At 35.3% G+C, this 72,089-nt stretch overlaps 4 protein-coding genes across 5 annotated transcripts in view; 1 reads left to right on the plus strand and 3 right to left on the minus strand.

Moving 5' to 3' along the window:
• Nucleotides 1-5,139: 5,139 nt before the first annotated feature.
• On the minus strand, nt 5,140-24,838 carry LOC144448341 (tetraspanin-4-like). Its single transcript, XM_078138548.1, has 8 exons — nt 24,746-24,838; nt 11,928-12,014; nt 11,077-11,268; nt 10,569-10,643; nt 10,075-10,176; nt 9,146-9,292; nt 8,672-8,755; nt 5,140-8,326 (listed from the first exon to the last, which is right to left on the minus strand). The coding sequence occupies exons 2-8, from the start codon at nt 11,991-11,993 to the stop codon at nt 8,261-8,263; spliced, it is 732 nt and encodes a 243-aa protein (XP_077994674.1). The 5' UTR covers nt 11,994-12,014; nt 24,746-24,838; the 3' UTR covers nt 5,140-8,260.
• A 261-nt stretch (nt 24,839-25,099) lies between these two features.
• On the plus strand, nt 25,100-28,115 carry LOC144448425 (DNA-directed RNA polymerases I, II, and III subunit RPABC5). 2 transcript variants are annotated; one of them, XM_078138669.1, is made up of 3 exons: nt 25,100-25,186; nt 26,626-26,730; nt 27,306-28,115. In XM_078138669.1, exons 2-3 carry the CDS (start codon nt 26,636-26,638, stop codon nt 27,412-27,414), a joined length of 204 nt encoding a protein of 67 aa, XP_077994795.1. In that variant the 5' UTR covers nt 25,100-25,186; nt 26,626-26,635; the 3' UTR covers nt 27,415-28,115. The 2 variants fall into 2 exon arrangements, with proteins under 2 accessions (XP_077994795.1, XP_077994796.1); XM_078138670.1 differs by having other exon boundaries at nt 25,110-25,182.
• Nucleotides 28,116-35,487: 7,372 nt separating this feature from the next.
• On the minus strand, nt 35,488-47,676 carry LOC144448542 (uncharacterized). Its single transcript, XM_078138810.1, has 7 exons — nt 47,231-47,676; nt 42,852-43,077; nt 42,147-42,395; nt 39,333-39,518; nt 38,660-38,742; nt 36,965-37,147; nt 35,488-36,687 (listed from the first exon to the last, which is right to left on the minus strand). Exons 1-7 carry the CDS (start codon nt 47,411-47,413, stop codon nt 36,286-36,288), a joined length of 1,512 nt encoding a protein of 503 aa, XP_077994936.1. The 5' UTR covers nt 47,414-47,676; the 3' UTR covers nt 35,488-36,285.
• Nucleotides 47,677-64,807: 17,131 nt separating this feature from the next.
• LOC144447978 (uncharacterized) overlaps nt 64,808-72,089 on the minus strand; it is a 15,146-nt gene continuing 7,864 nt past the window's right edge. The window contains exons 6-8 of the mRNA XM_078138103.1: nt 71,107-71,189; nt 66,600-66,782; nt 64,808-65,242 (exon numbers count right to left, since the gene is read on the minus strand). Coding sequence (XP_077994229.1) covers nt 65,021-65,242; nt 66,600-66,782; nt 71,107-71,189 — 488 coding nt within the window. The 3' untranslated portion in view covers nt 64,808-65,020. The remainder of the gene's footprint in view (nt 65,243-66,599; nt 66,783-71,106; nt 71,190-72,089) is intronic.

Here is a 72,089-nt window from a genome sequence, read left to right on the forward strand (position 1 = left end):
TTGTTATAACCTGTGAAAAAACACTGGTGTTTACGTTTATATCAATGATGTATAGTGACCAGTTTGTTATAACCTGTGAAAAAACACTGGTGTTTACGTTTATATCAATGATGTATAGTGACCAGTTTGTTATAACCTGTGAAAAAACACCGGTGTTTACGTTTATATCAATGATGTATAGTGACCAGTTTGTTATAACCTGTGAAAAAACACCGGTGTTTACGTTTATATCAATGATGTACAGTGACCAGTTTGTTATAACCTGTGAAAAAACACCGGTGTTTACGTTTATATCAATGATGTATAGTGACCAGTTTGTTATAACTTGTGAAAAAACACCGGTGTTTACGTTTATATCAATGATGTACAGTGACCAGTTTGTTATAACCTGTGAAAAAACACCGATGTTTGTGTTTATACCAATGATGTATAGTGACCAGTTTCTTATTCCCGATGCACAATCATGGGTCTCATGGATTTTTGTTAGCCCGTAATGGGCACCAGACAGACATCTGGATATACGCCTCAGCAGTGAGATTCTGGGCAACCCATGTTATGATGGATTGTATACTCCCCAGGGAGTTGTGGCTCTATAGGTCTGTGTCTGGGTAATAATTGTAAAGCACTTTGAGCACAGAGTGGGAAAGTGCTATGTAAAAACTAACATTGTAATATTGTTATACATATATCCTACATGTATGCAACAAGTTATAAATTTACAAACAAAAAGGCATTTTTCCGTCTTTCAAAAAACTCGCTAAAGATACACACCCTTGAAAAGACAAACTAAATATATCTTGTTCGCAGTCGTAAATTGTAAACTGTCAGGTGCAGTCAATGAGCAGATAGGTAGGTTTCATTAATTATATATACCGAGGTATATTGTTCCAGACCAAAAATGATGTTTTTAACAGAATCTCCCCCCCCCCCTCCACCTTAAAAAAATTGTGGAGGGTGTTTAGCTGTTCTTATGTGCCCTCCCACTTTTAATGAAGGATATCTGCCCTCCTTCCCACTGAGTTTCAGCTTGCCTGCCAGCCCACTGCCCACCCAATTGATGTACCCACCCTACAACAGCAAAATATTGATGTACACAATATTTCCACAATTCTATGTTTTCTCCTTCCACTGTATCAAAACCAGGACTTCCCCAACAGGATAGCTTTTCCTTGTTTGCTCCCCCCCCCCCCCCGCTACCGATCAAAAAAATTACCCGGCCACGTGCACTGAAAAATTGCATAAGATTAAGAATAGCATTTTTGACTGCATCTGCAAGTGTAACGATGAAAGTACAAAACCTATCATAGGTATACTAATTTAATCTGTCTCACATTGAGGGAGAAATGACACGACGTACGTATACTAGCTTACGGTGTAAGACATATATAGGTAGCAACTGGAGTAAAGATCTAGATACATAGACTGAAATATCTTTCCACAAAGGGAGGAATAATCACAGGAACGCGTAATGTTACCAGGATTGAGGGTTATTATACCATCGACAGATACAAACTGTTGAATAATGTTGCTATGAATAAGCGTATTCAAGTAAGGTGCGGAATTATGTATTAGCCAGTTCAGAAAATGTAGCTAGAAGTTTCGAAATCTACATTAGTTAAGTTAGAGATGTCTAACCATTATGATCTAACTCTAAATCTAAACTTTACAAACTATCGATCCACTATTTAGACGAACTAAATATCGTTCTAAACTTTATAAACTATCGGCTATTTAGACGATCTAAATATCGTTCTAAATCTAATAAACTATCTAAACTTTACAAACTATCCACTATTTAGACGAACTAAATATCGTTCTAAACTTTATTAACTATCGGCTATTTAGACGATCTAAATATCGTTCTAAATCTAATAAACTATCTAAATTTTACAAACTATCCACTATTTAGACGAACTAAATATCGTTCTAAACTTTATAAACTATCGGCCATTTAGACGATCTAAATATCGTTCTAAACTTTATAAACTATCGGCCATTTAGACGATCTAAATATCGTTCTAAACTTTATAAACTATCGGCCATTTAGACGATCTAAATATCGTTCTAAACTTTATAAACTATCGGCTATTTAGACGATCTAAATATCGTTCTACTCTTTATAAACTATCCACTATTTAGACGATCTACTAAATATTGTTCTAAACTTTATAAACTTCGTAAAGTATTTATACTTTCTAACAAATATCGCTCTAAATTTTATAAATTAACCATCCTTTTAGACAGACCGTCTTCAGTGAAAAATGTTTTATATCCTCAATAAGCCTATTTAGACGATCCAAATATCATCCGCTAATTAGACGTTATAAACCGTTAGTCCCTTAGTTCGAGTGAAAACAAAAAGTTTTACAGGGATATATCCGCTAATTATCCCATTTAAATATCGTTCTAAACTTTATAAACTTTACAAAATATCCGCTAATTAGTCCCTCGTGAAAACAGTTTTACAAGGATATATCCGCTAATTATCGGAGCTTAATATCGTTCTAAACTTGATAAAGTATCGGCTATTTAGTCGATCTAATTATCGTTCCATGTTTGAATTATCCCTTATTTAGGCGGACCACAGATAATGGCCCCCTCCACTGTCTGTGTGTAAACATAGCATCGCTACTTATAAAATTTAGAACCGTTTTTATAGATCGATTCGGCTAATTAGCGGATATATCCTTGTAAAACTTTCAACTGTTTGTTTACCCAGTTACACAGCTATACGCACAAGTAAATGTGTAAGAATATATAGAATATTGAATTATCGCTTCTTCGAAAAAGAATTATTGCAATGTCTGGGGAAAATGGTCGTAAAAGCTATCCACTCACTGTTTTCAAGACACCGTCGATACAGCATTTCATTTTCATACATCAGAAAACTAAAAATATGAAACATATTTCCATACTCGTCATGTGATCACAGTATCACAGCACATACTCACTTTTCTGATAAATATCGCTGCAGATGGACAGTTTGTTGATCGTCCTTTGCATTGGCAAAGACTCCTTTGTTACAGTAATAATCAAATGAAAGCTCATCAGACATGTTCCATGTATGATTTGACTACACTACCTGCAACTGGCCCGGACATTTTATTATTCATCAAATAACCACAGATATATTCACTAAAAAATGGTCACTTATTTATATAAAGACATAGTATCCGTTAATTAGTAGTCATTATCTTTAGGAAGTGTACATGTAGTGGCAAGTTTAAATCTTGAGCGAAAACTAGGATGTGAATCTGTCACCATGTTAAAAGTGTACTAGTTGTAACTGGAGTATCATTTCTCGATCTGACAACCACAAAATACAATCACTGAAATTAGTTAAAATACCAAAAATTAGACATTGTACATAATCAGTGGTCAATATTACACATAAGTAGTACAGAAACAGGGTGAAATTATGATCGCCGTCGAGGGCGCTGATTCTTGGGTGTGGACACTAAAATCAATTTGATTTGACTGATCGTGTGTACAGCAACAAAACTACATTTATCCTCAGATGATGCAACACTGATCGTGTTTTACGATACTTAGGAATAAGTGATTGTATCTATAAAAAAAAAATTTGCCAAAGAAAATACGTTTCAGTTGCAACTATAGTAACTGTGCAGCTTTCAAAGCTACAATAAATACGTTCACATAGGGTTATTGACTATTACATTGCAATGTAGGACGAAATGGGTGATACATACATTTAGGTAATTTCCACTAAAAGTCTTGTTTGCAAAATTGCACATAGACAAACCGTAAGGTTATACAGGGGTGAGTGACTTGATTTATCGTGTGTTCAGCAACAAAAATATGTGGTGATTGTATTTATAAAAAAAAAAAATCAAAGAAAACACGTTTCAGTTGCAACATTTAGGTAATTTCCACTACATTGTAAAGGTTGTCAGATCAGAGACATCGAAGTCTTGTTTGTAGAATCACACAAAGACAAACTGCAAGTTTATACAGGGGTGAGTGACCTGGAGTCGACAGGTCAGACAGTCTGACTTGTATAGAGTTGATTTAAATCTATGTCTGTCATGGTTAGTCTGTAAGGTACGCCGTGACGGGGCGCCCTCAAACATCAGGCAACCCCTAACTCCTAGAGGAGGCCGGTGAGGGCGAAACGTCACGACGTATCTTACAGTCTATGTCATGGTATGAAGTAGAAATATTGATCTCCTTATACATATTATAAGATATCGATGTTTGTACAGTAAAGGACATTCTCACCAGGAATAAACGTTTTGCATTTGTGTGACAGTCATCTGTGTAATAAAAGTGAGTTTGGTTCTTTATAGGACATTCATTGAAGTCTTTTAGATTGGTTCTTCATTTATGCTTCATTTACATATCTGTCAATATTGCACCATTTCCATGTTGATTGGGTGTGTACTTCATTTGCAATTTTTAATAATTTACATTGACTCGTCATTTGCATATGTCAATTGGTGCTACATTTGCATAACTCAATTTGTACATCATTTGCATATGTCAATTGGTGCTACATTTGCATAACTATCAATTTGTACATCATTTGCATGTCAATTGGTGCCCCATTTGCATAACTATCAAATTGTACATCATTTACATGTCAATTGGTGCCCCATTTGCATAACTATCAAATTGTACATCATTTACATGTCAATTGGTGCTTCATTTACATAACTATCAATTTGTACATCATTTACATGTCAATTTGTGCTATATTTGCATATGTCAATTGGTGCTACATTTGCATAACTATCAATTTGTACATCATTTGCATATGTCAATTGGTGCTTCATTTGCATATCTGTCATATATTGTACATCATTTCTTATGGTCCTCTTTTATTGGAGTTTTATTAAACATATATTTTGCTGATATCTTCGTAAAACCTTGTACAAACAGTTATAGCTGGTCATAAGACTGTCAATGGAAATCTCAGGCTGCAGGACAGGTCATTTTTTTGGACAAGTCTAGTGATTGGACGAGTTCATAAATGGCATGAATTTCTGCCCAGTTTGACAAAAATTGACAAATCTGGAATATGAAACTATTGTAGACTAGTAAAAGGTCTGCTTGATAAACACTCATATCATGTACACGACAGGATAATATGTAAATCACAACATACAACATTGGTTTTTTTAGTAAGGTGTTATTTTATTTTTATTGTACATAATTCCCATAATTACATTTTTGACAATCACAATTACTACAAGGTGTGTTTTGGAAGGTAATTAAATCATGCGAGTAGAAATTTTGACACCATGCTTTGAATACAACTCCATCTATGTATCATGCTAGATTTTAAAGCGATCAAAAGATGAGAGAGTCTTGCAAGACATTTGTTAAAAATTACATGTACCCAATACTTATCATGTAGGGTTGTGATTAATGTTTTTTTTATTAATGATATGAAAAATGTTGTGAAAGTTAGAGAGGAATGATATCGTGTTTACTGTAGTTTGTCAGATAATCTGATTGGTGCATTCCTACCACCATGGAATCTGATTGGTGCATTTCTACCACTATGGAATCTGATTGGTGCATTTTAGGCCATTTGCATAATGGTTAACATTGAACATCTGCTCAAGAATTTTCATGTGTTCTATACATAATTTTGAGTATCTAACATTGTGAATTTCGTGAAAATTGTTAAATCTTTCTACAGATATAGTGGGACTTGTAAAAAAGTAGTCTAAAACTCAACCAGATTAGTCTTACCAGAAGTCTGACTGCAGATAATATTCAACATTTTTGCATCTACATTTTACACTTCCTAACAAAGGAAATGCATCAATGCGATTGGTTGGTTGCTGACCAGGTGACCTTCAAAGTCAACCAATAATCACTTAAGTTACATTGCAATGCAGATGCTCATCTACATTTACACTTCGTAACAAGTACATGCATCAATACGATTGGTTGGTTGCTGACCATGTGACATTCAAAATCAACCAATAGTCACATTGCAATGCAGATCTTCATTCTAAGTCTGCCCAATGGTAAAACACTTCCATCATTTGGACAACAGATGTTACAAATTCCATATTGACTTATTTCATGTTAACAATCTGAACAAGTTTCTGATTATTGACACCAATATATAGATAAACAGAAAACGATTTCCAGATACAAAACTGTTTATATATAGGAAATAGAATATATCTACACATACAATGGAAGATACAAAATTCACCCAAAATACAAATCTATTCAAAAAATATAATAGGAAAAAAAATGAACATTTCATAGGCAAGAAAGAGAGATGGCAAGAAAATAGTAACAAAACAAGTCAATTCCTGAACTCAACTTTGAAATTGATTATAACTGAAAAACAGTAGTTTAGTAGAAAATTTAGAAAATAAAAAATAAAATTGAATAACAGTATTTACTTAATGTAATACATTTGTGTAATTACTCTGTGTATTTCGTTCATACTCTTCACAGTGGAATGTAGACTGTACGATACGTCGTGTCATTCCACCCTCACCAGCCTCCTCTCACCAGCCTCCGGTTGGCAATTCTAGAAAAATTCCAGTTCGACACAGATGCGAGAGAGGTTGACTGATGTGTGAGGGCGCCCTGTCATGGCATACCTTACAGACTAGGGGTTGACTGATGTGTGAGGGCGCCCTGTCATGGCGTACCTTACAGACTACTTGGAATGTAGTTACTAAAATATGACATATTGTGTACTATTCAGTCAGTCACAGTAAGGGCTGACATGGCATCGCAACTTGTTGTATTTTACAGACTTCACGAAATGTGTAAAAGTAAAAAAATTGATTTTTATCATTGACGTCCCCATAAATTGTAATCTCTAGATGAAATGAATTACAGCACATGATGTTCCACAGTGCTTTATGCCAATATTGAGTAAATACTGCCATCATGATTGAGAGTGAACCGATGATTCTTACAGTAACATATGAATCTCAACTGGTACCCTATAAATCTTTTGTGAGAAAACCCACTGGGATTATCTTTGTTTACAAATAACATTTACAAGTTTACTAGCTGAGAACAGATATGAGATTATGATAAACATGATTTCTATATTTTCAGTATGTACAAAAACCTTGATTTAACAGTCATAGATATAACATAGACCAATATAGACAAATGGTCTATTCAACAGAGAATATTTATAGCAGATTGATCTATAGACAAGTGGTCTATACAGCTCAGACCAATGTCTGGATACTGGGTGTATAAGTCTATACAACATAAACTATAGAAGCGATCTATACAACACTGACCAATTATAGAAAGAATGGGTGTACAAAACTATACAATACATACTTGAAATTCTTGAGTACATACAAATCTACAGAGTGTATACAAAAAAAACCTGTCAGCCTCATTAAAATGTTACATCACATAATAACATGCAAGTCTTTACTTTCATTTAGGATTCTATATTTCAGTCATTTTCTTTGTGTTCATGGATCCAATGGTGTTTTCATTATGGACATGTGTTTTTGCTGGGGTTGGGGAACCATGGTAACAGAAGGAGGGGGGGGGGGGTATGGTAAACTGCCATAATTTCCAAAGCATGATGGGAAACCTTGGTAAAATGATTCAACAAATAAACTGATACATTAGTAGACATTTGTCAAAGTTTTCCAGTTCCCTATTACAGAGAATTTTTGATACGAGTGTCACAAAGGTAAAGTCTATCTCAGTCCCAACTCATTTATCAATTCTACTGCTATCTTAGTGATTATTTCAATGTAATGGAAAGAAATCAAAATATACTAGAACTATTTACTGAGTTCCTTCAGAATTATGGTAGAAAACACCAGCATTTGGAAAACACAAAATGTATCAAATTTCAACCCCCCCCCCCCCCCCCATGTTACTAGTATTTGAAAGCCTTGGCAAAATACTGATTGATTCAAATTTTGAGAGATACTTTTTATAGTATGCATGTCAATATCAAATATTTTCCCAGGCAAAGATCCTTTTTTCAAGCTAATGCACAAAAAATACACTTTTCTATTTTCAAATGTTTAAAACAAAGGCACGTGAAATTTTGTATGTTTGTTTTAAAATACATCAAAAATATAAACAAGATTGGTAACTAATTTTAATTGTTGTGTATTCTGTGAACTACAAATTGACTTGAAGGTGAACTGTGAATATCGAACACAAAGAAAATGAGAAATATCTTCCAAATGACACTTACATGATAGGTATCCATGGTAATAGTGCTAGTGAGTAAATATGACTAAATTTCCATGGCGACTAGTCACCTAGGCGACTAGACGTACTTGCCAGCCTTTCTAACTTCACAGCAAAGGAAGAGAGCAAAGATCATTCCCAATAACTGCAATGAAAACAAAAGAAAAACAACATGTGGTTATAGAGGGCAGAAGACACTGATGGAGAGCTTTTCATAGAGGGCGGTAAACATCAAACCAACCATTGTCAGTTCAAAACAAAAAGCAAAATGTAATTTAAAATGGCCATCAAAAACATTGCTAACTTTATAATTTAGTGACCTAACTTCTCTAATTTATGACTTGCAAAGGACTGAGCAGGAAAAAATATTCATGCAGTAAACCATTGGGTTATTTTATCTTATTTATTTTTCAAAAACTGGTCTCCCCACACACATTCTTCCTTCAGTAAGATTAAAATATACAAGGACTATTTCTATTGGTCAACTAACCTGAATAACAGCAATGGCAATGGCAACTCCACCAATCAAATACAGGTTATCTCCAACTACAGCTTCCAACTTCATAGCACATCCCTGTCAACAGAGAAATAAATACTGTTGGTTTATAGCAAGGAATATATATGGATTTAATTTTTGTTCAACATCAAAGTGGCCATATGGATGAGGATTGGGTATTTATTTTGGGATTTTTAATTTTTTTAAACAATTTTATCATGGTTTCCTACTTGGAAAATCAACATGTACCAACATTGTACAAGTTTGTGTTTGTAACTCAGTAAATTATTAAAATCTACTAAATGTGTGAAAGGTTTGTTATTGTACGTACAATTTACTGTGAATGTAGTCAGCCGAGTACATGTATAATGAATGTACACCACAGTACATTTACTACATAGAACCATGCTCTATAAATCTTAGCATATGTGCACACATAATTTCTAATATCTATACTGGCTAACTTACATCTGTGTGGAACTTGGTAATATCAGCGGCACCCATACCACAGCCTGTAGAATGCTCCATACAACATGAATCAGGAAGCTGGGTGTTATTCCAAGCTGGGTTGGTATTCCACCAGTCCATGTAGTTCTCAACACCACAACACTTCTCCTATGATGAAAATAAATGACAACACAGACATTAACACTGTTATGCACACACTAAGATACATCTATACATGATTTATTAAGGACTTTATTTTAGTATTTTGGTATCAAACTCCTATTTGTAACTCCCCAAGAAGACATGTACCAAAGACGGACAGCACATAACTACTGATCTTCACTGTAAATTGCGTCTCGGGGACCAATCTCCCTGAAAATGAAGTTTTTCAATTTTCTCCAAACTTTGACAAATGAACATGTCTTCCTTGTCCTGTGTGTTTGTTTGTTTGTTTGTTTGTTTGTTTGTTTGTAGTAAATCTAAATTCCTCAGAAATCATAAACTTTTCGTCTTACATTATTCAAAAAAGCTAGACTTAGTTTGTGTCTATCTTGGGAAAACCAAAGGCTGGAATACCAGTGGCATATCTATTGTTCTTCAATGTGGGAGATTACACAAGTGGGTAATAGCAGTTCCTCTGTTGTGTGATTCTAATCACCCTGTGATCAACATAAACATTGGAAGTCCCAAAACATTACTCTGTACGTTTATGGAACTTGAACTCCCAAATAAGACCACAGTTAAGCCAATGTCCATACAATAGCTTACCACTGTTGTATCAACATGTTGTGACTAATAGTTTTAGTTTGTGTTTATCTTAGAAAATGGAAGGCTCAATTGACCACCTATTTCAAAAATTAATCTGATTTTTTTTCCTTTTAAATGATTTAGCTTTCTTGAATAATGTAAGACCAAAAGTTTAAGATTTCCGAGAAATTATTTAGACTTACTTCATTTTGAAGTCTATCCCAAGTACTTGTCAAGCCTTCCTGTCCAGTCTTTCCGTAGTTGTCCAGTTCAGCCATCAAGTCACTCTTGACTTTGGTTTCAACCTGTAAGTAGATGGAGAACAAACACACACAATTAGGTTGATAACAAACAAACAAACACATTTTGAGGTTAATGATAACACAAACAAACACACACACACACACACACTGACACACACACACACAGACACTGACACACACACATACACACTGACACACATATACAGACACGCAGACACTGACACATACACACATACATGTACATACGTACACACACACATACATACACACATACATACATACATACATACATACATACACACACACACACACACACACACACACACACACACACACACACACACACACACACACACACACACACACACACACATAACATTAGGGTAATACCAAACACATTTTATGGTTAATGACAAATACAGTTGAGATGTTACCTGTCCTCTGTAGACGTATCCAAGGATACCAGCAGCAACTTCCATTATAAAGATAATCAACATCAGGAAAAAGAACTGTAAAAAAAATAATTATACAATGTTTAAAATGTTAAATAGCTGTCAGAGAGATGTCAGCTTTTAGTATTGTAGAGAGACAGTTTACTTTGTTTAGAAGTAAAATGAATTTATACTAAAACCACATGATGTAGTATATTCTATACTGTACTGGTACAATAGCTTATTGCTGGCAGCATAGTAGATTAGATTGTGTTGCATCAATTAATTGATTAATTGATTAACTGATAGCCCAATGACCTGATTGGTTGATTGACAGATTGGTTGATGATTTGATAAGTTGATGAAAAGATTGGTTGAAGACTTGTTTGGTTGAAAAAGTGATTTGTTAATAAATTTACATATTGATAAAAATGACGGTTTGCCTGATTGACTGATTGATTGATTGATTGATTGATTGATTGATTGATAAAATCATAATTTTACAACTTACAGTCAACAGTAGACACTGGTTTTCTTTCCATGCACCAAGACATCCGACAAAGCCAACAATCATGACAATAATACCGACGGCTATGATGAGATTTGCAGCAGATGCCATTGGTATGCTTGATGTAAGGGTAGCATAGTCTCCTTTGGTGACACGGATCCAGATACCGATACCAAGAATGGCAATGCCAAGAATCTGAAATACGTCCATAATAACAATTATTGAAATATGTTCATAATAACAAATATTGAAATACGTTCATAATAACAAATATTGAAATACGTTCATAATAACAAATATTGAAATATGTTCATAATAACAAATATTGAAATACGTTCATAATAACAAATATTGAAATACGTTCATAATAACAAATATTGAAATACGTTCATAATAACAAATATTGAAATATGTTCATAATAACAAATATTAAAATACGTTCATAATAACAAATATTGAAATATGTTCATAATAACAAATATTAAAACATGTTCACAATAACAAATATTGAAATCTGTTCACAATAACAAAAATTGACATATGTTCACAATAACAAATATTGATATATGTCCAAAATAACAAATATGGCCACCATTCGACTATATTTCACTCAGTCATAAAACCAAGTGACGTTATATGTCTAAAATAGTATGTTACCTTGGTTGACTAACTTGTTGCATGTCAGAGATATGAGGTGAATGCATAGACGGAGGGATGGACGGACAGACATACAGACGGACGGACACAGACGGAACAAATTTGAGGGATAAATATTTAACATTTTGAATGTGTCCACAAAATCACAATCTTCAACGTTTTGAAATGAATCCACAAAAGTAAATTTTGTGACTTACCCAAAAGATAAGGTTAAAAAAGAACACTGTAAACTTGATAACCCTGGCACAACCTTCTAACGCCATCTTGTATGCTTGTCAAAGTATCTGAAAACAAAAGATACAATTATTAAATATATGATTAAAATGAATCACAGTTGTTATGAAAAAGTCATGAGAAACATTTTAAGTTTTCATTTTGAATTTAGCATCTCTCCCTTCTACACCTACATGTATTACTTTTGATAACTCATTCAAGGACAGATAAACCACAAATAGTTTCTAAAGTAGTACATTATACCATCGAAGAGCCAAGTTGAACAAAAAATATGGAATATATACACTCGTCGTTCTATGTCACAACAACGTGTGTCTACGTCACTTGTTCTACTATGTTCAAAATGAGTCAAATGTTATTGCTTTCCTTCATTTTTCTTTGATATTACAGGCACTGGTATAAATATGTTATTCTCCAATATTTTTCTAAATGTTCAGCCAGAAAATACTCATGACCTAAGGGTTGTACCTATTTGTCTAGCGACTCATAGTGACAAAGACCCCTTAGGTCACTCGTATTTTCCTTGGCTGAATGAAGAAAAATATACTGGGGAATTTAACATCTAATAATTGTCAAAATTGAAAATGAAAAATTAATAAAATAGAAGTCCATCTACCGAATTCTCCAGGCACACACGATGTTAGTCATAATTTGTTTGGAACAAATACTATAATACGACAGAGCTCCATGATGCATGAATTCAAGTGAGGCATAGTCGGGGCATTTGCAGTTTTCTTTATACTCGTGAAAGGGCAGGAGAAAACATTGCAAGCATGAGTACAAATACCCCCCCCCCCCACCCCCGTACCCACACAAGAACTAATGCAGTATGAGGTTGTTTATATTACATGTTTTTATCTGAACCAGCAAATTGCCATAAAAATCGTTAAGTGCAATCAAGCGCGTTTGTGTACAAAAAGTGTCTGTGACCTAATTTGCATATCATTTGCATGCAGGTATGCAATCATTTTTTCCAGTTTTGCACTTTCATGAAAATACTACTACTACTAGTTTAGTATGTGCGTACACAGGTGCAAGGAATCACTGGTACATATGTAATTATTACATACAGGTACAACGTACGTATCAGCTATAAATTGCACTGGAGCATGTGCATACAATGTACATGTACTATAGTAATATTCTTGAAGTACAAAGTTCTTTTGACAAAATTCATGACATGCCAAACTTAAAACTGCATAGTAATAAAGTACAAATAAGGTCATGTCATTATTTTTTTCCGATAAATATGCTTCTAGTATTTAATAGGGTACTATACTTCAAAATGGATTGTCTTAATAACCTGTCAAAATTGAAATTAAAAAATAACAAAAAATCAATTACTATAAAAATGCCTATTATTGATTGGAATGTTAGGTACATGTATATGTGTTATTTACATGATTCACACCTTAAGTCAAAAAATTTCCAGGATTTTCCATGAGTTTTCCATTAGTTTTCCAGGAGTATTAATCTCAACTTTGGTCATTTTCGTAGGATTGTTGACCACTGAAATCACATTTTATTTGTCAACACGCCTACTTTTTCATACATATTTTTCACCTATTTAATTGATAATCTTTTCTGTATTTCTGATATTTCATTATGTTATTATTTCATTATTTATTCATTTATCTATTGATTGCTACAGATGTTTGTATATGATTACTGCACAAAATATCATTAATATTGAAACTATTTGAATTTTCACCCCATAAACAGAAAATATTACCAATAGCACTAAAAACAATGATTTTCATTTATTATAATAATAATAATAATAATAATGTGAATTGTTATTTAGCGCTTTGTGTTTCCCACTCTGTGTGCTCAAAGCGCTCAGATCTATATCGGCACAACAGCCCTTTATACTTCCTCAACTCCCTGGGGAGCATACAATCCACTGAAGCCTTTATGAGCACATAAGATTAAAACATTCACATTGCAACCTCTATCCTACCAGGTCCCCAAATATACAGCTGGGTGGACTGAAGCACAATCGTGGTTCAGAATCTCGCCCAAGGACTTTAGCCATTCAGAAACAAATGGCAGCGATGGGGCTCGAACCTGCAACATGCAGAACCTGCATTTACATATGTGTATATAACAATGCATACCTATATAATACTGTATGCCAAGCATCACTGGCACCTTTACCATATACATGTATGTACAAAATGTACCTAACTACCAACAATGTATAATACTGTATGCCATGCACATACGTGTATAATACTGCATACCTACATGTATATAATAGTATATACTGTATGCCAAGCATCACCCCTACCATATACTTACATGTACACACCTAAATACCAACAATGCATATCTATATAATACTACAGTATATGCCAAGCACCACCCCTACCATATAGTATACATATACATGTACATACGTGTACGCCAATGCATACCTATAATACTGTATACCAAGCACCACACCTACCATATACTTACACACCAAGCACCACCCCTACCATATACTTATACACCAAGCATCACCCCTACCATATACATGTACAACAATTTGCATACCTACATGTATAAATACTCTACATTAAATGAGCCATTAAACAATCCAATGTCACTAAAGTTGATATACAAGTACTTATCTAGTATTCAGTCACATACATAAATCTCTGTCTAAGCCCATAACTGTCACTCTCACATTATATGTAACTAGGGCTACTCCAACCACACACATGTACATTTGACCTGGAATCTATGCTCTCACCATACCCCTACCCATGACTGGCATTTCACTAGTTGACATTTTCTTTAATTAATGAAGTTATGACCAAAAATCTGAATCTAGCAGGCACAGTTCCATAATAGAATGGTACAGACAATTGTTATTGATATCACAGATATTCTGTTTCACATGGTCCAAGCCTTGGACTATGGAATGATATTATCATAAATTAATACTAACACTTGATAGTACTACATGTTACCAATGATATCTTTAGAAGGATTCCATCTCTTTCAAATCACTACAAACATCTGACCCTACCTACCGCTGTGGCTGACAATTTTTGTATTATAAGTATCAATGTCAGAACATATGTTTATGATATGATAAACTATGGACTGCTAGTTTGGGCTTTGCAGGGTTCCATTATCAGTACAGTACACAAATTTGGAGACCGCAGAAGTTTGCAAAATGTTACAGTACGTCCTGAATTTCATGTCATTCTATGTAGCGGGAACAGTCGCCCTCGAAATCTGTGTCTTTCAGCCATTCTCATTCATCTCATCATTCATGTACAGTTCAGTATTGTGACGTCTGACTGTAACTGATCGCTGTGTTGACACACCCGTGATGACTATACTGTAGTCAAAATGATCACAATCATTTTTGAATGAATATAATTTTTCCAATCCCTTTTATCTGCCCCTTCTCCTTTCTGATGCTCTATAGCTATGTTGCTTTACAAGAATTAATTCACTCTTCCTGCTTGACGAATAGTTTCATCGACATCATTATTTACCACAAAATTTTCAATTTCATATTTGATCACATCAAATAGGGTGAAAGCTACTCATGTTTGGAAACCTAGAAAGTTCAGTTTTCTGTTTTGATGCCCTGATGACAATTGTATAGAGAATGAAAGCTATACCGAGTAATTTGAAACCTGTGTAGGTAGGTTTTATTGAAACTATTTAGTTTTCTGTTTTGATGATCTGATGATTCTTTGTGTACATGTAGCTACACAGAATGCTTAGAAACCTGTGGAGGTGGGATATGTTGGGACTTATCCAAGTTTTCTGTTTTGCTGGTCTGACTACATGTATGTAAAGCTATATACAAAATATTCTGTTTAGAAATCTGTGGAGATGGGTTTAGTCGAGAGTATTCTGTGTTGTTTTGCCATCTTGATTATGCTACATGTATGTAAAGCTATATAGATAATATAAATTCTGTTTAGAAACCTGTGGAGATGAGTTTTGTTGAGAGCATTCAGTGTTGTTTTGCCATTTTGTAGATTCACAAAGCTAGTTGGACAGTGTTTAGAAACTGGTGGAGATATCATGATGGGTTTTGTTGAACTCAACTAACCATTCAATTTCTGTTTTGCTGACCTGGTGATGCTTTCTAATTGTGAACCTAAACAAATTGAGTTGTCGAGTTTTATTGACATCATCCTTTTTTTATTTAACTCTTTACAAATAGTAAAGAATATAGTGATAACAGAAGAACAATAACTGACGTCACCACTATCCTATGACCGTCTGTCACCTCTCTCACAGTGTTCTCACCATTTAACCCTTTGTGTATTATTTGAATGTACTTCAGGGTTGAACAAATCCACTGGTCCAGGGTCCGGGACTAGCTATTTTTTTGGGCGTACCACACAAATTTTACCTTGTCTGGTCCATTGGACCAGTACCTTACTGTTAATAACTATGTTAAAAAGTCATCTGAATATACAGATTCATAGGCAAGAGTTAATGTTTCACATTAGCGGGACCTGGGACCACTAATACTTTCAGCATGACCACTGGATTTTCCAATTGTTGTGTCAACCAAGCAGATTTTACCGTTAGCTTCTCTTAGGACGAGTCTTTTTAATTCTATGTTTCTTCAGAGCTGACCAACCCTTCATTTCTATGATTTGACAAAATAATCAGACTATTAAAAAATGGGCGCCCTCTTTGACAGGACCAGGAAATGAAATATAACATCACTAATTTAGATGGTGACAACACAAGTGCATATCAGGGCGAAAAAACATTAGTTAATTTCTGGAATTTGTTGAGAACATCAACACTTCCTTCTGCCTTTAATTATCATTTCTACGACTACTAAAGGCATGGTTATGATGTGAAACCATCTCAAACAATTGTACACTTCAGATTTTTTGTCAGGGGTGGTATAAGTAGGGAAAATCTACTCTAGTACCCCAGTCATTTTACCAGGGTTCCCTACCAGTGTTTTTGTTAAGAGTGGTGAGTAGGTAAAATCTACCTGATTTCCCCTGTCATTTTACCAGGGTTCCCTACCAGTGTTTATGATAGTAAGTAGATAAAATCTACGTGAGTTCCCCTGTCATTTTACCAGGGTTTCCCACCACATGCATACTGAGAAACTGTGCCAGTTTTACCAGATTTGCCCCTTCCTGTTACCGAGGGTCCCATCCCTTAGCAAAAGCACTGCCTTTTCTTTCTTCCTATTTCTAAACCAACTAGCCAACCCGTCATTCTAGCGGTGTTATGACGAGAAACATACAAAAAGATAGGTTTACCCATCCATTCACTCAATTCATCTATCAACATAGCATAATGTACTTTTAACTTCACTTAGATCTATTCAATAATTCTACAGTATATACATACATTACATTTACAAAAAGTTGACTCCACCCTATTATCAAATTTACAATCCAATTCTGCGTACACATTATTTAAACTGTATTATGGCATATAATAATGTAAACTACTACTGGACACAATGAAAAAGAAATGTACCATTGGTAATTATGTGTACAGGCAAACTTCCATATGTAGTTAACTACTTAGACTCTCTCACAGTCCTCGGAGCATCGCATTGCTAAAATAAAAGGGCTGTTTTGTATGTACTGATATCTACTGCAGAAATTGTAGTCTAATATCATTGTACTGTGGGCCCTCATTGACTACATATGGCTAAACATTTGTTGATGTGTTACTGGGATGCTTGGGACAACACAATAACACATCAACAAATAGTCAATGACAGCCCACAGTACAAGGATTTTCTAGTACAATTATGCGGTAGATATCTGTACATACAAAACATCGGTACAAACAAATATTCATTACACATTGGTGAATTTTTTAAAAATTTTTTCATTATAATAAATTTATAAATGGCAATGCATCCATATTATGGAATTTCATGTAATTGCAAAGGGTTTGGGACCCAGTAAAGGGGGGGGGGGGGAATCTTTTACAATTTGCATAGAATAATTCTATATATGATAACTTTGGAGGAGAATCCTGTTATTAAAAATACCTAAGGAATTCAGGTAGCAGTTATCTACTTCACCACCTTTCACAAACACATGGTGGCCATGGAAATAGATGACCTTCCGGCTATCCTGAAAACAATAAACTGTCCTTGAATCATGTGGTTATCATTTTATTATGAGTAATAGTAAATAGATGGATTCTGATAGAAAACTAATCTGGTTGTGACTCCCATTCCCGGTACGAGTAACACTAGTAGATGTTTCTGAACTTGGCCCAGTACTTGGTTAACTTAGCCAGGAATTGAATACTTGGTTAACTTGGCCAGGAATTGAATACTTGGTTAACTTGGCCAGGAATTGAATACTTGGTTAACTTGGCCAGGAATTGAATACTTGGTTAACTTGGCCAGGAATTGAATACCAGGTTAACTTGGCCAGGAATTGAATACTTGGTTAACTTGTCCAGGAATTGAATCCCAGGTTAACTTGGCCAGGAATTGAATCCCAGGTTAACTTGGCCAGGAATTGAATACTTGGTTAACTTGTCCAGGAATTGAATACCTGGTTAACTTGGCCAGGAATTGAATCCCAGGTTAACTTGGCCGGGAATTGAATCCCAGGTTAACTTGGCCAGGAATTGAATCCCAGGTTAACTTGGCCAGGAATTGAATCCCAAGTTAACTTGGCCAGGAATTGAATACTTGGTTAACTTGGCCCAGGAATTGAATACTTGGTTAACTTGGCCAGGAATTGAATCCCAGGTTAACTTGGCCAGGAATTGAATCCCAGGTTAACTTGGCCAGGAATTGAATCCCAGGTTAACTTGGCAAGGAATTGAATCCCAGGTTTTCATTAGTCTTTATCTGACCACAGCCATATACAAGTATATAATGTATATTCTTTTGTTTAGGATCAATAATTTCTACAAGTTGAACTCTGAGTAATAAAAAAACCTGTTTTTTAGACCTAAATTTTAATCCTAATCCAAAGTCTGCCTTCAAAAATCTATCAATATTTGTTCATTTTTATTTTTTATTTTTTTTTTACATTTCAATGTTATTTGTTATAGGTATGTTATTTGATCATCACAATACATAATGTTTCATGTTTATCTGTCAGTGTCAGTGATTCTTGAAATAATTTGTCAAAACATTAAAAATCATCATTATTTTTCAACTTGTTTCTAATAATTATGCTTGTGCATAATATATATTACACTGTAATATATTTTTATCCAATATATTTTCTTCGTTTTACCAGCTACTGCTCGACTGCTGTAATTATTTGTGTTCTACTTGTAGTGATAAGGCCACTTAGGTCAGTCTTATTTTCCTCAGTTGAATGAACCAAAAAAATAAAATCAGGAAAAACTTCAAATTTTTCATATTTGTAATTGCTAAATGTTGTAGCTGGCTAATGTAAACTAATGCATTGGGAAGAAAGGTTTAGCTTTGCTGTTAATTGTTGTTATATTGATCCAATCGATTCTTTAGTCAGTATGTGACTTTTGACCTTCAAGATGCTATTTTAATCACATGACATCACACTCAGGTGACTTGTGAATAGAACACTTTCATTGTTTACACACTTCCTTGCTCTACTCAGGTTATTCAAACCAAAAATAATGACAACCTGTTTCCTGATTCAGGAGACTTATACACACTGTCTAACCATTTCAATCTTGAACAAAATGGCAAAATTCCCTTCTTACTTCTGTTATCATTCACGTGAGTTCTTGTACACTAAAACTGATCAACTGTAGGAGATACTATCACACCAAATTAATTTCATTTATTACAATGAGAAGTTTGACCTTTTTGCTTTTCACTAAATCATTGTGAAAGACAACAGAATTTTCAGAGTTACAAATTATAGAACCGTGCAGTTACATTAATCTACAATTCTTACATACCATGTACCAGGACAGACCAGCTAGGGGTAGTGTGAGGTTGGAGAATACATTATACTTTCTAGAAGCTATCACACTCCATTTATTGCACAGGAAAGTTTTAACGTTTAAAAAATAAAATAAAAATAATATTAAATTTCTCCCACTGAATGCAATTGTTCACTCTGTACAAATAAAGTAACTATAAAATAAGTGATTTTAAAGTTATTCATACATTTGTATCCCTCAAATGCAAATTTCTATTCACAGAGTAATTTTTTTTTTGGAAGCCACAGCAAATCTCGAATTTTCACTGACATTTCAACAGCATCATCAGGGGTGTGTACTACAATCTGCTGTCGTAACATGTCGCATGAAAATTTGCACAAAAAAATCTTTTGACTGTGAGTAGAAATATGAACCTGAGTCCATGAACATGTAAGAATCTTACACTTACATGTACAATAAATGCCTTTCAGCTCATGTAATAAGAAATAATATCAGTACAGTTCTAGTTACAATCAGGCAATGTTCCCTCTGGGTTACGACAAAGGGTGTGTCATAAACAGCCATGGATATCAAACAGTGCTGTAGGAGAAGTGTCTGTGACAGTCTATTCTATGGGTGGACTGTGTTGTGGCAGTCGCACGATTTTTACAACTTTCTTTATCTTTTGTTTATTAGAGCAGAACAAGATTTAATGCCTTTGTTGTTCTTACCTGTACACAAGTTTTATGAAAGCCTTTATGTTGAGACAGGTCAACAGGTCAAATTTAGATGTAGTTTCTAAGTCGATGCACTACATTCCTCTACCAATGAACTAGTGGTGGGTAAAACTACATTTCACTATCAATATACTGTCACATTGGTAAAATTCACCAGGGTACCCCACGAATTTTACCAACGTTTCCACCCATTGTTTAGTACTAGAGGTAGGTAAAGAGGTCAAATTTACATATTGTATTAAAAGTTTTCAAGTAAATGCACATTTCCATACCAGTGTTTTATACAGATAAATGTAGATAACATTTACCAGGGTACCCCCACTCATAATATCAAAGTTCCCACCCAGTGTTTTGTTTAATACTACAGGTGGGTAAAAAGTCAAATTTACTATTACAGGTAGTAAGTTTATTACTAGAGTATACAGCCCTTATTTTTTAATAACATGGTTCCATATCAATATTTTATAAAAACAGAGGGTGTAATGAGGTGAGATTTACCTGAACTTCTGTCATTTCACCAAATTTCTATACATGTGTTTTGTCACTTGTTATAATCTACAACAGGTACCCCATAGACTCACTTCACCAAACTTCCCTTATCAGTATTTTACTGAGTAGAGGTGGTAAAAATGTCAAATTTTATTTCAGTTTTCCAAGTCATTTAACCAGACTCAAGGTCCCTACCTGTGTTTTATCACGTAGCAGCTAAGCTTAATTCTAAAAGTACACGCCCATTCATTTTAACCAGGTTACACAAATCTATGTACATTTCACCATATATTCCATTTTTTCGAAAAAGACTTTGAAAAAAACTAGCGATTATTGCTGAGTCAATCTGCACACCGATAAATTGTATACCAATGATTGTACAAGTTTTACCAAAGTCTTCTCACGAAAACCTTACTGGCTTCACAAGAGAAACAAGAATGTAGAAACAGTACTAGTAGTAGTCAAACTGTGCACCAATAGAATGTACACATATCTATGTAAATTTTACTGGATTCTTGGTCACTATGGGAAAAGGGAATATACTGATTGTGATCACCATTCTGTGCACCAATAAAATGTACGTCTATTGTCAAGGAATTCATTCATCCACTCTATGCCTGTACTATAGTTCTACAGTTCTAAAAGAAGCTAACTATCAAGTGAAATTTACACCTACCTGCATATCTACACACAACAATTAATGATTACATAAACTCACTATCTCACACACAATGCCTTCACATTCCTAAATCCATTTTATTACAATTGTACTAAAAAGGGTGTGTTTACTAAAACAGCACTGGCCTGTAGATAGGGTGTGTTACATACACTGTGACTACTACTACTGTGGACAAGGTAGACATTGTATCTGGAAGGCCAGGGTTTCGATTCCACCGTTTTGCTATGGGCTGGGAACTCAGGTAACAGGACGAGGGAAATCATGGCATAGCTTCCCATACGTTATATACCGTAATAACACTAATACCAGAACCTTGGATGAAAAATCATCAGAAATATGATATATATATATATTGTGTACCTAAGTACAAATGTAACTCCTTGTGTTCATGTATGTAGGTCACATCATTTTAAAAGTTCATATCAATGAAACTGTTTAGGAAACCTCTTGAGAATTAAAACTGCTAATAGGACATATAATTGAAACTTAACTGTTTTATTAGTTACAATGTATGTCAGTAATAAACCACAGACCCTACACATTTCATGTAGGGTCATTATGTATAAACAAATAATGTCACAATATTTACTACATGTAAGTGGGTTGCAACAGGTGACCAAGTGGTTAGCATGTGTGCGTCTTACCACTGCAGTCTGGGTTAAACCCACTCAGAATTGGCTGGGTAAACAGCAGTGTGCCTTCTAAGCCAATTTGACATGCCACTGATGCACAAAATTCCTAGTGACGCACCAAAACTTGATATTCCCCTATCTCTTACTATGTGGTGACGAAAAAGAAAGTTTTTCCTCATTTTGACCCACAACAACACTTGGCTATCATTTGAGGGTACACTGACGGTTATTTGATTGAAATTTATCTGATCTGTATACAAGAAGGGTGATGCTTCGTTTGATCCTTCCCAACAATGGAGGTTTTCCCAGGTACTCGGGTTTCCTCTTGCTTTAACACTACTACAGTACTGTACAAGTGGTGACCAGATATGAATTTCTGACTTTAATTCTGATTAAGAAAGTATAGTATTATTTAATCTCAAAGATCTACTGGAGCATTCTCTGTGATCATAATTATGTTGTGATCATAATAAACAATCCCATCATGCATCATAAATAAATGAATGTGACATGGCTCATCTTATCAAGTTACCATGTACATTTTGTATGTGTATTCACATATATTTAAATTCTCAAAAGAATTCAAGGTTATGCAAATTAGCATGTGACTGTGTTGAGCCTACTGCTCAATATACACATTGTACTTGTTGATGAAACCCTAGGACAGTGAATTAAAATGTTGTCCAGTACATGAATGTACAAACTAACAGTAGTGCTTGTGTGAAAAATAAGTCTTAAAACAACTTCGTTGCTACTTTCTCCACTGGTACCAGTGTGTTTTTGTTAAGGGTAGTAAGTAGGTAAAATCTATCTGAGTTCCCAAGTCATTTTACCGGGGTTCCCTACCAGTGTGTTTTAGGCAAGAGTGGTAAGTAGGTAAAATCTACTAGAGTTCCTTACCAGTGTGTTTGTCAAGGGTGGTAAGTAGGTAAAATGTACCTGAGTTTCCCTGTCACCTGTACTTTGCCAGTTTTACCACAGTTCCCCCTTTCTGTCTAAACCTTAGCAAAAACTCTAGGAAACTCCGACCTATTTCCTATTTTCAATTAATTATGAAAAAAGCAGGGATCACAATGCGACTTTTTGAAATAGCGTCAAACTGATATCAAAATTCAGCCATTTTAAAATCCAATATGGCTGCCAAATAATTTGTTAATTAAGTACATCAAAGCGAAACTATAACACTGAGAATTCTGAAATATCTGTAATCTTTTAAAAGGGCCAGGAACAAGTTTTAATATGACAAAGTGTAGAAAAAATTTGAATGACTTCGATTTTCCAGGCAAATTTGTTCTGAGGCACATTCAACCTTCAAAAGTGAAATCATACACTTATTTTTACCGATGACTACCTGTGTTATTTTCCTTGCATTGTTCATTTACTTGTTGGCTTTGTTCTGACTGGGCAATTCCCAAACGCTCCATTAATAATGTTCAAATGAGTTATCAATTATTCACATTTTTCATATCATTTCTTTGAAATTGATATTTGAACAGTTTCTCTGTTTGCTAACACAATATTACCTTGTAGTCAGTGTAAAATACAATTAACAGAGTTATTTACAATTTGTGGATTCCCTGGAATTTAATCTAATGTAACTCGTTAAAATACAATTAACACAAACATCTAAAATGTATTGTTGAAACAGAACAATAAAAATTTTACTGCAATTACTGTAATTCATACTTCTTTACAAATATTGGGCCCCAATTGTTGGCAATTTACGATTGATATTATAATATTGACTGTAAATAGCTCAGGTCAATTTACATGTAAACAATGCCATCAACAAGTTTCCATAAGAATTACGTCTTACATCACGTTACGTTTATTTCATATATTGAAAACTAACGACTGGAATTCGGGCATTCATAAAAGGAATTGGAGCTACCTTTCACGAAACACAAAGAGAAATAAAAAATATGAGAGGGCAACACCTTGGTTTGTTCTCCGAGTCTCTACAAGTGTATTACAGTTAGTGAAAAGGGCCTTCAAATTTGCACCTCGTCAGGCTCGCGTCAAGTAGTTGTTTATTTTAGCATCCTATGAACTCAAACACAATATAGTATAACACAAATCTATCGTTTGACAATTACTTCAGAGTCGTGTGTACTGTTACCCTACCATTGCTTTTTAAACAGCAATGCCATGTCATGAAGGCAAAGCTGTTGGGATGTTGTACATGCCTACCCTGTCTGGCTGGCTGGCCGCGGCCTACATTTACTTTACTGCAAAAACGAAAGCTAGTGTAGTAGTACCATAGTGAAAGCAGTGTTATGTCAATTCGTCATGGGCGCGGTTTAAATTATCTGACCGGCTCTTGCAGGATAATAAACCCAACGGCGTGCAAATTCAGTAAATACTTCACCTTCGTCCCTGGGATAGACAGTATTTAAAAAAAAAACACCACTTACCTGAAGGTAAAAACTGTTGGATTATAGTGAAAAATGGTGTGCTTCCTCCTGCGCCAGTACTTCGCTTTCACTGTCGCTGGATTATTGTTGACAGCAATTTAAGCCCACCTAAGGTTGCATCAATTATTCGTAATAGAATACACCATATTTAAAATAGGGGTAGCTGCTTATTGTTTATTGATAGCAAAAGAAAAAATATCACGCAATATTTTGGGTGAATAAAAACATCCTAATTACTACGTAATAACATATCTGTAATCTTTTATTGGAGTAATCAGGCCAAGACTTTTAGAGAAAACATTTTATTAAGGTGCGTCGACTACCTATATTCATAATGGACATGGTCCAAGGACATCCGGAAGCCATTTTGTTTTCAACACAAGAGAACTAGAAGCGTGTGACGCTGAGTTGCTGATTCTGCACGTCTAGTACCAAACGTTAGTAAGTGAGAAATTCGTAATGTAATCATAAATAGTCCCCGAAATATACTTTTTGTGGTACTTAATTCATACCATAGTATTAGTTGATCAATACGGCTGTGAATATGATTGTAATATTAGTACTATGTACTAGTGACATTGTTACTGTTTCGTCCAGTCCCTTTCAAAGTCTGCATCATCCAGTAGTCTTGTAGACGGAGTAACTCGTCGCTTACTCCTGCTTGCAGACGGAGTAAGTCGTCCCCTCCTTCTCCGAAACGCATATACCGTCTGCAAGCAGGACGTGAAGTGATACTTCTACGATGTACTACTACACGCACGTAGTTCCATGAATGTATATGTAATGTATGGACCAGTCACTGACACGTGTGCCCTGTACGTACTGTACAGTCACTTGTGAGTTGAGACTCAATTCTGTAGATGAATTATATTACTATAATATTGTGTGACTACCTCACAGTAACCTGTAACTGTGAAATCCGATCTATCAGGTGCACTTCACACTTTCTGTGTTATACTATTCACCTCAGTCTATAGGGTCTATGCCTACAGTGTCCTGCTCTTGTAAGTTGTAAACGATATTGTCGATTTCCTTCTCAGAACAGGTCAATATCAGAATCGAGTCTAGATTTTACATGGGTGAGATTAATAGTCCAATGCAGGATAAAAAAACGAAATTCTTTTAGTTTGAGGTGGTGGTGGCAGGGGGGGGGGGGAAGTTGAACCATTTTAATTTTCATCATGAAAGGCTGGTTGTACTTTGATTGGAATTTACAGTGTATATATTAATAATACTAAAAGACGGATCTAATCAAGAAATAGAAGTAATATAACTTTGGCATGTCACTAAAATACATTAAGTTTTTCATTCTACATTAAAGTGGCCATATGGATGAGAATTTGGTATTTATTTTGGATTTTTATTTGATAAAACAGCTTCACTATGTTTTTCTACTTGAAAAAATAATGTGAAATAACATACCAAGTTTATGTTCGCAACTCAATAAACTGCAAAACATTAAAGAATGTGTAAAATGTTTGTTATTGTACGTACAATAACAAACTTTTTGCATCTTTTTGCAATGTATTGAGTTATGAACACGGACTTGGTCAATGTTCTTTCACATTATTTTTTCAAGTAGAAAAACATAGTGAAGCTGTTTTATCAAATAGAAATCCAAAATAAATACCAAATTCTCATCCATATGGCCACTTTAAACTAATGATCTCACTCCATACTCAGTCTGCAAGCTGGACAATATAGATACATATTATTGTGCTCTTTGTTTCACAAATTTCCATTCATTTACTAATTCTATTGATGCATGTAAAACTGTTTTTGTGTGTGCTTGTTACCCACTATGCTGAAACAGCAACAGTAATAAAATTGCTATAGTTATGGCAGCTTTTATTGATGTAGATTTGATGGTTTATTTACAGGACTGTAACTATGATTATACCAATACGTTGTTTTACCTGTGGTAAGGTAGTTGGTAACAAATGGGAATCCTATCTGGGTTTATTACAAGCTGAATACACAGAAGGGTAAGTAGATAATCATTGAATATTTGAAAATGATATGGAAATGATCCACAGAGATGAAATCAATTTGGTTTCATGATGTAAGCTTTGAACTCTTTCAACACAAGTTCAAGGTGGGCCTAAATCTTTTGAGCTTGCAGACTCAGACCCCCAGAGTAGTGCAGACATGAGTGATAGCTGATAGCGTGGCATGAATGGCATATCTTACAGACTAGTTGTACAGAAATGAGTGATAGCTGATAGTGTGGCATGAATGTTGTATCTTACAGACTAGTACTACAGATGTGAGTGGTAGCTGATAGCGTGGCATCGCCACGTGAATGGCATATCTTACATACCATTAGTGCAGACATGAGTGATAGCTGATAGCGTGGCACAAATGGCGTATCTTACAGACTAGTACTACAGACATGAGTGATAGCTGATAGCATGGCACGATTGTTGTATCTTACAGACTATATTTCCTGCATGTGATAAAATAACCTTCACTTACATTATAAACCCAAGTTGACCGTCACTTCAATTAATGACACTGTTGTTATTGTAATTGTTATTGTTATTGTTATTGTTATTTTCAGAGATGCTCTTGATGCTCTTGGTCTGAAAAGATACTGTTGTCGCAGAATGTTACTAGCTCACGTTGACTTGATTGAGAAACTATTGAACTATGCACCATTGGAAAAGTGATGAACTACCTGACCTCCAATACAGTTGGTGAAACTCTGGAATGTAAATAAACAGTGTGTCTTATTGGGTCAGAACATCTGGTGAAAATCTAGAATGTCAACATGTACATAAGCACTATCTCATTGGTCAGAACATCTGGTGAAATTCTAGAATGCCAACATGTACATAAACACTATCTCATTGGTCAGAACATCTGGTGAAATTCTAGAATGTCAACATGTACATAACCACTATTTCATTGGTCAGAACATCTGGTGAAATTCTAGAATGCTAACATGTACATAACCACTATTTCATTGGTCAAAATACGAACTGTCGCGCTGAACATATACTTAACTTATTCACTGCCTGAAAAATAGGTTTTATCAGATCCCACTATTGTGATATTGTAGAATCTACATTTCACTACTCTGCCTGTGATCTACACTCCATACAGTAAGTAGACACTACTACTCTGCCTGTGATAGCATACAACTATGTGTACAGATTGATAAAAAAAACCACCCTTACAAAGAGATGTATACATTGGGAGATTACAGAGCAAGTGAAAGTACTGTCAGAAATATGTTTGTTTTTTAATTATTTGAAAACTATTTAGCACATTTTCTTAAAAAATAAAATGTTTTGAACAGTACACTGTGGTGTTGTTGTTGTTGTTGTTGTCAGAACTTGTGTGTTAGTCTGTAAGATACAGTACTATTAGTGCCCTCATGCATTGTGAGTGCTAGCTACTGGGTGTGGCATGACTTGATATATTATACCTACACATACCACTACTGCCCTCATGCATTGTGAGTGCTAGCTACTGGGTGTGGCATGACTTGATATATTATACCTACACATACCACTACTGCCCTCATGCATTGTGAGTGCTAGCTACTGGGTGTGGGATGACTTGATATATCTTACCTACACATACCAACTACTGCCCTCATGCATTGTGAGTGCTAGCTACTGTGTGTGGCATGACTTGATATATCATACCGACACATACCAACTACTGCCCTCATGCATCGTGAGTGCTAGCTACTGGGTGTGGCATGACTTGATATATCATACCAACTCTTACCAATTGCAACTACTTGTATATCTGATGAAGGTTTTACGCAATCTTCATTCTAATGATAACAGATTCAATTCCAAATGTGAGGTTGGAGAGCTGTGCTATGTTATTGTTTGTATAGTCTTGGTTACCCAGACTGTTCACTGCTGGGGCTCTACTATGAGACCACCCAGACATGAGTCTGAGCAAATGTAATCCAAAGTCACCTGCACCAGATCTCTTTCCCAGAGCAGTGCATGCTGGTGAATACTACATTGCACACACAGTGATTGTACAGAGTGTTATAGGCTGAACAATCCAACAACAACAACAACAACAGGTTATCGTGTCTCAAACGACTGATACATTTTAATTACAATGAACAAGAAATGTACTGTGTGACTGTATGGGTGACTTTGGATCATGTTTCCCCACACTCTTGTCTGGGTTGTCTCACAGCAGAGCCCCCAGTGGTGAGAGTCTGGGTAACCAAGACTATGTGTTTGTAATACTGTTGAACACCATATACTACTGGGGTATTAAGGAAATCTGTCTGCAAACTAAGATGGACATAAACTACAACTGCTGACATCGAAGCATTGACAAACAAAACCTGTTATAAACATGGATAGTAAACAAATGAATTGGATTAATATACACTTGTGCACAGCAGGTTGGAAGTAGAGAGACTTGTACTACATTTCATGGTTTGATATGAAGAGTTTTATGGCCTCTATATGTCTACAGTAAATACCAGGGGAACTGGAAATTTGTTTGTAAACATGCACTATTATGAGGCCAGTGGTGAACAAATCATTTTGTGAACTGGTGCTCCCCAGATCAGTGCCTTAAAAAATCCAGTGGTCCTGCTGAAAGAATTAGCAGTCCCAGGTCCCGCTAATGTGAAACATTAAATCTTACCTATGAGTCTGTATATTCAGATGACTTTTTAACATAGTTCTTAACAGTAAGGTACTGGTCCAACGGACCAGACAAGGTAAAATTTGTGTGGTCTGCCCAAAAAAATCACTAGTCCTGGACCCAGGACCAGTGGATTTGTTCACCCCTGGAGGCCATACACAATACATGTTACAACACAATGAAATATCCTCCCCTTTCAGGAAAATATATCAAATTTCTCAAATGCTTTACCTATTTATCTGTTGATGGCTTTGTCTTTATAAATCAAAGAAGTGAAAGGTGAAGTTATTTAAGTTACTGTAATCTAGTTCTGGCATGAAAGCTGATGTTACATAAGGGTAACCTTTGTATGTTTCTCATTGTAGGACCTTGAAAATGATGGGCTGGTCAGTTGATTGAAAATTAAAAACACTTTTTTATTCATGTGTGTACGTAAGGCCCAATAAAAAAAATGTGTGGTTCCGATTATGCTCAATTTCAGAATAGGTGGGGTAGGTAGATTTCTAATTTTATTATTATTTTGTTCATATGTGAGTGTCTAGTTCAGATAGTTATCTTTTCCATTGTTTTCCACATGGTCTCAGTGTTATTGGTTTCTTCCCAGCAGATGCACAACCATTACAGATTGGAACAACAGTTTTATATTGTTGTTTTAAGTTGTCAGTTTACGCGTTCACCATTTCTCGCGAGACTTCACAATTTTCAAATATAGAGAAATATTTAGGGGTGGCAGTGAAAAAACTAGGTGGGGTCGGGTAACCTGGAACCAAACAATTATTTTTTTAACACTTTAATAAGACAGTACAACTGTTATGTATGTTATTTGATATCTTTTATTTCCCATAGAAAACATTACCAAAACATATCACCATACATCCATATTCAAAAAAATCTTTAATTCTTTTCCCAATCTTGAAACTGCCACAATTTTTTTATGTCAAATACACACTTTACATGATTCTACATGTTGATTGAAAAAGGAAGTATATTCAACCAAACACCACTATTTACATTGTATATTTTCAAAATTGTAGACTTTATTTCTGTAAATGTTGTGAAAATAAGTTTTTGTTAAATGGTATCAAGTGCCACTCAAGGATTTTATAGAAGCATGTTAGCCAACCTTTAGGTCCTTGAGAGCGATTTCATGATTTTACATCGCTTCGATTGCACACGATAAAAAAATATGAAACTCGTTCTGTATTTATTACACTTGGTATTTAATGTCTACTGGCATGCCATGGGCATGCAATGCCTCATGGGAGTCAGCAATCATGCATATGTAAATAGGTGGACATGAATATTCATGTTGAATATATTATTCATGATTTCAAAAATTAATAGGACATTACAATATAGTTACTTTGGAATGGTAAATTGGATATGAATGCGACATTTTGATCCGTCTACTACAGACCTTGATCACGCAATGATTTAATTATTCAGCGTTAATGTTTACCTCTGAACTGGCACGTTCAGTAGTAAACAGATCGAAACGTCGCATTCGTTTCCAATTTATCGTTCCAAAGTAACTATATTGTACCTTCCTATGAATATTCATGACTTTTATCTGGAGGTAACAGGTAATTATTTCCTGGAGTGGCATTCATTAAAATCTGATAAAAGAGCTCGGCAGGTCAAGTTTTTCATTTACTACTACGGAAATCAATCTATCGGCAAAGTAAAAGTAAGCCATATACATGTACAAACTATAGGAAAATATAAAGACCTCACTGAAACAAGTCGGATCAGATCTTAATTGGATTGACCTGATACAAGACTCTTGGTAATGGTGTAAATCTCTCTTTACTGCCAAACAGCTGTTCATGGCAACTGGAATAAGTTTTAAAACTTGCACACTTACATAAGAAAGACCTCACGTTTGAACATGCTGAAGTACATACGTGTAGTTCTACCTGTGATAAATACTGCCCTCTGACATCATACATAACATTACCTTTTGTTTTCATACGTTGTTCAAGCATTTCGCATGAAACCAAATGATGTAGTTGGTGTAGTCAATTGGAACTCATTTTCATAAGATTTCAAATTTACATAATGTAAAACTGATACCATAGTATTCCTATCCCTGATAAAATACCGCCCTCTACCATCACAGTTAATATTGACTTTTGTTTTCATACATTTTGTGCATACAGGTGGACACCAATACATTAATAAAATGTCTTTTGCACAAAAAGTATATACAGCATAATTTCAAGTTGGCTTATTTACAATGATTGCATGTTAATAGAACAGCAGCTGCTAAAGTTTTTGTATGACTACACAGTTGGAAATTGTAAAACAGTGGCTACCAGCAGTAAATTGTGCAATTCAGGCCTATGATAAGGGGTCTAACCATATTCCAGTCACAGAACAAACCTTGACCCTGACTCCCTAACTTAAAGAAATAAGAGCTTCTATGCTCTGCAGTTCCATCATCATAAACCACACTATGACAGCCTCTTTTTGGCACCAGCCAAGACGCTTTGAAATCAGCTCTCAGCCTCTGGTCTGTGAGAATGTACAGTCTTTTAGTCTGTAAGGTACACCGTGACAGGGCGCCCTCAAACATCGGCAAACCCCTAACCACTAATTTGTGAGAGGAGGCCGATGAGGGCGAAACGTCACAACGTATCTAACAGTCTGTCTGTTGTTCTATATTGTGGCATCTGAGACTTATTCTCCACCCACCCTAAAATTTCAGCAAATGTCATTGGTTTAATTTGGTATTAATTAATTCATTAAGTAATTAATTAATTAACGTCTGTCTTTTTTACACAACTTCAACTTCAATGATTGTTATAAAATTATATTTTTCTAAAATTTGTATTGTCTTGAAAATATATAACACTGGGTGAAGTTTTTCATAAAATATCTGATATGTAGTCCTTCATGATATAGTTATTTATATATCAGTATCGGACGTTTCACTTACACAGGAAAATGATAAAAATTAACTTCAGATTACAGTAAAAAACAGCACTGTTAAAATAAAACCATGGTAACAATGCACTGTTAAAATAAAACCATGGTAACAATGCACTGTTAATATAGAACCATGGTAACAATGCACTGTTAATATAGAACCATGGTAACAATACACTGTTAATATAGAACCATGGTAACAATGCACTGTTAAAATAAAACCATGGTAACAATGCACTGTTAATATAGAACCATGGTAACAATACACTGTTAATTTAGAACCATGGTAACAGTACACTGTTAATATAGAACCATGGTAACAATACACTGTTAATATAGAACCATGGTAACAATACACTGTTAATATAGAACCATGGTAACAATACACTGTTAATATAGAACCATGGTAACAATACACTGTTAATATAGAACCATGGTAACAATACACTGTTAATATAGAACCATGGTAACAATACACTGTTAATATAGAACCATGGTAACAGTACACTGTTAATATAGAACCATGGTAACAGTACACTGTTAATATAGAACCATGGTAACAGTACACTGTTAATATAGAACCATGGTAACAGTACACTGTTAATATAGAACCATGGTAACAATGCACTGTTAATATAGAACCATGGTAACAATACACTGTTAATATAGAACCATGGTAACAATACACTGTTAATTTAGAACCATGGTAACAATACACTGTTAATATAGAACCATGGTAACAATACACTGTTAATATAGAACCATGGTAACAGTACACTGTTAATATAGAACCATGGTAACAGTACACTGTTAATATAGAACCATGGTAACAATACACTGTTAATTTAGAACCATGGTAACAATACACTGTTAATATAGAACCATGGTAACAATACACTGTTAATATAGAACCATGGTAACAATACACTGTTAATATAGAACCATGGTAACAATACACTGTTAATATAGAACCATGGTAACAATACACTGTTAATATAGAACCATGGTAACAATACACTGTTAATATAGAACCATGGTAACAGTACACTGTTAATATAGAACCATGGTAACAATACACTGTTAATATAGAACCATGGTAACAATGCACTGTTAATTTAGAACCATGTTAACAATACACTGTTAATATAGAACCATGGTAACAATACACTGTTAATTTAGAACCATGGTAACAATACACTGTTAATATAGAACCATGGTAACAATACACTGTTAATATAGAACCATGGTAACAATGCACTGTTAATATAGAACCATGGTAACAATGCACTGTTAATTTAGAACCATGGTAACAATACACTGTTAATATAGAACCATGGTAACAATGCACTGTTAATATAGAACCATGGTAACAATACACTGTTAATATAGAACCATGGTAACAATACACTGTTAATATAGAACCATGGTAACAATACACTGTTAATTTAGAACCATGGTAACAATACACTGTTAATATAGAACCATGGTAACAATGCACTGTTAATATAGAACCATGGTAACAATACACTGTTAATTTAGAACCATGGTAACAGTACACTGTTAATATAGAACCATGGTAACAATACACTGTTAATATAGAACCATGGTAACAATACACTGTTAATATAGAACCATGGTAACAATACACTGTTAATTTAAAAATATGGTAACAATACACTGTTAATATAGAACCATGGTAACAATACACTGTTAATTTAAAAATATGGTAACAATACACCACTACACTGTTACTTTAAAACCATACACTGTTAATATAGAACCATGGTAACAATACACTGTTAATATAGAACCATGGTAACAATACACTGTTAATCTAGAACCATGGTAACAATGCACTGTTAATATAGAACCATGGTAACAATACACTGTTAATATAGAACCATGGTAACAATACACTGTTAATATAGAACCATGGTAACAATACACTGTTAATATAGAACCATGGTAACAATACACTGTTAATATAGAACCATGGTAACAATGCACTGTTAATATAGAACCATGGTAACAATACACTGTTAATATAGAACCATGGTAACAATACACTGTTAATATAGAACCATGGTAACAATACACTGTTAATCTAGAACCATGGTAACAATGCACTGTTAATATAGAACCATGGTAACAATACACTGTTAATATAGAACCATGGTAACAATACACTGTTAATATAGAACCATGGTAACAATGCACTGTTAATATAGAACCATGGTAACAATACACTGTTAATATAGAACCATGGTAACAGTACACTGTTAATATAGAACCATGGTAACAATACACTGTTAATTTAGAATCATGGTAACAATACACTGTTAATATAGAACCATGGTAACAATACACTGTTAATATAGAACCATGGTAACAATGCACTGTTAATATAGAACCATGGTAACAATACACTGTTAATATAGAACCATGGTAACAGTACACTGTTAATATAGAACCATGGTATAACAATACACTGTTAATTTAGAATCATGGTAACAATACACTGTTAATATAGAACCATGGTAACAATGCACTGTTAATATAGAACCATGGTAACAATGCACTGTTAATATAGAACCATGGTAACAATACACTGTTAATTTAAAAATATGGTAACAATACACTGTTACTTTAAAACCATACACTGTTAATATAGAACCATGGTAAAAATACAATGTTAATTTAAAACCGTGGTAACAATACACTGTTAATTTAAAACCATGGTAACAATACACTGTTAATTTAAAACCGTGGTAACAATACACTGTTAATTTAGAATCATGGTAACAATACACTGTTAATATAGAACCATGGTAACAATGCACTGTTAATATAGAACCATGGTAACAATGCACTGTTAATATAGAACCATGGTAACAATACACTGTTAATTTAAAAATATGGTAACAATACACTGTTACTTTAAAACCATACACTGTTAATATAGAACCATGGTAAAAATACAATGTTAATTTAAAACCGTGGTAACAATACACTGTTAATTTAAAACCATGGTAACAATACACTGTTAATTTAAAACCGTGGTAACAATACACTGTTAATTTAGAATCATGGTAACAATACACTGTTAATATAGAACCATGGTAACAATGCACTGTTAATATAGAACCATGGTAACAATGCACTGTTAATATAGAACCATGGTAACAATACACTGTTAATTTAAAAATATGGTAACAATACACTGTTACTTTAAAACCATACACTGTTAATATAGAACCATGGTAAAAATACAATGTTAATTTAAAACCGTGGTAACAATACACTGTTAATCTAAAACCCTGGTAACAATACACTGTTAATTTAGACTCTTGGTAGCAATACACTGTTAGTTTACAACAATGTAACACCATATTCTACAATGGGATTATATAACTGAGGGTAAGCAGTTATTCATAAACACTTGCGTCCATAATCTCATACACAGTGCTTCAACTATTTCAGTAACAAAGATAGACCATTCATAGAGGTATGTGGATAAAATTGGGTTCACGTTAATAATTTTCTTACAAGTTAACAAGTTTATCAAAAATAATCCAACACTGTTTTAGACACTGAAAATCACGTAGCACCTCTGATAATGCTAAAATGATGTCTATCACAATATTGATCTATTCTGTACAATTTTAAGTGTGTGAGTCATTTAAATCTTTAAATTTAAGTCTTTTGTTTTAAAACAAAGTGAGGAAAAAACTTTTAAAAATACAGATCACTGCTGTACGTCGTACTATCATGTCAGCTGTATGGCAAAACAAACAATTGTTTATTGCCATGGCAACAAGTTGGTGAACCCCTACATTTCTGATTTCAAATCAACCTGGAACTACTTTCATATGGTAACGTTAGGAGATATACAGAGGACCTTAATTTTCAGGGGTGATCAGTCCCCTGAGGTGTATGTTCTAGAAATAAATCGACGCATTGTGTTTAAACTTTAAAACTTTTCACAGAGTGCTAACAACACTATCAAGAATCTCATAAGATTTACTAACACCTCTAGGTAACCTGATGACTGGCCGTGCTCGACCCGGCACACTGCGGTTCTCGGTTGCTATGGCAACACTATTTTTGCTTCCTTCATCCATGTCTGCTGATACTTCATATTCTTTATGTAAATGTCGTGGTTGCCATAGCAACGACGTGTTTATGTCATTTTCACTATTCTCCTCATGTACATGTCCAGAACAGCTCTCTTCCGTGATGTCTATTTCTAGTGTCCTGGGATCTACATCAGTTTTATTGTCATCTTTTTCACCTTTCTCTTCCCGGCAGCATGTCGGCTCTTTACAATCTCCCTTTAGTCCACACTCCAGTATACACTCTTTACTGTGAGATAAATCTCGCTCCTAATGGAGGTAAGAAGTTACAAACTTGAATACATTATTTCTGCTGACTCCCATGATGCAATAGCATGCAATAGCAAAGATACGCTATAAAGGCACAAGATCAACTTGACGTTTTTTTCTGAAATTGTAGTGATGTAAAATCATGAAATGACTCTCCAGAACCCATAGTTTATGAAAATGACGTTATTTCCTGGAATGGTGTTCAGTTACCCTTAAAATTTGCTTGTGAATATTGCTGACTGAATATTGCAGCTGTATGTTTGCTTGAATAACTTACCTGTAAGAACTCTGGCTGTACCGTTGTGGAATGTATACCATGATCATGGAAAAATTTCTTGACTTTCCTTGCAATTTTGGAATAATCCTTAGCATCCCTTATGATGACATGTGCTGTAGCTATGATTGTATCGCCCTCTAGCCTCCAGACATGGAAATCATGCACAGCTGATATCTCTGGAAACTAGATATGTAACAGTAAGAATGTTATAATTGCATATATGTACAAATAATTGCTTTAAAGTATGTATGCATACTTGGTATTTCTACTGTGATGCAAGATCAAAAACATTCTTGCACACCTGTATGCAAATGAGTATGCAAATGAGCACACTGTTGTTCCTTGTACACGAAAACACTTGATTACACAGTATGACAATATGAACATTACAGCAAACATGTCAGTTTGAACTATCAAGTAATTTACAGTGACGGCATCAATAACCGCGACACTCATTTACCAATTTACACAGCTATGTAATATAGCAAGGCATACAGAGAATTTAGTTGGTAATTAGCCCTAGTAATTAGCAAGACACTTTGAAAACAGTTTTTGCTGGAGTCACCGCATGAGTCAAGTTATATTATAAATGCAATTCTACAGTCTGGTAGAAACCATTACATGTAGAGGGGTGTACACAATTGAGTATTCAGTATGTACCTTTATTACCTGCTTTGCCAACATATATTTCAGTAAGCTTTAGTGACAATTCTCATTTTCCAGCATTAAATGAAGAAGGAAATCCATCTACAATTGGGGCATTTATATTCTTTACTTTAATTAAAACCCATGCACCATGAAGCAGCCACCCCTCCAAAATAATTAGTAAGTTCAACAGATTTTTTTATAAACATTGCACAGCAGGACAAGAGTGCTGTCAGATTCAGTTGGCAATTATTAGTTACAAAACAAAGAAGTATCTTGTTAATTATCTGATGAAATCTCAGTGGGGAGCAATTTATCTGGCTGTTTTACTAATTAAAATGGACATATTGATGAAGATTGGATATTTATTTTGGATTTTTAATTTATAAAACAATTTTATCCTGGCTTCCTACTTGAAAAATCAATGTGAAACAACATCGATGAAGTCCTTGTTTGTAACTCAATAAATTGTAAAAGATAATAAACATGTACAAATGTGTGTTATTGTACGTACAATAACAATTATTTTACATATTGTTTAGTATTTTGCAATGTATTGAGTTACAAACACAGACTTGGGTCTATGTTGTTTCATGTTCATTTTTCAAATAGGAAGCCATGATAAAATTGTTTAAAAAATAAAAATTCAAAATAAATATCCAATCCTCATCCATTATGGCCACTTTAATCAATCAATCAATCGATGCAATTTATATAGCGCCAATTCCACTACGACAAGAGTTCAAAGGCGCTGTACAGTCAAAATGTTTTAGAAAACAGGTAAGTCTTTAAGTGTTTTTAAAATGTGCTAATTGTAACTTGTTCGCAAATTTCAATTGGTAGTTCATTCCACAGACGAGGTGCAGCAGAAGAAAACGATCTTCCTCCATAAGATTCCAACTTTAAGTATCCGGGTTATTGATGCTGTCACTGTCATAACATTCTGTACTTCAAAAAACAAAGTCACTTTACTATCTAATGGGTAACCACCCCCCCCCCCCCCACCAGGGGAGGGGGTACAGGTGATGTCAACTAGGGTATTCAACAAACCTTTTTTTTCATTTTGGTTCGAAGGAATCCAACTGATATGTGATGAGGTACCATCTGTAGTAGAATATCTGCTGACTCTCTCACTAAAATATGAAACCATAAAATCCATGAATTACCAATAAAAATATTTTATCCAGGTAAAACAATCTCAAATACAGTCAATAATGCTGTCTCATATTTTTTCATTTTTTGGAAACTTTTTTTACTTATTTTTTGTAAACAGAACATGCTGATCAAAGTAATCAGAGTTTGCCAAGGAGATGAAATGTTGTAATAGTCTTGTAATAATGACACTTTTAATCATTCATCAATTTGGTAGAACTGACTTGCCTTGCTGTCTCAATATGCATTATTCCACTTATCACAAAAACAAAAGATTGTTATAGTTTGGCCACTTGGAGTGCTGTTCACACACAATGTGTGTGCGTGAGGGCCATTGCGGTCCTTTCTAAAAACATAATTTCCAAGTCTTTCGAGGCAAATGTTAGCAGCATTCTCAGCCAGTAAAATTTTTTTTTACAAAATATATTAACTTCGTTGCTGATCAGACACGGAGTGCTTCTTACACATATTTTGTTCTCCATATATGACATAACACTGATTATGCAAATTCCATCCAATCACATTGGGAACCAAGATTTTTTTTTTTTGTGGAAGTTGAATTTTGACTTACATAGAGGTATAGCCATGCAGGAAATGACAATTACCAGTACCATACTAATTGCTGGATCAAAATATAAAACCCACTGGCCAGATCCGTAGGTTATGACTAAGGCACTGACAATAATAGTCAGAGAGCCCATAGTGTCTGTCAGTAAATGAAGAAACACTCCATGCATATTGAGTTGGGCACCAGTTGCTGTAAACAAACAGAAAACAACTTTTATTTTCACTGAGTTTGGGTAACCCTGGGTAACCCCAATAATGGGGAAATGTACAGGTGTATGGGAAAAAGATATTATTTTTGCTAAGTTTGGGTAACTCCTGGCACCAGAGTGGCGTTCCCAATACAATCATACCATACAAATGTACATACACTGATCAGTTGTGTATCAAATGCTGTGCACAAATGGAGAAAGACACCATTGTTTTCATTGAATTTAGGTATGACCCAAGATAACCTTAAGAACTGTGATTGTGTGCACATTGCTGATGGCAAGTTAGACATGACAGGAAACATAATGTAAATAAATTAGGTTCGGTCAGATTGGTAATTTGTTATCATTGTAATCACTTTGATGATGTAACAAGCAACCTATCGGTCAGAATAGCTCCGCTGTTCTTTTTAGTTTTTTATTTTGGTAGCGATGTAATAAAATGGTTAGTGGTTTCATATGTCTCACTATAAAACCAGGGTTCGTACACTTAAACGAAATAAAATTCCAGGACTTTCCAGGGGTTTTTCGTCAGTTTTCCAGGGGTATTCATATTGATTTTGGCCATGTTCCAGGGGTGTTAAAGTATATTTTTTGAATGACATCTAATTGTCTGATGTGGACGAGAAAAAAATTAACAACAGTTCCCATAATATGTCACAAAACATTTTAAAGACAATCGACACTTTGCAAGATGTTGGTTTCAAAACCATATTTGCAGGCTAAGATTAACAGAGAAACCCCTAAGTAGCCGTTTCGTCAAGCTGGTGCATTGATCGTGTAAGATTGAGTCGCAGCATTCGTCAGTCTAATTCAGACATATCCAGAAAAATAAATTAAAAACTAAAGTTTGTCCTCGTTATTGTATGGTTTGATGTTACTAGATTTACAAGTCACCTAAAATAATTTTTTTCTTCAAAATTTAGAATAAAAAAGTCATTTACGTAACGAAATTTCGAGCTATGAATAACTGTATACATTCATCGCTTGCGTCTCGATGTTTATGTACGGATGCCATGAGTTGCCGAACATCGTGATTTCTCAACTCAACTTGACCATTGACGAATGTTACTGTACCGACAACATAAAACAGTAGTTTATTCTTTTAGAACATGTAACACAAATAACCATTTTTCGACGACAAAAAAGTCACAACCGTACTTCCACAACCCGGAAATTCAACTGCACTTCCCTAGGCCCTTGCCCTGGTATTGCCATGCCTGAGCTTGTAGTATGTCGACTCGTGTGCCGAACTTGTAACAATTTCTAATCGTGGTTGATGATGCTTTGATACTCGCTACAATGTTACGATAATATTGTTAACAGACCTACTGTTACCCCCGGCCGGCAGACTTTTACAATATCGTGTCCCTGAAATGACGACTGGGAGATGGCGGTCTGTGGGGCAAAGTGTCTCGTGGAACGACCGTTTGACTCTGGGTTTAATCGGCGTGAATTTTGATTCACCACCGTGGCGAAAGACTTTGAAAATATTTTCGCCATTTCACATTTACGAGATTCAGAATCATATGAATGGGTGGCTCGAGCACAGACATGACGATCGTCAATATTAATCGATCGATTGATCATGATCATTTTCCAGGGTTTTCCAGGGGTAGGGCGCATTTTTCCAGGGTTTTCCAGGGAGGGTTTGAAATTCCAGGGTTTTCCAGGACCGTGCGAACCCTGAAAACACATTTTACACAGAAAGTTGGTAAAATATTGTACTTTTATACCATAGTCACCATTTTATAAAAACATTTACTGTTATGCAAATTACACAAAATCTCAGAAAAATAATGACTGGGAAATGCACACACACACACACACACACACACACACACACACACACACACACACACACACACACACAAAGGATTTTTGAGGTTGGCTATAAATAATTCCAGTGTCTTACAGCTTTAACCCTGGAAAATTTTAATAATGAATCAAATAAACTAGGGATCTAAAATAATTTTCTAACAAATTTACCAAAAACACTGTCCATAAGATTAATTGTCAACAACATTCAACTTGTAGTAGACATAACATCGTCTAATATTTAAATATTAATGTCACTTTCGCTGACAGCGGAGCTAAAAATCATTTAATTTGTAGAAAATGTTTGAAACCCTTTTAAATGTTTACATGTAAGCAATCATGATCATGATTGTGCGTTGTTTGCAACATCGTTTTCAGAAATGCCGTCAGATTAATCACAATCATGATTGGGCAAATCAAACACACCCCAGAGGTTGTAAACAAATGAAAAATGTACATCACTGTTTTCTCAAGGTTTCTGAAGTTGCAAAATTAATTCAAATTTCCCAATATTGGGATAAAGTTTCCTATATCATGCACGAGCCAGGTTATATGGAATATATACACTAAGTCGTTCTATGTCACGACAAAGCGTTAGCACTGGTTCTGCTGTGTTCAAAATATGAGTCAAAATGCTCAAAATTGCCATTACTTTCCCCAATTTTTAAAAAAATATTACTAGCAATGGTATAACGACACATAGTAACAAGGGCCCCTTAGGTCACTCATATTTTCCTTGGCTGAACGAAGAAAATTATCGGGAAATAACATCTACATTTTGAAATCAAACTTACAAACTCTTGGTAGTTGCATAAGTACTTCTGTTTCCTCTATGTCGTTTTCATCCTCAATCTCATCTTCATCATCACTTGATGTACAATCACACCGCGACAAGGCATGACTCTCCTCCCCAGTCTCATCGTCAATAGCTGTGGTGTCAGCAATGTTTGGTAGACTTGATTTGGTTTTGTGAATCAATGGTCCATTTACGTCGTTCACTTTGTCACATGCTAAGGTACCCCTCTTAAACGCCGGTGTATACCCTAAAAAGCACAAAAATATTTTAGATTTTTAATTTATAACACAATTTCATTATGGCTTCCTTCTTGAAATATCAATGTTAAACAACATTGATCAAGTCTGTGTTTGAAATTCAATTGCAAAAAGCTAAAAAAAAATATTTTAAAAAGTTTGCTATTGTAACACAAATTTTACACATTCATCAATCTTTGGTACATTATTGAGTTACAAACAAGGACTTAGCATATGTTGTTTAATTCACATTGATTTTTCAAATAGGAAGCCATGATAAAATTTTTTTTATGAATTTATAAACACCCAGTTCTCATCCATATGGCCTAGCACTAAAAACAATAGTTTCATGGATCATGTGATCATGTTACAAGGTCAGCGTCATCTTGCATAATGTGTCATCTTAATTCAACTCCTATTTATCATGTTTATATATAGATTTGACCTTTAAATTAAGACTTACTTACCAATAAATAACACTATACCAATAACATTAATTAACAAACTTCCTCCGCCAACAGCAGCCACTATTTCGGCGTCTTCAATCTCTTCCACTGAAATCAAACGTTGCAAGGACTCGACAAACAAGGAGAAACATAATGCTATCAAGAAGATTGCATTGACAAGACCACCCAAGATCTCAGCACGAATCCATCCATATGTGTTGATAGAAGATATCTTTTTACTGGATAACTAGAATTGAAATGGAAATATACATATCAGTCACTGATGCAATGATTCACTAAATGAACCAAACACTCAATCAATGATTCATTGCATAAATGAACCAGCTAAGCAATGATGCAATGATTCATTGAATGAACCAAAATAGAATTGAAATGGAAATATACATATCAGTCACTGATGCAATGATTCACTAAATGAACCAAACACTCAATCAATGATTCATTGAATAAATGAACCAGCTAAGCAATGATGCAATGATTCATTGAATGAACCAAACCGTTAATCAATGATGCAATGATGCATTGCATGAACCAAATACAAAACATGTAGTTAATCAATGATGCAATGATTCATTGAATGAACCAACCAGTTAATCAATCATGCAATGATGCCTTGCATGAACCAAATAGTTAGTCAATGATGCAAGGATTCACTGAATCAACCCAGCAGTCAATCAATGATCCAATGATTCATTACTGTGATCAGCTAATATGCAAGTTTAATTCATGTTATACATTTTTACATTCATTCATTTATTGAATGAAGGAATAGATGGATAAATGAATGAATGAATGGATGGATGAATGAATGAATGGATGGATGGATGAATGAATGAATGAATAAATAAATGATTTGGTGAAGGGCAGGAGAAAACACTGCAAGTATGACTGCAAAAAGTTCCCACACCACAACTCATGCGGAATGGGGTTCTACATATATCCAAAACGGCAAATTTCCATAGAAGTGATACTGTGCAATCACTTGTATTTGTGTACAAGAAATGATCACACCCTCATTTGCATACAGGTATGCAATAATATTTTTGGTATTGCATTGCCGTGCAAATACCACTAGTAAGCAATTGCAACGGTGCAAGTAATCACTGCTACATATGCAATAATAAGCTTTCCTTGGAAAGATAATTATTAAATACAAAATGTCATCATCAAGGACGTCAACACTCTGTTTTTTTTTGTCTCAGGACACTGAGATCCTTAGATGTCAACAACAAAATTCTTCACATGTTCTATTTGTCTATCAGTCCTATGGAATAAGTCAATTGTTTAGCAACAGGTTCTGGAAAGGAATGATGTCCACATACAACCAAGTACTATAAGAACAGCTACTCATACTTTATTGACATCTAACAAAACTCCTACAGATCACACACAATTAAAGGTTTGTATAGTGTTTTCTGACATTCCATACATATTGGCCCGAATTTGGTATTGACCTTCAAATGATTGGTCAATTAGGAAGAAATAGGAATTGTTAATAAAGTTTGTAATAATTTGTGGTTTGTAATCTGACACTTATGGTAACCATGGCAACTCCACAAGTATACAGTAATATGAGTGAAAATTATAATCCAATGCCAAAATTGGTGAACTTCAATAAAAAACAGTTTGTTCATAGTTTCCTTCTGACTTTAATTGTCATTTTAAGTCATGTTCAAAGTATAATTATAAATTAAAGTATCACCAACATGTAACATATATACTTACTTTTGAAACTCTTTCAAAATTCTAAACAACTAACAGTTCCTTTATAACGAGTTAAATGGTGAGAAACATAAAAATACAAAAGGATGGCCTGATGGATCTGTACCGTGTACCTGGCATCTATATACTTTAATTCTCTCTTTCATTGTGAGGTTTTTCATGTAGTCTTTTCACTGTAAAAGTGAAAGGAAATCTTTTGGCGTGTAATGAATGTAAAATAAGATATACAAATGTAATGTCCAGAGGCTTTTGTCTCTTGGCATCTATTACATAGTGTGGACAGAAGGTGTTATAGGTAATCATAACAACTATTTAGAAACTATTCACGGATCATGTTGGGAAATGACAATGCCATGTTACAAATGTAGCAGACACACTATATGTAGTTCACGCGCGTTGTGAACAAGTCTGCAGTGTAGCTGACACACTACATGTAGTTCACATGAGTTGTGAACAAGTCTGCAGTGTAGCTGACACACTACATGTAGTTCACATGAGTTGTGAACAAGTCTGCAGTGTAGCCGACACACTACACGGAGTTCACACGAGTTGTAAACAAGTCTGCAGTGTAGCCAATACACTACATGTAGTTCACATGAGTTGTGAACAAGTCTGCAGTGTAGCAGACACACTACACGTAGTTTACGCGAGTTGTGAACAAGTCTGCAGTGTAGCCGACACACTACACGGAGTTCACACGAGTTGTAAACAAGTCTGCAGTGTAGCAGACACACTACATGTAGTTCACGCCAGTTGTGAACAAGTCTGCAGTGTAGCAGACACACTACACGTAGTTCACATGAGTTGTGCACAAGTCTGCAGTGTAGCAGACACACTACACATAGTTCACCCGAGTTGTAAACAAGTCTGCAGTATAGCTGACACACCATACACGAGTTGTGGATGAATTCAGATTTCACAAAATATCAACTTTGCAAGTGCAGATTTCTAAAAGTTTAAATTTCAATGTTGACACTTCCACAACATGAAATTCACACTTCTGGGAAAAAGCCATGGTGTTAAAGGGCAATATGCCACTCCCGAAAATTAAGGTACTTACATAAACGTTGGGTTCTGGAAAGCCATTTCATGATTTCACATATTTTTATAATTTTTACACTCAACAATATTGTTCATAACAAACAACATGACTGCGTAAGAACTAAATACCAAACATGTGTATCCATAAGAAACTACCAGTTTGGTATTCTGGGAGACGATTCCTTGCAAATTCTAGTTGTTACAAACATTGAGTGTAAAAATAGCGTAATGTTTCATTCACTTTCACTCACTGATATATCAATTTTATGAATATACAACCAGTGACAGACAAGCATTTACAAGGAAAGCATGTGTCTCAAAACATGGAAAATAAATAAATAAATAAATTTGATTAATCACGCTTGGCACTGCATGTTGGAACTAAGGAGACTAGTAGTTACATTTCTATAGTTTGATATTAACAGATTTATGGCCTCTTTATGTGTACACAGGGGTGAACAAATCATTTTGTGAACTGGTGGTCCCCGGACCAGTGCCTTAAAAATTCCAGTGGTCCTGCTGAATGAATTAGTGGTCCCATGTGAAACATTAAATGTGACACATTAAATCTTACCTATGAATCTGTATATTCAGGTGACTTTTTAAAATAATTAGTAAAAGTAAAGTACTGGTCCGACGGACCAGACAAGGTAAAATTTGTGTGGTCCACCCAATAAAATCGCTAGTCCCGGACCCAGGACCAGTGGATTTGTTCACCCCTGGTACATGTCATGGCTTCATACTAAGTTTAGGGGAAAAGTGATATTTATGATTCATATTTCCTTGAAGACCACATGTGAAGACTTATTTGGGTACAAGTGACTCATAAGCCAACTACTTGACTGGGATTTCACATTAATTACTTCTTGTATATTGCAAAGATGTATGTATGTACTTTTGTATGTAAAACTGTGTCACTATAATAAAATAACATCTATCTATCCATCTATCTGTACATGAAAAGCCAGGGGAACTTCAAATTTGTTTGTGAATTGCAAGCTACCGAGTAAAGAGATCAATAAAACTGTTCTTATGAATTGATGAATACTAGTCTCTGTACTTCCAACATGCTGTGCAAAGTGTTATCAATCAAATGGGCCATTCCAGACTGCAAACAGGAAATTGAGAATACAGCGCCCTCACTCGAATTGGGGGTATCACTATCATCACCTCATTGTACTGTTTCTTAAGAGCTGTGTCCCTTGGTATTCTGTAGAATTGTAAATCAGGGATGTTATTTGTATTGTTCAGACATTGAGGAAAGCAGCAGTGCTCTATGATTAACCGAGTAACCTATACCATGTATACCCCCAAGGTACACACAGACAGGAAGTAGAGCGCCACCATGTCAAATTTTGGAAAGGCCTATTCATTTGTTTACTTTCCATGTTTGTAACAAGTTCCATTATTTGTAAATGTTTGTTTGTCACTGTAGCTGCTAGACCGCAGGCTTTCTTCTCAACACTCTGTTTCTGAAAGGTGGAATACAATCGAGGCTGTTTGGGCTGTCCTCGCCCTCACTAGGGACCTTCAGTCACCTTGACAGTGAGCAGAAAAGCCTGAGGGGTCTAGCAGCAAGGACTCGTCTGTCACTTGATATACATGACGTAACTTACCACTGCAGCAATCAGTGCGATAACTAGAGCAATTCCATCAGAAAGTTTATGAAAGGAGTCTGTTACTAATGCCATGGAGTTAGTCATATAACCAATTATCACTTCTACGACGAAGAACAGGATAATTAATACAAGCATCAGCGCAATCCGCTGCGTCTTTCCGCAGCATCCTGTACCCGTCATTGTTGATTCTAGTTCTAACCGTGTACTATCTACCTACACTTGATAAGAATGTAACTGTCTCTGATCCTGGTAGAATATTTTAGTCACGGTTATTTCATATGTTACAAAACCAAGGGTCTTGGGTCTTGGTGAAATTACAGTCACACTTAAAAATGGAAGACAGGTCTGCTCTGGTAGAAAATGGAACAGTGTCTTATTCTGGTAGAAAATGGAACAGTTTCTTATCCTGGTAGAAAATGGAAGTGTCTTATCCTGGTAGAATCGTTGCAGTTATAGCTTCACTTCTGGAGAAACAAAATGTCTCTTGATGATAAACAGATAGTCTCTCACTCTGATATACTGATCACCATTACTTCACTTTTTCACAAAAATACAAAATATTGCTGGAGAATAAACAATGAGTTTCTGTTTTCGGTAAAATACTCGGTTAATTTCCTCGATGTGCATGGAAAGTCTGTTTTCCTTGTAGAATACTTTGGTTGACTTCCTTTGACAACAATAGAAGAACGTCACCACTCCCTCCGTCACCTCAGCCCTGAATGCCATACAAGTATGCCAATATCAATAGACATGATTTACATATCAATGCACACAATTTGCATATTGACATTCATTATTTGCATATCTGTGTCATGATGTACTTGTACGATTTCAACCCTGGAAAAAGAATATAAAAGTCATGAAGTTACTTAGAGCATAAGCATTTTAATCTGGAATTTTAAAAAAGCAGTGACAACATCTTTGAGAACGATTCATGATTGTATGAGTAGCTACATTTTATGTTTAATATGGACCCAATGTAAAAACAAGTCATTTCACATACTTCCTTGATTGTAATGATTCAATTCAAAAGAGGACATGAAAGTTCACTCGTAAAGCTAAGCTGTATCTTGACCTGTTTTCACACCTCACTGCATTTTTACAATTTCTTATAAAAGTGAATGACCACCTGGCCTATATTCAAAGACAAATGCTTATGTATACTATTCAAGTACGGAATACGCTACCACATAAGTACACAACACATACAACCTACATTTATTTCTACATGGGAGAATATTGGTACTTAATATCTGCCTTACAACACTATACCAGAACCCCATGACATGCAAGTACATGCGTGGAATACTTGAGGTATTTGCACAAGTGCTTACACTGTGTTTTCTACAGGCCATACACGAGTGTAGCAAGGGAAAGTGCAGCAATGAGAAAGCAAAAAGCAGTTTCTATATGAAGTGCAAGTACATGTGTGGCATATACTTATACTTGGGGGTATTTGCTCGAGTGCTTGCAACTTGTTTTACACAAGTGTACTGAGAGAAAGTGCAAACACAGTTTCTATTATACATTGTAGTAAGAAAATTATTGATAACTAACGAGTTCACAATCTTTGGTGGGATTCACTGCTGCAGCCATTGATATGCAAAGTTTGGGAATCTTGCATACTGGTACTTATGCATCTAACAGATGACAGCTAGAGGGTGTTAAGAAAAGAGAGAAATTTGAGAACAATAGACATCCTATTTGTCTTAAAAAATACAACTCTGCAAGATATTTACTTTATGCTTTTGAAAAAGGAGCACTCTTTCAACCAGATGGAATACATATTATAGAATTCTCCAATTGCTAATGATATGCTTTTATATCCTTATATGATTTACACTATATATATCATACATCTGTGTTCCTTTGACTTTAGAAATTTTCTTGACTATTTTTGAGATTATACTTTGCGAAAGCTTCCAGTACAGATCTTATGTAATGGGTTATTGTGCATGAACTATGCTTGCCCTTTGAAAGCAAGCCAAGTTCATGAACAATGCTCTTGGGGATTAGTGTATGTAAACAGCATTCAATTTGCACCTTTGTGGTGTCCACAGAGCATCTCATTAACTGTGCATCAAGTTAACAATGCATCAGCATCTCATTATAAACATAGCATCTATTGGCATCTCAATAGCAGAGTACATGATTATTACTAAGTCACAATGGATGTATGCATAAAGTGCTGTTTATTTTGTATCAGAGATGCAAGCATTGTTCGATGCTGATGCTTTGATGATGCAACAACAACAGCCATCAATGCATTGATAGCACCCCAACTGTGCAAGAATGATCCGTTTGTGATGTGTGTACTCAGGTGATGTTTTATGTGGGCTGAACTTAGTTGAACAAAAGATATAGAATATATACTCTGGTCTTTGTCATGATAATATGCGTCTATGTCATAACAACACATCATTGGTTGTGCTGTGTTCGAAATATGAGTCAAACACTAAAAATTGCCATTACTTTCCCCTATTTTTAAAAAAATTACTGCCACTGGTACAATTATAGTATTCCCCGATATTTTTCTTCATTCAGCCAGAAAATACTCATGGTCTTAGGGTTGCCACTACAACAAGTCGAGCCACTGTAGTGACAAGGGCCCCTTAGGTCACTCATATTTTCCTTGGCTGAATGAAGAAAAATTTGGGGGATAATATTTAATTGCACACAGGGCCAGTGTGCATTGTATACTTGATAAATAATATTACTACACACACATATATATATTGTATTGCCAGGTAATATTATTGCTGTTGCCAGGTAACAAAACATATGACTCAGGAACAATACCAAAGGTGCTTGATAGCAGGTGTGTTAGATCTCACCACGAGTTAGTGGTCTGAGGTTAGATCCAGAGGTCAAATACTCACTGGATTACTCAGCTACATAGATTCAAAGGAATGTGTGATATTGGTTTAGGCAATTGTTTAAAGGTATGACTGCCTGGGCCTGGGACCCTATTTTGCATATGGCTGACTGTATGTTTGGAGGGGGAGAACTTGTGCATGTACATTATCATCAAGAGCCATGTCAAGTCCAGTCTGTGATTGCCTCTGTCACATGACTATTTCAATTGATATCAAACAGACAAGAGATAAGGTGAATTCTTATCTAAATTGACATTGTGTCTGTGGTTCTATGCAAACAGTGCTGATGTAAGTCAGCTGATACATTATAACAACTCTTGCCCAACTTCTTTAGTGTTTCCTAAACAATGGTTCAAATACTGCAGCCAAGATAACACTGAAATTGTCCAGTCATGACACTCAAATGGTTAGAATGTCTGGCTTGGAATATTTGCAGGTTGCAGATTCGAGACTAGACGCTCTTACAGCCTCAGGAGTTTTGGTAACAGAAATGGCTGTTTTTTTATGTATTGACAACTACTGTATAATTGTATTTGAATATCCTTGCACCCACTGCTTGTACTATGCACTCTCATCGATTACATAGTGCTATAACCAGTTGTTGATATGTTTACTGCGATGCTCTGTGTTCTTGAAACTGTCACAATAACATGAAGCATAACAGTTACACGTCAACAAATGGTTACCCCTATGTAAATAATGATGGTACACAGTACAAGGATATTTGAGTCCCATTATTCGGTAGATATCCATACATTATCTAAACAATTGTCTAACTGTAGAGCCATGGCAATGGACAATACATCGTTTCAGGAATTTTCAAAATACACACAATAACAAATAAAAAATGGACTTCAAAAACAAGTGACTATAAGATGATATGAATCACATCAAGTGACTGTAGAACACTGATAATACTGATGTTATTTTGACAAATAATATACAGTTTTTTTGAAAAGATTGGTGAACCCCCACTAACAGAAAGGGAACAAGGGGTAAACGTTCTGCATATATATAGTTTTCTATACAAGCCATGATCTACTTGGAAACCTCAGTAAAATTACTGGCAAACCCTGGTACATTTTACCTGCTCTGCCCTTTAGCAAAAACAGTTATAGAGCTTCTCAGTTTTGTACATGTACTATATATAAATCATTCCGGATGAAAAACCTTTCTGCATGCAATTTCTGAAAGCAATATCCGTAATACCATATAAGTTTGATATTGACTGTCAACCGACCACTTTAGGCATTAACACGCACTCAACGTATTACGTGGACGACGATGACGATCTGACTTTTAGAGGCTGTTTAATATAGTCTGTGTTCAAACTTGTACAGTTATTCTCTGACCGTAATGTAAAGCAAACGTATAACTTAGGACAATTCTTGAGACATACAGGAAATTTAAGAATCATGTAAGGTGTTATTTGCAATATATATATTTTTTTTTTCATTCTCCATATATTTTCCTGTGTACAGTCATGTAAATTTTTCTTGTTTTTTGTATGTTACTGATGAGTAGTAATGCTCAAGCTGAATAAATAATAATAAAAAAATAGTATCAGAATTTACATATTACCTATATAATACAATTTTAAAACATTAGCAAAAGCTTTAAGTATTTCTAAGTTTTAAAATCCAACTACTTAGATGCCAACAATGATAATTTGCAGAGAGTTTAAAGGTTCATATTATATTAGATTAGATTAGATTAGATTAGAATTAACCCTGGGTGAGAAAAAAGAAATTGTCTGGCATACCAGTTATGTAAAACTTTGTCCCTGAATAAAAAGACATATCCTATTTCATTTCTATACCTTTACTGATAAGGTACTTCAAAGTCCAAGAGCATAGGATTCAATTGTTATCATTAACATTAGAGATATACATATATTATTCTGATAACTGGACTGACTTGGGTTTACTTTAGATATAGACACAAAGTGAAACTATTGTTAGAAACTGTTGTTACAACATGTCGATACAACATATTGATACAACAGTGATAAACACTTGTGTAGGTTGTCTTAGTTAAACTATTGTCTCAGAAGGGCAGCCCTCTGAAAACTAGTTCCATAAACTTGTCAATTGCAGTGTCCTGTTTTGGGACTGCCAATGTTTACTATCTTAAGAACATGATTAAATGCACACAACAGAGGACCCATTATCACCCACTAAAAAGGGCCACTTGTGTAATCTACCACTTTGAACAATAATAGTTTTAGCTTGTGTCTATCATAATAAAATAAAGCTTGATACTACCAGAGTGATAATTACTTTACACCCGATTTGGTCGCACTAGTTTGTTTATTGTTTGCTGATGGTGTTGCCTTATTTTCAGACAGCATTGTAGTTTGGATCTTCAGAGATTGTTAAAGTATAAAATGTGTGTATATGTATCTCACACAAAAGTTGTCGTCTTTAAAATCAGGAGACGATATATTTTCACAGAAGGAGAAGTGGGTTTTTAATGGCAAAATGCTTGAAGTGGTCTCTTACCAGAAATACTTTGAAATTTTACTGTCATGTACACTGAAGTGGGTGTAGAGCCACTAAATTCCTTGCACAGCAGGACAGAAAAAAGTGTTTTGCTACAATAAAGAAATTGGGGAAAATCAAGCCACTACCTTATAACATTTTTTTTTCCAAAATGTTTGATTCTATGCTCTTATCTATTTTAATTTACGGTTCTGAGGTTTGGGGATTCCAATCCTTTGTATTGCTCAAACGAATTCAGTACCTAAGTTGCATGTAGAATGTTTTTAGGATTTTCAACAGTGTACCAAATGGTGCCATTCTAAGAGAATGTGGCAGATACCTTATTTTCTCACTTACTGCAAAAAAAAAAGTGTATTAAATAGTGGGTTAGACTACAGGTACCCCAGAAAGTGTTATGACATGATATACCGCTACTAAATACTGAAAATTCAAATGTAAATTCTAGATGTATTCGGGTGACTGACATTAAAGTGGCCATATGGATGAGAATCTGGTATTTATTTTGGATTTTTATTTGATAAAACAGCTTCACTATGTTTTTCTACTTGAAAAAATAATGTGAAATAACATATACCAAGTCCAAATAAACTGCAAAACATTTAACAATGTATAGTATAAAATGTACGTACAATAACAAACATTTTATAAATTGTTTAATATTTTGCCGTTTATTGAGTTATGAACATAGACTTGGTATATGTTATTTCACATTATTTTTTCAATTAGAAAAACATAGTGAAGCTGTTTAATCAAATAAAAATCCAAAATAAATACCAAATTCTCATCCATATGGCCACTTTAAAAGTTGACTGTTCCTGTGTAACTTGCCAAATGTCTGGCAATACAGGAAACAGATGATGTACAAAATTTTGTGGATGTTTTTGTTAATATATTTAAATCATATTGATTAACTTTACAGTATGGTGTACTAAAATTTCAGTATTAGATAAATTAGATACATATAGAAATTTTAAGTCCTTGTTTCAACCAGAAAAATATGTGACAACGGTAAGAATTGCTAGTCATAGGACAATGCTAGCACGTTTTAGATGTTCGTTTCATTGTTTGTATATAGAGACAGGAAGAAGACAGTGTATTGATAGAGTTGAATGTATTTGAGTACTTTTCGATTCAAATGAAATCAAGGACGATTTCCTATTGAAATGTGACTTTTTTGTAAACCTTAGGTCAAAATACATCCTGCAATATTTTTATGAGCTGCCATCCTTTGAAAACTTTACTGAACTGTTATCATCTGATCAATCACCTGAATTACAGAGACTTGCAGCCTTTATTTATCACGCTTTAAAAATCAGGTCAGATGAAAATAATTGAATAGAACTTGGCCTTCGACTAAAAATACAATGGAAGCTGGACTACTGCAGGACCCTGCATCAATTGGATCAAGTCAATTGGATCCCCACCAAACCCTGTCTCAACACAACTCAACACAGCAACCAACTACTGTTATAAGCAACATGTTTTACACATACATTTTGTTATTACTAGCAAAATGGAGGCAATTATTAGTCAGATCGTAGTATCGACACAGCAAAGAGCGACCCCGCATGCAATGTGCTGGCGAGTCAGTGTTGTAATGTTGATCTGCTTCTGAGTACGGTAATCATGCAACTGAAGCCAGATTCGTAACATATACACGTTACATCCAATCAATTTGAACTGATATTCCGTGACTTTGTCAACCAAGTAATGAAATCAAAAAGTTAAAATTGATCAAAGTTGTTTACGTAAAGTTATATTGAGCAAGGGTCCAATATTGATTTGGGTCTAATTGACGCAGGGTCAAATTGACTTGGGTCCGATTAAATTGACACGGGTCAATTGACCAGAAAGGGCAATAAAGTGACTACATGTACACTTTCTCCCGCATGTCAAGGAAGCAATATCTAACCTACTGCACTCTATATAACCTATAACAATTAGGCCTTGCCCTTTCACTTTTAATATGCTAAAATCTCATCAGAGCCTATTCAGCACATAACGATGTTACATGTTATATAATGTCGATTCACTGTTTGATGAAGAAGTGAATTTATCTGAAATTGGTTGATATCTTTGGTTTGGTAGGTATGGTCCGATTGTAACAACGACACGATTTATCGGAAGATTATTAAATTTGGGAACTAGGAAGCGACGGAAGGTAAAATCTTCGAAATGTTTGCCAAGTACAACGGCCGGTTGAAAGTTCATGTTTATGTACCGTTATGGCAGCTTTTCGTGTTTTCTTTCGCAGTGAGTGAACCTGCGCGATCACAGAAACAAGTGTAATTTTACCCCTATCATATATAGTTGGCTAAATACGTCAATATTAAAGATATCATCGACATTTTATTGTATTCTCATAGAAACGTTCTGAGACATAACTTGGGAAAAAAATGCTGCGGTACGCCCAACCACACCCCAAATTTGAAGTTCGTACCCCAAGTACACTACATTGTGTATGCAACAGATGTGTTTGTGAGACCGTCGTACAGGTCAGGTCGGAGACCATTCATATCGATTGTAACATAACAAACAAGCCTGTCTACATATACAGCGCTTACGAGTTACGGAGAGAGATTGAACGGAATATGTAACTGTAAGCGCCGTAAACAGTCTATGTACAACGTAAAAGCTTACATTGCCCTTGGACTACTTTAACTGACATCAGTATTTAATTACTCCAGGCATTGCCAAAGGCCCCAGAGTCGCTAGAAAGTAATTAACATCATTACTGTACATGATGTAAGTTAATATGGGATTGGGTTACGTACAACACATACACAACTATTTGTGCGATTACAAACACAAATATTATAAGAGAGAACATCACACTTACCACAACTAAAACAATCCCAAAATGTATCTGCTTATGTGCTACTCAGCTCCGTGCAGTGGGAGGTGAAAATACCCAGCCTAGCCTAGCTCGCCGAGCTCGCCACGCCGACGTTGATGAGAAATTCGCTGACAGTGTGGGGTCATTGAACGTTAGAGGCACCTTAACTGGCTTTTAATTTTGACTATGACGTCATTTGTTCAAGCATAAGGGGGGGTTGGCAAGCTCACAGAATCTGCTTATCCGGGGACCGCGACCTTGATCAGTGCAACGTCACAGGTAGACTGCCACCAGTTTCCTAAAATGTTTTGAGTTTAATTTTGTTAAAGGAAAATGTCCACAACTTTTCCCCCTCGGTTAAGGACCGTTCATATTCATGGCGGGGGGTTGGGGGGGGGGGGGGGGGTTGGTGAGTAAATGAGGGAACTTAATTAATTTTAATTAGAGAGTGTCCACATTTTACTTCCAGGGGACCCCGGAGGATTTCCCTTATTCCTTGTGTATTTTTTTCATCCCCCCCTACAAAAAATTGATGCCCCCCCCCCTGCAAGTCCTTGATTTTTTCCATGCCCCCCTCCCATAGACTTACACACATACACAACACACCATACACAATGTATGTATGTATGTATGTATGTATGTATGTATGTATGTATGTATGTATGTATGTATGTATGTATGTATGTATGTATGTATGTATGTACATTTGTATGTATGTATGTATGTATGTATGTATGTATGTATGTATGTATGTATGTGTGTGTGTGTGTGTGTGCGTGCGTGCGTGCGTGCGTGCGTGCATGCATGCATGCATGCATGCATGTATGCATGTATGTATGTATGTATGTATCTCTGTCTGTCTGTCTGTCTGTCTGTCTGTCTGCATGTGTGTATGTATGTATGTATGTATGTATGTATGTATGTATGTATGTATGTATGTATGTATCTCTGTCTGTCTGTCTGTCTGTCTGTCTGTCTGTCTGTCTGTCTGCATGTATGTGTGTATGTATGTATGTGTGTGTATGTATGTATGTATGTACATGTATGTATGTATGTATGTATGTATACAATTGCATAACACATACACATACACATACAAACGCACACACACACACACACACACACACACACACAAACAAACAAACACAGCTTCAGCGTCAGGCAGTAGCCTTTGAACCTTTGAACCTTCAATTGTGCTAAAAAAAAATAATTACTCATAGATAACTTATAAAGTTTCTGTGTATAAACTTTTACAGGGTAAATCATTATACTGAAAAAAGAGAGAAGTTAACCATTTCATGCATAGTGACAAGAACACCATATTTCCATTGGGCAATGTGGGTATACTTAATTTAAATACTTCACAATTACAACTGACGTATTGAAAACAATTTTAGTTCCAATGCCGATTTGTGTTGCTCAGCTTGTCAACAATGCAGGTATAAATGTGAACATTTTTATTGTTGGAAGGAATAGTCAAAAACGGAAATAATTTAACTATCAACATTTTTGCTTGTTATACTTTGACTGATATATAATATGAGTTTAACTTCTATTTCCAGTATAAGGTGATTTCACAAACACAAACTAAACTGTAGATGACTTCCAACCCCGTGCCAACATAAAAAAAAAAACCTGTATGCTTCAAACAATTACATGACGAAATTAATTTCTATATGTCGTTTTGCAGAGAAATATATTGACGGCATATGTGTCGTCAAAAACTACATTGAATATCTGAAAAATCTGGAGAGAGTACAAAACATCAGATCCAAACATCGGGAAGAGCAACAGAAAAAAAAGAGAAAACAAGAAATATAATGACTATGACTGGTTGAAGTTGTTCTTGAGTGGAACTCTTGAAAAACTGAATGTGGAAGATTTAGATAAAAATTTACTATTTATTATTTATTTATTTAAAAACTATTTACGCTTTCTTTTTACACCGAGGTAGCATTCATGTTCATACCGGGTACCCCAAGTATCACTCCACTGACAAAGACTGTCGAGGTCTTTTTGTAATATAAATTATAGTAACAGACAATCTGAAATGCTCTTAATATTACGCACACATTTGTCATCGTCGGCGAAAAGTGACACGTGCTGCTGTCACTTATACATATCAGGGAGGTCGTTACCATTATGTTTTTACATAGCATCTATCGTAGTGGTGTGATCACTACAGTATATTCATCATGGTTTACATCATATATAAACGTGTCGATGTCGCACTTGTGAACGTTCGTTTAGGGGAAGGGGAAGGCATTGTCTTAAAAGAATGAAGTCCATTTATTGAGCTTGTTGTGTGACACTGTGCGATCGTCCTTGAAGCGAAAAATGGTATAATTGGGTATTGAATAGGAGAAAGAAAAACAACAGAAAAATAATTATTTTTACAAAACCAAATCAAATTAATCACCGTCATACTCGCTGCGCCCTGCTGAGCTCTGACTAACTGTAAATGATTGCTAAAGTAACTTTAATAAGTTAAAGGACCAGGTTTTTGTACGTGAAGCCTTCATTCTCTGTTTCTTATCATAACCAAACAATACAGACAACAGATGATCCAAACGACCCAATCAATACGAGCCTTCAATTACGTTGTACACTCAAGAGCCCACAAAGGACGTACAGGGCGGTATTTAAAAGAACCCCTAGTTGATGCATAGTTCTTTCAAGGCGAATGGACATATGTTTCGAAAATTACGTAACAACAATATAATACGGGACATTTACTGGTATCTGAATATTTTATTAATGTTATAAAAAATACCTTACAATTTTTATATCAAACCAAATGTGTAAACAGAACAAAAAAAATAACAAGATGTAAATGGTGAATTACATGATGGTAGGAGAATGGCAATCAAGGTCTCGGTTTTACTACATTGTAGTATACTGAGATAGATCCAAACTGAAATTACTTTGAATGGATACTGTTTCAATCATACGCTCAGTAGGATGACCATTTAGCTAGTTTTTGCTTTTGTCAAGTAGTCACTTGTTATCACAGGAGGCTCTGGCTTAGCTTAGCTGTTATCACAGGGGGCTCTGGCTCTGGCTTCGCCCCCTCCTCCCATCCCCTCCCCGTGATACTATCTTGATCACAGAATGTCCATATCTGTTGGGTACTATCTTCTACCTGTGTAATTTATCTTCTTCGACGTCTTAGTTTAAGTCTATATGTAAGCCAAAACCTAAACTGCCATTGTAGTAACTTACAACTAATGTCTACACTTTTTTTAGGGGGAGGGGGGGGGGCACTAGAGTAGTTAGTTTGGAGTATTAAATGAAAAACAAATTATACTACTGCATGACTTTGATCATGTAGAATTCGTTTCCAATTTACATTTCCAAAAAATACCACCAATGGCATTGTAGCACAACTGTACAGTTTTTACAAATGTTTATCCGCATATGCTAGTCCATGCTAACAATATGTTCATTTGCTGAATGACTATCCAGTTGCCTATCCAACCATATTGCTCATTTGGCTGTTGCTATGGGCGTGGTCATGTTAATTATAATAACTAACAATCTGAAATGCTCTTTTAATATTACGCACACATTTGTCATCGTCAGCGAAAAGTGACACTGTGCTGCTGTCACTTACACATATCAGGGAGGTCGTTACCATATGTTTTTACATTGCATCTATCGTAGTGGTGTGATCACTACAGTTCATCATGGTTTACATCTTATATAAACGTGTCGATGTCGCACTTGTGAACGTTCGTTTAGGGGAAGGGGAAGGCATTGTCTTAAAAGAACGAAGTCCATTTATTGAGCTTGTGCGACACTGTCCTTGAATAATTGGGTATTGAATAGGAGAAAGAAAAACAACAGAAAAATAATTGTTTTACAAAACTAAATCAAATTAATCATCACCATCATACTCGCTGCGTCCTGAGCCCTGGCTAAATTATTGCTTTAAGTTAAAGGATCAGGTTTTTGTACGTGAAGCCTTCAGAAGGGTCCAACTGATGGATAATATACATAACTACATTCTCTGTTTCTTATCATAATCAAACAATACAGAGAACAGATGATCCAAACAACCTAATCAATACGAGCCTTCAATTACGTTGTACACTCAAGAACCCACAAAGGACGTCCATGGCGATATCCTACAGATTATTTAAAGGACCCCCTAGTTGATGCATAATTCTTTCAAGGCGAATGGACATATGTCTGAAAATTACGTAACAACAATATAATACGGGACATTTACTGTTATCTGAATATTTTATTAATGTTATAAAAAATACCTTACAATTTTTATATCAAACCAAATGTGTAAACAGAACAAAACAAAAACTAACAAGATGTAAATGTTGAATTACATGATGGTAGGAGAATGGCAATCAAGGTCTCTGTATAGATCCAAAATGAAATTACTTTGAATGGACATTGTTTCAATCATACGCTCAACAGGGTGGCCATTTAGCTAGTTTTTGCTTTTGTCAAGTAGTCATTTGCTATCACAGGGGGCTCTAGTCTATCTGCTAGACCTCGGATGTTCGTCCGATAGAATACGACACACGCCCGAACATCGCTATCGAGGATGGAACATCCGAGCAAGCCCTCACTGCGAACTTCGTTCGCTTATAGTATCGAAAGAAAGCCCGAACGTCTAGCAAGTGGTGAGACAGTGTGTACTTTATCTTAATCTAGTCTAGCAAGGGTGAGATGTATACAATAGACACCGGTGGAAAGATAAACAACAGGGCGGAGCCGCGTTGTTTATCTTTCCACCGGTGTCTATTGTACTTATGCCCGACAACTTCACAGGATAGCAGGATTAGTCCATCTCACCCTTGCTAGACTAGATTAAGATAAAGTACACACTGTCTCACCCCTTGCCAGGCGAGATGATGATAATACTGAGATAAAAGTGTATACATTCGGATGGGGACACACACAGCATGCAGTGTTTACGGCGAAACAAATAAGCCATACAATATTCACAAGCCCTGATAGGGCTGAACAACGAGACGTGTCTTATATTATATTATAGTGTAGTGTAGCTCGTATGAAGATAAAATTCGTGTAAAATTCGTTTTTTAAATGTTTACCGTTTCATTTGAATGGTAATGTGCCCTAGGCTTCATCCTTAAACCCTTACTGTGCAGTCACTACTCCATTCATGGTACAGTAGTATGACTTATTTTTAATACTACTCGCCACAACTATTTTTCTCCGTAATTAATTTTGGCAAACTATTTTGGTCCGGGCCTTACATTTCATTCTTGAGACCATGGACGCTTCCCCTATACTTCCATGTGCAGGCATATGGTTTCTGACTTTGCTGAACTGGTTTTACTTGAACTACAAAGGTCAACCCAATTCACACCTTCTATAAAATCCCCCTTTGTCTTACACTATCCAATACTGATAAGACTTCAGTAGCAGCTCAGACAAGGAGTTGGTTATAACCCGCTACACAAACTAGCGCCTGTAGAGGACTGCTAATCCCTACATGTCAAACAATGTGTCAACATTATGACAGATAAAGGGTATAAAATGACGTTTTGATCCGTCTACTACTAGTAGACTTTGATCAAACAATGTAGAACGTTTCCAATTTGCATTTCCAAAAAAATACCGCCAATGGTAATGTAGCACAACTGTAGTTTTTAAAAAATGTTTATCCATATGCTAGTCCATACTAACAATAGGTGTTCATTTGCTGAATCCAGTTGCCTATCCAACCATGTTGCCATCTTTGTGATATACGCATTCATTTAGGTGTTGCTATGGGCGTGGTCATGTTGCCAGATATATTTGCATACATTTATTGAAGGTTTATTCATTTATCTTTCAATTCATGTTATCTTTGCAATATACCTGATTATTTGGTTGTTGCAATGGGCGTGGTCTTGTTGCTAGGCAAATTTACATACATTTTTTTGAATGTTTGTTCAATTGTCTATCCGTTATCTTTGTGAAATACACGACCGTTTGGCTGTTGCTATGGGCGTGGTCATGGTTGCTAGGGATATTTGCATACATTTTTTGAATGTTTACTCATTTGCCTACCCGATGATGTTATTTGAGCAAAATATACTGCCATTCGGTTGTTGCTAAGGGTGTGGTCATGGTTGCTAGGGCCAATTGTTTCAAAATATTGTGAAGAAAATCTGCAGAATAACACTTCTAGAAAATCTCACCAAGTTTCAGTCTCATTGACCAAGTACTTTTTGAGATATAAATTTTTGACCAAAAATCACATTTTTACACCTAATTTGCATATTACTGATGAGATCATTAAATGTTTAATATTTCTTCATCTATACACCCACAGATACATCCCTGTTAAATTTCAGCCCAATCTGCTAAGTAGTTTTGGAATTATAGGTTTTTGACCAAAAAGACACATGTTTAGCCCTAATTTGCATATTACTAAGGGAATCAACATGTCATGAACAAATCTTAATCTACTCACATCTAAGAATGTTCCCATCAAATTTCATGTCAATCTGCCCAGTAGTTTTGGAGTTTGTTTTTTGACCAAAAATCACATTTTTAATCCAAAACCCACATCTCTAATGCAATCATTTTCATTTGAACAATTTCCCAACAAGACACCAGAAGTTACATATCAAAGCAATTGGTCAAGCAGTTTTTTACTTTAAGTTGTTTACACACACACACACACACACACACACACACACACACACACACACACACACCATGCTAATATTTTCATATTTCTTCAACTTTTATTAAAAATATCGGTACTACTAGTCTGTAAGGTCCAGTCACACTACCCCACATAATACATAAGCGGAAACAACGATGGTGCTTTCAGGGTACGGTACTACTTGTATACATAATACATAGTATACAATAATTTTTGGACATAAAAATAACACATGCATACACTGCACAAACAGAATGGTGGGCAGATTACACCTTTCTTAAAATTTATTTTCTAAACTAGATAAATTGTTGAATGCTATGTACAATATTTATGTAATAGGCAGTATGTATGTGAAATTGAGGTAAATTTATGACATATTTAACTGTCTGGGTATTCATCACATTAGATAAGTGTAACTCACTTGAAATGACCAATGACTTTCTTTGTCTGTCTGTCTGTCTGTCTGTCTGTCTGTCTGTCTGTCGTTTTGGCTGCTTCTTTGTCTGTCTGTCTAACAGTCTCACAGTCTGTCTGTTTTGGCTGTCTGTCTGTCTGTCTGTCTGTCTGTCTATCTGACAGTCTGTTTGGCTGTCTGTCTCTGTCTGTCTGTCTACCAGATAGGCTGTTTGGCCGTCTAGCTGACAGTCTGTCTTTTACCAGGACAACATTTAAAAAACACAGCTACAAATACTCATTGTAAAAACCACTGGCCTCTTTGCAGTAATGGCACAAAAAACACCGCAATTTTTCATTGCCTCAACACAAAAATAATACTTTTGCTAGCAAGCTATGAATAATATCACAACAACTTCAAGTAAAATGGCTTATACTTGATTACTATGTCCAGTTTGAAATGATAACGTCACAGAAAAATAGTTTGTGCCTGGATATTGTCACATATCTATCAGCGTTTACTTGCACCGACGCATGCACATACTAGTGGTATTTTCACTGTGGTGAAATACCTAAAACTTTATTGCATATTGCATGAAAATGACATGCAAATGATATGCAAATGAGGATGTGATTATTCAGTACAGATGAAATTGCGCTGTATGACTTTTATGGAAATTTGCTATTTCAGAGAAACATATGTAATAATAACAGAACCCCATGCCACATGAGTTCCAGTGTGGGTAGTCAAGGGTATTTTCATACGTGCTTGCAGTGTTTTCTGCTGCACTTTCACTCACTATGCTGATGACAGAACGGGCGCAGAGAACACTGCAAGCACTGTTGCAAATACCTCAAGTACACCATACTTGCACTCACACATCATGGGGTTCTGTCATATTGTCCCATATCTACATTTAGGAACAAAACTACAAGTAGCTATGGTAGCTTATATATACAGTTTCTTATTGTGTTCATTCTGAAACAACAACAACAACAACAACAACAATAATAATAGAAGTAAAATAGCTTATACCTGGATATTATCACATATCCAAATTGAAACAACACTGCCACAAAAAAAAATATCAGTAAATATATCTACATATTGTCACAAGTCCACTTTACTCTATTACTTAAATTAATATGATAAATTAAAGCTCTACAAATATTTATAATCACATCATCTATAATATCTCCAGTGTCAAAATTCACAAAGTAAACAAAAACACAACATGCAAATTCTGAACAAGGTCATAAACAAATACTTTATAAAATTTTATTGGTAAAAAATAAATTATAGTTATCTAGGAATCATATTTTTTTCATGAATTAATTATTAAAATTGTTATTACTAATTCAGTAACACAAATTTGCATATATAAATTAATTAACATGAATATTTTAAAAGTATACCCACAGTGCCTCTAGCTCTGTCATGTGATAGAGGGATTGTGGTGTACTTAAAGCTGACAGTGTAGCCAGTAAGATATGTTTTGTTGCTTCATCCTCACCGGGGTTGACTGATATGTGAGGGTGCCCTCACCGGGGTTGTCAGATGTGTGAGGGTGTCCTCACCAGGGCTGACCGATGTGTGAGGGTGCCCTCACCAGGGCTGACTGATGTGTGAGGGTGCCCTCACCAGGGCTGACCGATGTGTGAGGGTGCCCTCACCAGGGCTGACCGATGTGTGAGGGTGCTCCGTCATGGCATACCTTACTGACTACTGAGAGTATAACTGGTTTGATTTATTCATTATGTATCTTCTCACAAAACATTGCCATAATTTATCCTACATGCTGTTTAATCATTACCCATGAGTCATTGCATGGTGCTTTCTGCATTACCCATGAGTCATTGCATGGTGCTATCTGCAACACCCATGAGTCATTGCATGGTGCTATCTGCATTACCCATGAGTCATTGCATGGTGCTATCTGCATTACCCATGAGTCATTGCATGGTGCTATCTGCATTACCCATGAGTCATTGCATGGTGCTATCTGCATTACCCATGAGTCATTGCATGGTGCTATCTGCCAGTCAAAAGAGGATATGTACCATTATTATGGTACTATCAGAGTGAAATGTCACTTGACAAAACTGGTCAACATGTCAAAAGTGATTCAGTATACATTACAACATCATCATTATCACAAATTCCATTGAATGTATCATTCTGAAAATGCATTTCATCAAATATTAATTTGTACAAACTTTTATAAACTCATCCATTTTTTTCATGACACAGTAAAATGGAATGTACAGAAAATGGGATAAACACCCATTTTAGATAGAATATATATATGTATTTGTTTTTTTGTCTTTGTAAAATGGTTTATATATCTATATCCTTCTAATGGTCTATAGTCCAACCATTTAGTTCTCATTAGGGGTGCTACAATTTCTTACAGGGGTGCTACAATTTCTTACAGGGGTGCTATCATTTCATACAGGGGTGTCACTTGGGAGGCTATCATTCACCAAGGGTGTTTCTACAGGTACTATGGGTAAATTAACAGATCAGTGATGGCAGTTTTACAAGACACTTTCTGGGGAATGACAGGGTGGTGTTATCCTTCCATCAAGGCTACCAGACAGAGACGCAGTTGAAGAACCCAGACTGCCACAACTGTTTCCATTAGCAGCATTCCCTCTTTCCCTAAGTGCCATTCCTGGTTTTTTGTTCCCACAGCACATTTGTTCAGCACACTTGTCAGGAGCACACTCCAGCATACAAGCTTCCTGGCCATTGTCTTCCTACACAAAGCAAATACACAAAAATACAGACATCTTAGCTAATTGGTTGGTCACTAGATATTGTGTGCATCAGTGGTGCATCAAATTGGCTAAGCATGTACATTGGTCATAGAAGATGGGATGCATTGACATTAAAATAATATCATAACTTGGCAAAGCCCATAAGCTCGCGCAGGGTAGATTCATTTGTGACCAGCTGCCTCACGATGATATTGTAGATAGCACCCTCTGCATGGAGAATGCGCATAGTATATAGAACACACATGCATGGACATAGCACCGCAATGCATCTTTGGGTTAAACCACCAAAAAACACCCCCCATTGCATAGTATATCAGAGGTGTATGCGTACTAGTCATTGAGCCACTATGTGACCGCTTCGCAAGCTATTATACTATGATAGTTTAATCAAGGTTTTTAAGCATTTCCATTGGAGTAACAGGTTTATAAACTCAGCTTGTGCCACTTTAATGTGAGAATGTGGGATTGAAACCTTGGTCTTTAAAGTGATTAATAGCTCGCGCAGCAGCAGCGAAGCTGCCGCGTAGCGGCTCAATGACTAGTACGCATGCGCGTCGTATATACTATGTGAAAAAAATTGGTGGTTCTCCAAGGGATGCATTGTGGCGTGCAGTGACTACGCATGCGCCTTCCATATACTACGTGCAACCTACGTGCATTCTCCACGCGCTACCGTATTGTCATATATTGTCATAGGTGACATAACATCGCCATGCATTGCAATATTGTAACAGTAGGCCTGTTGGCACGATTGTCGTAACATTGTAACGAGTATCGAGGCATCACTGCACCTCAAGGAGAAATTGTTACACTATAAGTTTGACGCACGGCGGTACGCCATACGGACCACTGATGACATAGCGCAGTTGAATTTCCGGGTTGTGGAAGTGTGGTTATACTGTCGATAATTGATTTTTTTACATGTTTTAAAAAGAAGAACTACTTTCCTATGTTTGTTGGTACAGTAACATTCCTAAATCATCGAGTTGAATTGAGAAATCGTGATGTTCGGCAACTTGTCAACAAAACATTTGTCCAAAGACCAACGTATGTTGGTGGCGGGTCTATGATAAGTTGGCTGATTGAAAATGAACAATATTAATCTAATGGCTATGATGGTTTTTGAAACCAACAACTGCATAGAGTGTTGACTTTCTTTACTTTTCGTCCATATCAGAGAATTAGATGTCATTCAATAAAATAAATTTTGATGGTCAATACCCCTGGAAAATGACCCAAGTGTATCAACCCTGGCCCAGGCAGCCGGGCACAAATGAATCTACCCTGCGCGAGCTTATGGGCTTTGCCAAGTTATGATATTATAATTATAACTTACCTCTTCAAACTCAGGTTGGATGGTCGTTGAATGGATGCCTTCATTGTGGAAGAATTCTTTGACTTGACTTGCAATTCTCATGTAATCTTTTAAATTCCTACACCGTATGTGTGCTGATGCTATGATCTTGTTACCAGCTAGTCTCCACACATGGAACTCATGTACAGCTAATACACCATTTACCTAGAGTCAAATGTACAGATAAAATGTTACCAGCTAATCTCCATAAATGTTACCAGCTAATCTCCACACATAGAACTCATGTGCAGCTAATACACCATTTACCTACTGTCAAAATTATACACAAAATATGTCCAAGTTTTCATTTCATTTTTTGTAAACCTTAAATGTTTACCTATCACCTATTTTAAAGTGGCAATATGAATGAAGATTGCATGTTTATTTTGGATTTTTTAATTTATAAAACTATTTTATCATGGCTTCCTACTTAAAAAATCAATGTTGAACAATTTTGACCACGTCTGTATTTGTAACTCAATACATTGTAAAAAGCCAGAAAAAGTGTAAAAAGTTTGTTATTGTACATACAATAACAAACACTTTACACATTTTGTAATCTAGTAATCTTTTGTAATTTATTGAGTTACAAACAAGGACTTGGTCAATGTTGTTTCACATTGATTTTTTCAAGTAGGTGATAAAATTGTTCTATAATTAAAAATCCCCAAAAGATACCCAATTCTCATCCATATGGCCACTTTAATGTATTGTCGATTGCTGGCATTGTTATTTACTTACAAAACAAATAGTCAACAAAATGGTCAGTGGAAGTTGCTTACGACTACACACCACATCGGCTTGGGGTCAACTCTGTACTAATAAGTGAAAGTTAATTAAACCAACACCATTTTTCTTGTTTAAAATTCATGTTTTCATTACACATAGGGAATTTACAAGTTATTCCTCCCGTTCAATGCCAGTGTCACTAAAGGCAGTACAAAATTCTTGCTTGAGACTATGCGTCAAATAAATCCGAAAGCTACAAGGATTGAACCAGCAATGTGTGTACATTATTTGTAAATGTACACCAACACAACCACACAGACACTGGTACTTATTATGCACAATATTAAAATAGATCTAATTATTCTGGAATGGTTTTCTTTGTTAAGTCAGGAAGGCTGTTGGTTACGTAACACTGCAAGCTGTGACAATACAGTTGTGCCATTAGTATTTTTCAGCTGAATGCAAGAAAAATGAATATTTGAGACTTCTAAAAATTTTAATTTAAGAAATACGGGGTAAATATTGGTGATTCTGAAAATTTTCACAATCTGAGTAATGTAAAACCAATGCCACAATTTGATTAATGTAAAACCAATGCCACAATTTGAGTAATGTAAAACCAATGCCACAAATTTGAGTAATGTAAAACCAATGCCACAAATTTGAGTAATGTAAAACCAATGCCACAATTTGAGTAATGTAAAACCAATGCCACAATTTGAGTAATGTAAAACCAATGCCACAATTTGATTAATGTAAAACCAATGCCACAATTTGAGCAATGTAAAACCAATGCCACAATTTGAGTAATGTAAAACCAATGCCACAATTTGAGCAATGTAAAACCAATGCCACAAATTTGAGTAACGTAAAACCAAAGCCACAATTTGAGTAACGTAAAACCAATGCCACAATTTGAGTAATGTAAAACCAATGCCACAATTTGAGTAATGTAAAACCAATGCCACAATTTGAGTAATGTAAAACCAATGCCACAATTTGAGTAATGTAAAACCAATGCCACAATTTGAGTAATGTAAAACCAATGCCACAATTTGAGCAACGTAAAACCAATGCCACAATCTGAGTAACGTAAAACCAAAGCCACAATTTGAGTAACGTAAAACCAATGCCACAATTTGATTAATGTAAAACCAATGCCACAATTTGAGTAATGCAAAACCAATGCCACAATTTGATTAATGTAAAACCAATGCCACAATTTGATTAATGTAAAACCAATGCCACAATTTGAGTAATGTAAAACCAATGACACAATTTGAGTAATGTAAAACCAATGCCACAATTTGAGTAATGTAAAACCAATGCCACAATTTGAGTAATGTAAAACCAATGCCACAATTTGAGTAATGTAAAAACCAATTTAATATAATAAGGCGATCCTACCTATTGAATGGACCATATCGAGACTCATTGTTTTGTTTAAAAAAGGTGAACGAATGCAATGTGGAAATTATCATGGTATAAGTGTAATAGATTCACTGGCTAAAGTTTATGATGTGATTTTATATCGACAATTAGAAAAGTGGTTTACACCAGATTGTAAACAAGCTGGGGCACAGAGAGGTTGCGAGTGTATGCATATAATGACATTGAGACTATTGATAGACTATGCATAATCTAAACTAACATCTTTATCACATTCGTGGGGATTTTTCTAAGGCCTATGATAAAGTCCCCCGGGCATCACTAATTCAACTTTTACGTGTCATGGGATGTGGCAGCCTTATGGTCACAGCTTTTGCCACTCTGTATGCAGATTCATCTTAGGTCTAGCAACCATCATTGCGTGTATTTGGGTATGGCAAGGCTCGCCTACGAGTTGCTTTCTATTTACATTATATGTAAATAACATAATTTGTGATTTGAAGGCCAAGTACGGAAATGATGGGTACCTACAATGGCTTCATATCACTCTCTCCTCCTTATGAATGATACTATACTTCTTTCCACTACGAGAGAGATGTGCATCAGGAAGGTGACTATATTAGCTGAATTCTGTAATCGTTCAGGAATGGTTATAAATCAAGGAAAAACAATGTTTATTGTGTTAAATGGATCGGATGCAGATAAGGTTGCCATGACATTCGGTGACTTGAAAATTCAATTTTGTGACTTGTATGTTTACTTGGGTGCCACTTTCACACAAGACAGAAAAGTTCTGTATGATGAACAATGCAGATCTAAGCAATGTCATCTGTGGAAATACCTCGCCTTTGTTTTAAAGAACATTGATTTCCCATTTTGGATAAAGAAAAAGATTCTTGAGACCACGTTGTTATCGGCGATATTATACAGAGCTGTGAGACATGGCTTTATAATGGATACCTCCTGGCAGAAAATATGTACCCAGGTGTCAGCTTTGTTTCATTAAATGACTTTTTCTGTAGAACGGATATTGTTACCATGGTCAAAATCTCAAACTGCTTATTATAGCTTGACCCAATCCATATATGGAAATGTCCATATACAGTGTCGTAAATCCGAAGTGTTTAAATATTCAGTGTTTTTGACTCCAGGTCGGAACTGTTACATGTAATATAATTATGTACCATCTGCTTTAGTTTGACTGTCTGTACTAATAGACTTCTAATTTAGTGCATTATACTTATGTTAGCGGTACCATTGCCTTGTGTTTTGTGTATCTATATTTAACTAGTACAGTGAATAAAATAACTAACTAGATACATGCACATTGTACCATGCACAAGCCAAGTTATTATTTTTAATTTGAACAGGAAATATGGATTATATAAAGTTGTATTATGTAATGATAAATTTTGCTTGATGAGTCATAATTATATTATTCACAAATATTTTTCTTCATTCACTGAGTCTGAGAATACTCATGACATTAGGGTTTTATAACTACGAGTTCAGCAATGGAGTTCAGCAAATCATACTGACAAGACCCCTTAGCACACTTGTAATTTCCTTGGCTGAACAAAGAATAACATTGAGGAATAATAAGTCATTGTATGAATAAAAATACCGCCAATGGCGCTGTAGCACAACTGTACCGTTTTTAAAAATGTTTATCCATATGTTAGTCCATGCTAACAATAGGTGTTCATTTGCTGAATGATTATTCAGTTGCCTATCCAACCATGTTGCTATCTTTGCAATATACACGATTATTTGGCTGTTGCTATGGGTGTAGCCATGTTGCTAGATATATTTGCATACAGTTTTGAATGTGTTTGTTCACTTCTGTATGAATTTCTGATATTATCTTTGCAATATATGTGATCATTTGGCTGTTGCTATGGCCGTGGTATTGTTGCTAGGTACATTTGCATAAATTTTTGGAATGTTTATTCATTGTCTTTCAATCCCTGTTATCTTTGCAATATACTTGATTATGTGGCTGTTGCTATGGCCGTGGTCTTTTTGCTAGGCAAATTTTCATACATTTTTTGCATGTTCATTCAATTGTCTATTAATCCCCGTTGTTATTTTTGCAATATATAAGATCATTTGGCTGTTGCCATGGGTGGGGTCTTGTTGCTAGGCACATTTGTATACATTTTTTGAATGTTTATTCAGTTGTCTTCCAATTCCTGTTATCTTTGCAATTTACATGATTATTTGGCTTACACCCCCCCCCCCCCCACACACACACACACACACACACAGACAGCCAGACACCAGGCAATCCATAGAGCACTACTGAACCTCCGTTCACTTGTGCTAAAAACAAAGTTAATAAGTTAATATGAATAATTACGATAAAGCTCACCTTACTAACAAGTTTAGTCTGTATATCTTCTACCTTGATATGTGTTGGTACTGTCTGTAGTAATATCATACCGGACTCCTTTACTACAATTCAAAGGGTAAATGAGGGTGTTAGTTGACAGGAATAGGGTTTTGTAGAGGTATTGTAGAATTATACTTGAATAATGGTATTGTACTAATGTAGAGGTATTGTAGAATTGAGTGTTGTACTTACATAGTGGTATTGTACTAATGTAGAGGTATTGTAGAATTATACTTGAATAATGGTATTGTACTAATGTAGAGGTATTTGTAGAATTGAGTGTTGTACTTACATAATGGTATTGTACTAATGTAGAGGTATTGTAGAATTGAGTGTTGTACTTACATAGTGGTATTGTACTAATGTAGAGGTATTGTAGAATTATACTTGAATAATGGTATTGTACTAATGTAGAGGTATTGTAGAATTGAGTGTTCTACTTACATAGTGGTATTGTACTAATGTAGAGGTATTGTAGAATTGAGTATTGTACTTATATAGTGGTATTGTACTAATGTAGAGGTATTGTAGAATTATACTTGCATAATGGTATTGTACTAATGTAGAGGTATTGTAGAATTGAGAATTGTACTTATATAGTAGTTTGTACTGAGTATGATGCAGTGGCAATGTAGGGTTTTAATAGTACTGTACTAATACAGAGGTATTGTAATAGCCAATATCACACGTACAGTAGAATTTCTGTGGTATGAAGAAGTATTGTATAATTGAGTATTGTGTTTATATAGTAGTTTTGTGGTGAGTAGTGGCAATGTGGGGCTCAGTATTGTACTACAAATGTAATATAGAGGTATTGTAGAATTGAGTAATGTGCTTACATAGTAGTTTTGTGGCGAGTATGATGTAGTGGCAATGTGGGGCTCGGTATTGTACTACAAATGTAATATAGCGGTATTGTAGAATTGAGTATTGTGCTTATATTGTGGTATTGTACTGAGTAT

This window comes from Glandiceps talaboti, chromosome 17, assembly GCF_964340395.1.
Source record: "Glandiceps talaboti chromosome 17, keGlaTala1.1, whole genome shotgun sequence".
Taxonomy (NCBI): domain Eukaryota; kingdom Metazoa; phylum Hemichordata; class Enteropneusta; family Spengelidae; genus Glandiceps; species Glandiceps talaboti.

What these genes read in the sequence shown, in the direction of transcription:
- LOC144448341 (XM_078138548.1), bottom strand. Translation starts at nt 11,993, where the DNA reads ATGGCGTTAGAAGGTTGTGCCAGGGTTATCAAGTTTACAGTGTTCTTT. An exon ending in GGGATAGACTTCAAAATGAA is followed by an intron (nt 9,293 to 10,074) that starts GTAAGTCTAAAT and finishes TTTTCATCATAG; the next exon opens with GAGAAGTGTTGTGGTGTTGA. An exon ending in TTGCCATTGCTGTTATTCAG is followed by an intron (nt 8,327 to 8,671) that starts GTTAGTTGACCA and finishes TTTTCATTGCAG; the next exon opens with TTATTGGGAATGATCTTTGC.
- LOC144448425 (XM_078138669.1), top strand. Translation starts at nt 26,636, where the DNA reads ATGATTATACCAATACGTTGTTTTACCTGTGGTAAGGTAGTTGGTAAC. An exon ending in CAAGCTGAATACACAGAAGG is followed by an intron (nt 26,731 to 27,305) that starts GTAAGTAGATAA and finishes TGTTATTTTCAG; the next exon opens with AGATGCTCTTGATGCTCTTG.
- LOC144448542 (XM_078138810.1), bottom strand. Translation starts at nt 47,413, where the DNA reads ATGACGGGTACAGGATGCTGCGGAAAGACGCAGCGGATTGCGCTGATG. An exon ending in TCGCACTGATTGCTGCAGTG is followed by an intron (nt 43,078 to 47,230) that starts GTAAGTTACGTC and finishes TTTCAATTCTAG; the next exon opens with TTATCCAGTAAAAAGATATC. An exon ending in GAACCAAAATGAAAAAAAAG is followed by an intron (nt 37,148 to 38,659) that starts GTTTGTTGAATA and finishes TTACATATCTAG; the next exon opens with TTTCCAGAGATATCAGCTGT.